This window comes from Homalodisca vitripennis, chromosome 1 (genome assembly GCF_021130785.1).
Source record: "Homalodisca vitripennis isolate AUS2020 chromosome 1, UT_GWSS_2.1, whole genome shotgun sequence".
In the NCBI taxonomy this organism is placed as follows: Eukaryota; Metazoa; Arthropoda; class Insecta; order Hemiptera; family Cicadellidae; genus Homalodisca; species Homalodisca vitripennis.
Window position 1 is genome coordinate 118564357 of NC_060207.1, and position 60948 is coordinate 118625304.

At 33.0% G+C, this 60948-nt stretch overlaps 1 protein-coding gene across 3 annotated transcripts; it reads left to right on the forward strand.

The window, feature by feature from the left end:
* Positions 1 to 25714: 25714 nt before the first annotated feature.
* LOC124370385 (nocturnin) lies at positions 25715 to 59334 on the forward strand. Of its 3 annotated transcripts, none has more exons than XM_046828672.1 (7): positions 25715 to 26476; positions 50402 to 50565; positions 51094 to 51153; positions 52507 to 52628; positions 53622 to 53828; positions 54468 to 54763; positions 57175 to 59334. In XM_046828672.1, exons 1-7 carry the CDS (start codon positions 26280 to 26282, stop codon positions 57359 to 57361), a joined length of 1233 nt encoding a protein of 410 aa, XP_046684628.1. In that variant the 5' UTR covers positions 25715 to 26279; the 3' UTR covers positions 57362 to 59334. The 3 variants fall into 3 exon arrangements, with proteins under 3 accessions (XP_046684628.1, XP_046684633.1, XP_046684639.1); XM_046828677.1 differs by lacking the exon at positions 25715 to 26476 and adding an exon at positions 32529 to 32685; XM_046828683.1 differs by lacking the exon at positions 25715 to 26476 and adding an exon at positions 47298 to 47436.
* The last annotated feature ends 1614 nt before the right edge of the window (positions 59335 to 60948 follow it).

Sequence of the window (60948 nt, forward strand, 5' to 3'; positions counted from 1 at the left end):
TTGACAATAATAAACACATTATGGCACATTAATGTTTTATCTTAGTTTTTTTATCTTTGTAAAAGGAATTTTGATTAGTTTGTTCGTACTAGACTAACTCCGGTTTTTGTCAGTTTTCAATTTCTTAATATTTATTTTTATCATTGTAAATACCCGTTTATCATTTTATGTTTTGAGAAAAGTAGGGTGTATTATGTTATAGAAAGCAAATTTTCATCTGTTTTTTATTAATGAGTCAAAGAAAAACAATCATGTTAAATAACACAATTAATTTAGTTTTTAAATATGTTTAACTCATTGCTGTTCACAACATTTTGAGACGTAGGGATGTTCTTATTCAGAATTTGTATCTTTTTAACTCGCTAAAAGTTTTCCTTTTTTGCAGAACTATACCATACTACCCATAAATTAAAAATAATATACCGAGATTAGTCATTGACGTAACCAGAAAATCAATACTAGAACTTACTTGAACCTGAATATTCCCTCTCACAATTTTGGGGGAAATGAGGGGAAATTAACTCTCTGAATAGAAAGGTTCAATTTCTTTACCCTGTTTAATGTTTGGATCACAATTATATTTGTAAGATGTTATTAAAAGATTTTTGCATCGTTATTTTCCTAAAGGCTCAAAAATTCCATTTCAATAACTGGTCTTTGCTCTCTTCTTCAAGTAAAATACAAAAATACGGTTCTATGTGCTTATAGATAGCATTGGTTCATAAAGAAAACCACAGCATAGAACGCTCTGTAATAAGCATCGAGTTATGCCAAATCTATCATCTGGAACCATAACCTAAGATCAAGTTAAACACTAAAATTTCAAGAGGCCAACACTCACAACACAGAACGCTTAGGTATGTTATGTAAACGAATATCATTCATATTCTAGCAAAAAACATGTGGATAACACAAAGAATTCAGTATTACATTACAATATTAAAACATTAATAGCAATGCAAACAACAGGCTGAAAATATATAATTTCTTTGAACTTGAACTTTCTTTCTTTTTTCCTCGTTTTAAAATGAATGTCGTGGTAGATCAAAATTACTTGTTTTAAACTTTTCGGTAGTTTATGATAATTTGTACAAAGATAAAATTATCGATGTAACGCAAATGTACATACTGTCATTTTAACTGTAATAGCACTTATAATATTGTCACTGGAATATTTTCATACTAGGTCTGTACATTCATTGCTATAATATAGCATATTATGCTGCCTAAAACTGTCAGATACAATTATAAATAAAAAAAATATAAAATTTGTACACATGAAAATCTAGATTGTTTCCGTGAAGGCTGATCTATAGAATGATCTTGGCTTCCTCGTGTACCGATTCTGAATCTATATGCAAGAAAAGTAAAACTGTTTTTGGTTAGGTTACCTTGATTTGTTTATTTAAGCTAAAATGGGGAAACCTAAATTTCCGTTGAGTGCATCTCAATGTAACAAAGAATTTACTTTAAATCGAATATCTTCCGTCTGGCCGCAATTAAAAACATGATTGCGATCAGATAATATGCAGATAAGTGTTTTGTTACACATAGATTAAATTCATTTACTCAATAAACAACTTTAATGGTTGGAGATATTGGCCTAATTTATTGTACAATGTAATTTTATTGAAACCAATGTATAACATCAACAATTTCCGTGGTTTGTTTTGTGTTATCTGCTAAGAAGTTTAGTTACATTTCTTTACATTCTTTGTCAATTTAATTTCTCACTTTTCGATTTTTTTCTACCAACTATTACATAGTCCATTACTTTGCGAATATGTTATTCGATTTCATAGTTGTTGCAATTGTTAGTCACACAATTGTAACAAGACAATAATAAATTAATTGAAATCTAGTTGTTTGTATAATGTATGTTAATCATATTGTATAATTTGATTAGTTTATAACTAGATTCATTACGAAAGGTCCATATTACAATATCAATTTCTTTGAAAGTGTGTATATTTAATTAATGTTATATTTACGAAATTCATACATTTATTTTAACAAAACAATAATAGAATATTTCCGCATTGAATACAGAATATCTCGAGTTGAAGCGAACTGAGGTAAAATAAATAATGTGTCACTAATTTTAGTTACATTTTAGTATCAAATAAGCCATATAATGTTTTCTGGTAAACATAACCTCAACCTCGAACTGACCGATTTCCACGAATAGCCAAATGACATTGCCAGAATTATAGCCCCCACTCTCCCATTCTAATCTGTACAGTTTCCTCCTAGTTAGTATTATGTTGGTGGATTAAAATTAACTTATATTCCTCTCTACACAGAAGAAGAAATAAGTTTTGGACAGTTTGGAATTTATTTTATATTTGTAATATATTTATCAAAATTGTTAAGGACAAGTTTGGGGTAACACTTGTCATATATGATGATTAAATATCGATTTCATAATTGTTGTACAGGTCTAACTTTCTTCTCACTGAATAAAAGGATAGAATCTTTCAGTTTTTAAACTTACAAAGATAGCAAGAGTAAAATTTAAAATTTTCATTAATCGAGCATTAATCGTAGGGAAAAGATATGAATTAGTAATGTGGCTTCCATATGTTACTAAGGTTGTCGTACTTATTAATCTCTGACTGAGGGAATAACACACTGTAAATTAATAATCAACAATTACCTTACCAACTCACAACGCCATCCATGGCACTAATGCTAAAAGTAAGAATGATTGTTGATGGTGGATGATTAGGACGATCAAATTACCTATACGGTGAAGAATGATTAGAATTAATAACATGATTAGATATTTCTGGAAATGTCCAAAAGTTTTGACCAAACTTAATATATTAATTAAAATGTCATTGAATATATTCATAGGAATGTAACACTTTTACAAGGACTTCAACTTTCAGAAATCCTAATCAATATGCCCTACAGGTTGTTGAACATCGATTCTTTTGATCTGGACACGCTTTACTGTCCGTCCTATAAACACTGTTTTTATTGGTGGTTATCCGAATACACTTGAGTTACAAAACCATCGTCAAATATAATATCAAAATCCATTCTCTAACAAGCAATAAGTGATATATCATGCAATATTGAATCGGACTCACGCCCGAGGGTAGTATATCATTAATAAAGTTCAAAAAGAGAAAAATATCATCAGTGAGTATATCGCAGACCGAGTGGCAGAGTATCAAACGGAGCAAATACAATCACTAGTACATAAGTAATTGAATTGATTTATGCCGGCTGGAGCTGTGATTGATTTGATTGATACAAAGGAAACAAAATCCTCGGCTCTGTTTTATACTTCGAAACAGTATTAAATGATTATTGCCAACAAACTTTTCTGATATTGTTTTTTTTTTTTTTAGATAAGTTTGTATTTATCTTTAAATATAAAATGTAAAGTAACGTTAGAAGAAAAGTTTGCCATGTGAACTAAAAAGCAATCTGCAAGTTAGAGTTCAATTAATTTACTGGCACATAAGTAGAGCAGATGAAATAACTACACCAGGTGCAATGCTACTGGTAAAATAGCGATTTGTAAATTTTCTAGTCAATAGATAACAGGTCCACGGTTTCCCTGACTTTATACAGCCCTGCAGTTCTGGCGGTATTTCCTGCGTCTACTCAAAATCTTGTGTTTGACTCGCAGCACTTCTGTCGCAGAACTTCCATGAGAAGTTAGGCTTAAACTTGCCGAGAGCCAAAAAACGCATACTATACCTCGATATTGTACGAGGGGAAGGAGGGCAGAATTATACCTCGGACTTCAGGAGTCTTGCTAGTCTTAATGGTTATCTCGATGCAACAAAAATATTTCATTACTTGTATTTTGTTGTGCTTGGTTGGGGTTTTAATATTTATAAGGTTAATCACTTCTGTGACAATTTTTAACCTGTTTGGGGTTTTTGCTGGACAGTTACAAAGAGTCGTTGCAATAGGCTTGTTTAATGTACAATCTGTACGTGACAGACCACATAAGTCACTGAGAGTTCTTCAATGTCGAACAACACGTCCCGTACCACGGTATCAGCAGCATGTAGAGCGCAGCATCGTATCGTGTACAGAAAACAATGGTGTTTTATGCGATCACTATGTACCTCTGTATCACGTGAGAGACTCATCTCCTGTACAAGCCGTACAGTAGGTGAGCCCTTGATTAGGAATCAAGGAAGTGGCTTAATTCAATGCTATAGATGCGGTCACGAAGCGATTTTACCTGCTATTTGTTTTTATAATTTTCAATAGCCGTGCTTGCAATCACGCTAAGTTCGCGCATGAATCGACGAATAAGCGAGAGCGGAACGGAATCAAACTTTGATATTATTGCAGCAACAGAGTGGTCCCACCTAGAGCTAACGATACATTGTAACCATTATTTACATGACTTTGCAAAAATTGTAATTGTTCATATTTATGCATAATTATGTTGATCGTCATCATTAATGTTGATACAAATTAATTACAAAATAAATCAGAAAGTTTATTCACAAATCTTATTAAACTTGGAATGAGTAATGTTCAGCCTGCAGAAACGTGACATCACCGGTTAGAACGCAAACTGACAAGTCTGTGGTACGGTACTTTCTTGCACACGAGCTATTACATTTTGAGAAACGTGGTCTTGTATTGAAGAATGAACGTTCTTGCGTCTTGCTCTAACATTAGTTGAAAATGGAGACAAATATATTTAACAGTGGGTGCATAAAAAAATGAATGATAGCTGATTTATATACAATAGGACTCGAAGTCTATCCTTTTGTCTGTAATTTGTTACATGTCACGTCTGTAGGATAACTATAAATAGACAGTTCCTAGAGGCTTGAAACGTGGAACGTAGGTTCCTCTTGCTCCAAGGAAGAAGTCTTTTGATTTTTGGTTTTCATAGGTCAATATTTTTAGGGGAAAATAATACTGGCAAATGTCCGAAATCCTGATATCCTTTGAAACATTCCATCATCAATAACAAACTGTAAACCTTTGTTTACAAAAACGATTCATTCTTTAATCCTTGTCAGTGTATAATGTGGTAGTTTTATGTTATGTTTGTTTGGCATTGTTAAATCTCACCTAATATCTTCCTGGATCTTGTATCTCCATTATGTCCCTACTTTCATTGATAAAGTCACAAAGACTCGGGTAGATATCAATACATATGTACAGACTAAATTTGTCTAGACCCTGATCAGTTCACGACGGACAACTCAACTGGACCAATTCCTAAACTATTTCTTATTCGCCAAACAACTTTTCACTATAATAATCAGGGTGAACAGATCTTATTTGTTTGTTTTCAACATAACAAGGTAGGGTAACACCACTTGTCGCGTAACATGCATCGCTGAGGTCGCATGCAAAATTTAATTTTATATCTTATTTCATTCTGTTGGTTAGGTTACATGTGTTACTAAGCCTCTTGTTAAAATGGCATATGATTATACTTAATAGATTTAAATATCTACAATGTTGTCGTTGCCTTCGTGTTTGTCCATAAGATAAATGCATAAATCTTTGCTTATGTTCAGCCAAACCCCATAGATTGACATGAACTACTATCGATTTCTACGTTGCCTTTTTTAAAATTTTGCTTTATCAAAACTTTCAAGTCAAAAGATCGATTCGTTCTTGAAATATCGTGTGGACAGGCTGACAGACAGAAAAATTAAATTTTTCCAGCCTCTCAAGTGATAGGCTTTGATAACGCTCAGCCAATTAAAAAGGATAAGAAAAATCAACTAAGTGTATACGAAGAAAATTATTTTAAATTTCAAGTTTATAACACACTGCTTTTCGGTGGCTTTACTGTAGGCTACAAACTAATACCATAGTTTATACTGGATCAAGTTTGAAATAAACGGCGAATGAAAGGTTGCATAATTATATGAAAGATTAAAACAATACAACTATGCACGTACCTAAACTTAATCTGTAAACGCGAGGAATTGTGATATTCCTTGTGAAATTGTATGAAGAATTAAATTGTTTTGTGATTATTAATACGATAATCTTTGGTTATGTCTATCCTATGCAACCCACATCAGGTCACATCAGGGTTTAAAGCTTGGAAGCTTTTATGACGCCTGTTTCATGCTTTAAAATTCAGATTTGTTTGAAAAGTGTTACAATTTATATTTTAATGCGGACGAGAAAAATAATATTTTTACATCTATACCCATACCTTTCCATTACAACACTGAGAATATGGTGTTGTGGCCTAATACGGAACGTTACATGCACTAATAGATTGATATGCGTCATAAACTAAACATCATTAATACTTAGACATTGTAAATACATCATGACCTTCAAATAAATCGTTATCAGCATATTTATCTGGTCTAATTTCGTCATGCTGTAACAGGCGCGGCTACAATATTGTTGCATTATTGTTAACTATTTCAAAAAGCCTCTCAAGGTTGGCTTTCCTAAAACGTTTACTATTTTCTCTCGTAGTTTTTTAAAAGCAAATTAAATAAATACGTACCAACCAGAACGAAACAACATTCATCTAACAACTTATCAGCTTGTGGCACTTTCCCGCTTCACTGTTCAAATTTGCAAAAGCTATTTATTTTTTGGAATAGTAACGAATGTTCAATTCTTTGTAAACAACGTTTGTGCTAAGGCACGAATCGTTCCCATCTGGTGGATTTCCTTGTTTTAGTTGATGGTTAGTCTTGGAAATTAGTTTATCTACAAGTTATTCAGTTGAAAGTATTAAGGGGTTAGTTAATTCATTGAGAAACTCAATTTGGTTTTCTTCTTCTTCTGAAGCACCGACTTTTAGTCGGAAATAGAAAAATTTTTTATTTCGATCTCTAATAAATACAGTACCAGAAGGATCGTGGTTCAGGCCAGAGAAGTTATTCGAACCAAGGTAAACAGTTCGAACGCTTCGAAAGCTTTAAAATTAGCAACTGTTTTGAGAATGGCCTCATCCATCACCCTTTTTTATGGGAAAGATACAGTCGTGTTTTCCTGTTGTTACAATCCTTTCTCATCGTTAAAGTTTTAGGATACGACAGAATAATCAATGAATGTTGAATTTATACCCAAAATTTTCTCCTCAAAAATGTTCTAACTTCCAGGCCCAACAAATTCGAGATCCAGAGTCCACTCCATGAAGAAAGATATACGACAAGAAAGTACGAGACAAGGAAGTACCTTGGAGACGTATCCGCAGCGAACGGAGTTGCTAGTATTTTTACCCAATGTTGAGACTCGGCCCTGGCCCCTGCCTCTGACCGCCCTGGTCTGGCGTGGTGTGGGTTTCCAAGGTCCAATCTGTTGTGTGCGGAGTTAGCCGAGGATGACGGTCACGGCTATCACAGTACTGCAGACTACCGGTAAATGTCCCGTCATACGACACCAACTCTTGTTACTTTCCTCGTTTCCTAGTTAATCTAGCTTATATAGAATCTGCAGTTCATATTAGATTGGATACTTAAAAACGTTGATTGATGTTATTTTGATTGCTACAAATATCAAAATACAAATAATCAAAAATGCTTTGACACTACCTTAAACTTGTGTATAAATTGTTATAACTGCGTAGAGACTTAATTGACGATCCTTTACTGGTAAGCCAATATTTTAATAACAATTATTAAATATATAGCTCTTCAAAATTCTTTTCAAGTTCTAAATTTTTATGATGACAGATTAGATGAATTCAGGACATCAAAATTGTTAAGTTACGAATTTGAGTTCTATAAGTTTATTTTTATGGATATAGGATTAATTTTAAAACATTCTCAGTTGGTAGGCCTACGTATTGCAATGCATTTAAAAATGTAATGTCACTTTAGGTGACAATGTTGTTTGTCTAACTGAAACCAGGAGTTGCAAAACGTATTTCTTTCAAGTTTCCGAAGATAAAACTAGAAAAGGTCATGTATGCCACGCGAAGTATTCTTTTATGTACCCAGTCTCCGAAACATTACCCCTCCACCACCTTCTATAAAATACTTCGTACATCAATTTCCTCTACCTACGGGGTAATGACTTGGGCCGCTTCTTTCTCCCTGTAAGCTACAATTTTTATTTGTTTTCCTGCTAAAACCGGCCAGTACCGGCTAGATCTGTACCGCTGTGACGTCATGACGGTACAAAGACTGCGGCCGGTCACAACCGTTAAGTAAGAAGCGATAACCTCCTGTTGTTCTCGACCGAAGGGTTGTTATCTGTGGACCTCTCACTTATCAGGTCTGGCTCATGCTGCAGTAGGTCACGTTGGAGCTCTGCTGACAAACCAACTGATAGTCTAGAGATATAATCTTAAAATAAATAAGTGGAGTGGGTACTCGAGAAGCACGCGCTATATGTTAGTAAACCGCAAATTTGAGAAGCATTCATCACTTCGTTTCTGTGTTACAAAAACCGCCGTCGCTTGAACGATGTCGTTTATTAACTATTACATCTTTCCTAAAATAGGAAAATCAAAATTTATTTCTACCTTTGTACTGTGTTACAGAATGGTGGGATTGTTCTTAAGAGATAACCACATAGGAGTCATACTACACAGTTTTTTGTAAGATAACCCACTTAAGTTGAAATTATATTGGGGAGAAATCAAACTAGAATGTTTCTTAATATAACGGAGTACAACCATTAACAGTCATTTTGTGATCTAATGTGACTATAAAATAGTTGTCACATATCACAAGCCGGCTCTACACTCTCGTGTGACGTCGCGCCGTGAATAACTGCCGCGATCAGCGAGTGTACTGTCCCTGCACACTCGCAAACCTTCACGGTCTTGTTCCCGACTATGATGGACTACGACGTGATTTCTGCTGCTGCTGTGTCACTGATTGCCAGTGCCTCGCAAACTCTTTGTCGCGGGCCAAAAAACTGACACTGACCGGGGAACGGCGCGAAGCGCGAAGTCGTGAACAAAATCTACACTCGTGATTCGCAAATGTCATGGGCTTTCACGCCCGTTCGCACCGCGAGTGTAGAGCCGGCTTATAAGAGCTAACGGTGTTGTGGTGGAACAAATTCGCAAACATGTGTTCCTTCTTCTTTAACCCAGCACATGCTATGCTGTTCAGTATAAACTACATTATTCCTAATTGTATATCTAGTTGCTATTATAAAGCAAGTGTATTTCTACAGTCGTTATTTATTGCTACTATTTTTTTCTTAGTTATTTTTTTGCTTGTTAAACTAATTTTTATATTATGCATGCAAGAATTGGTTATATTCATTGGATTATGCCGTTTAAATAGTAAACAATGTGCAATACTGTGGTCCCTGTTGAAGTCCTTTTGGACCGTGGAATAAGAGTTTTCATAGATGAACAAAATTAGGTCATGTTTGAATTCGATGCCAAAATTCGACTGCCACACACTCTAGCGTTATGACACCGTATCAGTGGATCAGAAACATGAGGTCATAGTTTCCTCCACCAAACATGTGGCCTCAATTTCAAATGTGTCAGTATAGTTTCAACTACGTAAACATGCTCCTAATTTTGATTAACAGAATTTTCATCACGTTGCTAAATACTGTTTTTTATTACAGTTAATTGTATTCGTGTCTAGGACTAGCAGACGAAATCAAAGGATATACGAACCGAAACGTGTGTTCTATGTTTTTGAAAAATAATTCCAGAGCCTAAATAGGTCTCTGTTGAATCCCAAAAGAAATACCGTCTAACCAAACTGCTTTCAGTAAAATCCCAATTCGCCCTTGAAAAGACACACATGTTAATCTTATATAACGAACCCCGAAACATCTTTGTAAATACAGAAATGATATAATCTAGATAAATAATGATGGATGGAATTGTTTCCACATCAACTAATGGAATACATATTTAACGTGGCCATAAGGCTGAGGATCCACAGCATTTATAATTGTAAATATAAAAGAGATCTCAAGTAAATAAATACTGGAGAGATTTGACAAAACATAAATTTAGTTGAAAAATTAAAGCCATTCCAAAAACAATATAAATAAAAAAAGCGTTTTGAGAGTCTATATGTAACACACAACAATGAATAAAGACACTTACGGAAATACCATGTAAAAGATAACAGTTATATTATGAAAGTGAAACACATACTGTATGAAAATCCAGGCGGATCGCGCTCACAAATGAAGAGCCTTTATGAGTCACAGGGTCATGTCGTTAATAGACTTGTAAATAATAACAAATCTGTCAACGACATAACGTGACGTAAACACGTGACAACCTTTTATCCTATAAATTAATTTTTGCGGTGAAAGTGGTCACCGTTTACGTCACTTATATAATTGATTTGTTTTGTTTGAAACTTTTATCAATATTCATGGAGGAAAGTACAAGCCAGCGCGTTTCAAAGGTTAACCAAAATTCGGCGTGTCCCCTTGTTTCTCGACCTTTGACCTCGAAATGAGTAACGGAAAAACTAGAGATGCCTTCTATGTTTTAAAGGCTCTGTACATGCGGATTCATCAGACAAATCTTTTTAATTTTGTTCCATAATATAAAATAACTATCTGTGACCAGCTGTGATCAATAGACTTCTTTATTTTAACCTTACAGCTGTTTTACAATTTGATTTTTTGTTATCTTCTTAGTTGAAGTTATTTTCCTTCTAGATTGTTTCCGATGTTCTCTTTTTTGCAAGCAATAATTGCTTCTGTTGAATTCTGTTGCATGTTTGGTTTCGAAGCTATTCTCTCCTATTGCTGAGTTTTCCATATACTGACGTTATGTTTGTCTTACGTGTTCGTTAACTCGTATAGACGTTATAGGATGGTTATTATTAACAGCTCCTTTTTAATATATATTGCCTGAAAATAGTTCTACACATTGAGGGCGAAATATTTCAAGCATTTAATTGTGTGAGCAATGATCCGACGAATTGTGAAACTAAAACCATATCTATGTTCCATCGTTAAATCTACCAGTTCTTTAATAATTGTAAAATTATAAGCGAATGCTTGATGATGGATACCAACCATCACTGCACAGAATAACACACCATTACACATCAGAGACGGCGAGAGACTGTCTCTTACGTAATAGTGAGTTTGAATCTCAGGATACGAGTGTTTTTAATTTACCAATAATGTTTAATGGAGTATAGTTTTAATTAGTTAAAACAAAAACCTGAAATTCTTTATAATAGTGATTATGTACTTGTTTAACCAGTACATAACAGGTATTCCAGATGAATATCTTACAATTTGAATGGAACAATTAAAATGTCAGTAAAAACTTTAAACATAATAAATATGAAATTATTTGTAATACGGCGGATCGAAAATATATTAACCAAATAAGTAAACAACTTTTATGTATAACTATGATGGGTATAGTACACTATTGATATCCTTTATATTTTGAAATCACTAGCATCGTAATCGAGATTAAGGAAGCTAAGTGGTGATCAAAACAGGAAGGCGCGCTAAATTTCTATTTCGGGGAATAATAGGCCGGCATTATAATTTGAAATGTAGTATAGCTGTACACATTTTTATTGCTATGGGAATCTATGTATACGCAAACATTATTGACAAAATTACAAATATAATATAAGATTAAAACTTACTATTTTTAATATAAAAAACATCTCTGATAAAAACCCCTACCACTAAACGTATATCTATTGTAGAGGAGCGCTGTATTTGTAGAGCAAAGGAAACAACGTTTTGAGCTGTTTAACATATTTAGGGCATGCCCTTCCACTCCCAAGAAAAGGAACCTTTAAGTAAAAAAGTTTAATTTATAATTCCTTTTCTGAAAATATATTATTATTATTGAAATTTTAAATTTTTGAAGATTTTTTCACGAAGCAAAGTTCAACATTACTAGATTTCTACATCTCTACTGGAGGTTAGAACTTCTAATATAGAGTTTCCGGTATCATTACTTCAAAATCACTTGCAATGATAATTATTTCTCGCCACAGTTTACTTTTGCAAACTATTTATATGAAAAGTCATAAGTTGTTATCGTCCGCTTTGTGGTAAAATAAGTGGGGTTTTGCTTAATTTACAACGACGTATCAAAAAGGAGTGTTACTATCAAAAATGTTTAGTGGGGTGGTCAAAAGTTAGTTCTAGTATCTAGGAACTCTACAGTATAAGAGAGTAGAACAGTAACAGAAGGTGGATTAATTAACCTGTTGATCATTCTCTCATAAGCCAAAGGAAGAAATTTATTTCTTTGATCTGTGCATTCTCTGTTTATCGTAGCCCAATAGAATGTAGCATGTCTCCCCAACCCTGAGTACAAAACGAGCAATGACCTTGGTATGGGCCTAAAGTAGAGGGTTAAGAAACCAGTCTCACCGGTCCAACCATCTCCATGGGGACGAGGGCCTCTATTCTTTTTTTATAGTCCTGACGAGCAACAAAGAAAATGTGTCTAGGAGCTCCAAGGCTAGATTACCTCTGCTACAGGCCCTGGGCGAGTCTACGGGTTGTTCACCTATCGCACGTCTAGGAATTTGGTGATGGGAGGTCAAAGAACTCATCCTTCCTGTTCTAGTCATTTTTCATTTTTAACCTCCGTTCTAAACGTAAAAAAATACATGTTTAAATTTCGTTTAACTCTTCACTTCAAATGTAATCCTTCAACAAAATAATAATATAATATTCAACAATATAATCTTCTAAATAATCGATTAACAAACAATACTTTCTGCCAGCGAACCCTAATGTGTACTCCCCACCAACTATTTTTGACTATATTCCAAACATTATTTTGACTTGAAATTAATATAAAGTTATTATCGAGCTTATTACTCTTACAAACTACAGTGGCGACGTAATATTACAGTCACAATATTCACATTTAATACAATCCTATCTTGTGTCAAAACGTAACAAAAAGCTAAATTTGTGCTATTTAATGGTTAATTATCCTATTAGTTACGTAATAACATTTATTACAGCACTAGAGCGTTAAAGGGTGATGTATATTACGATGACATACTGCTTCGATCAGCCGTTAAAGTATCAAGGAACAAGCTTATACAATATTTATAATCTGACATTTTGTGTGATTAATCTGAGAAACAGTTGAAAATGGCGTGCAATAAACTAAAAAAAGGATATACTTTAGTTTGTGAACATTCTGAAATGGGGGTAAAATATTCCATCTGACAAATTACATAATACCTCTACTACTGCAATGGGGGGTTACGTATTGCAGCAGCTACCATTATTTGCGTAACGTCTCCCTAGTGCTGTAATAGTAGTACCATTAAACAACTTGTTAGGTAAATATTTTTACACACAGTAAAATTTAATGTAGATTTTTGAGAATAAAATAATAATGGGTGGAAAGGAGTTTACTACTGCAGTAAGAACCTTTTAAAATCTGAATTCGAAGCATGAGTTGAAAAGTTTTCTCAAAGAATTTGACAACGTTATCAAACTTTTACTGTGGATCAAGTCATAGTAAAAGCCACAACATTGTAGGACTTATCTTCTATTAGAAGGCCATTTATACTTTGATTACTTAAACTGATAATTGATCGAAGAATGCTTAATGACTGACTAACGAAAAATATTGATCACGTAATGTTACTCTCTGCCCCTGCTATGCCATTTTTGTAATTTTCCCACAGGCTAAGTAGTGAAATTTTCAATTATCTTATATGACAGGAAATTTAATAGAAATAATTATTTGATATCTTACTCAAATAATTATTTTATGAGGTAGATGTGCAATTTTTAACTATTTAAGTAAACAGACATTTTAACTACAAAGTTCAACTGAAATACAAAAAATGTCTACATAATAAGGCGAAGTATTTATATGTGTAATTTTATTCATGTTTATATATATATTATATATATATATATATATATATATATTATATATATACAGTGTGTATTTCTTACGAAGATAAATTGGTGGGAAATGCTTTGATAGACTACTCTGTGTAGGGAACCATCACTTCCCAGAGTGTGGGATTCTTACTCCAAAAAGGTATTACCTGTATACCCACAAAACCCACCACCAAAAACACTTCCTCTTCGTCCAAACACCCTCGTATGACCGCCGGCCGTCAAGTATTACTTCACGGGGGCGGAGGGGCGGACTGGCTATGTATAGGCCCTTGTTTAATCCTGCAGGTTGTTTAAACCTCCTCGAGGTTCCTCTTTTTCTCTGCTACAAGGAGCTTCACTGTTACTTTTGCTGCAAATTACGACACCGCTTTCCAGATGGACTCATTTGCCAGCATCTGCATTTGATAGTTCTACAAATACCTTAGACCGGAAAACTGCAATACCTATAAGTATACACTTTTTGACATATATGTTCTTGCTCGTGAGCATGGCAAACTCTACCATGGCGAAAATATAATTCTTTCAAATCAGGAGTACTCATTTACACGCAGAGCCCACAAAAAGAGCCATTAACAGTTTTGCTTATGTACACTAACATAATATATATCTAAGATAAGCTAACTTCCATTCAGAAACTGCATAGAATCCCATCATGCATTATTTCATTAATTGCCATTGTCTTCGGCAATTACTATACGGCCAAATACAAAATAATTGAATCGGAAAAAGTAAGCGTTCTGTGGTGTAATGGTATACCACATTCACCCGGCAAGTGAGAGACCGGGTTCGACTCCCGGCGGAGCAAGTACTTTTTGCGATTCAACGTTTATTGAAATTAAATAAGGCCATTGCCATTTATACAGTTTAATGTGTATATATATATACATTATATATACATATATACATATATATATATATATATATATATATATATATATATATATATATATATATATATATATACAGTGTGACTAAAAGTTCGTTTCTATTTCCTAGAAAGATGTCTCGAGTTCCATCCCTCCATCTTTATTCATCAAAAACTAAACTGAGTGTATCCATACTTTGAACTGACCCTGAATAAAAACAAGAAAATACATAATTTAACACATTATACACTACATCATTACATCATTTTAAACATGTTAACGTCGGATTGAAAAAATAATAAAAGGTTTTCTGCCACGTCACACAACCTTTGTTTTACAGTTTATCATTATCGCACAGAGTAAGGTCATGTCCTCTCCTTGCCTCTTATCTACGGTTCAGTGTAGAGTCTAGACCGATTACTCCAATATACTATTTATTACTCGTTGAACTCTGATTAATTCAATACATTGCAAGTCTAATTAACTTTTTATCTTTCCAGTGAAACGCCCATATTTATGACACAATTTATGACACAACAATAAAACTCGGCAAGTTTGGTTAACAGAGGGATTTAGAGAATATATCCCACTTCACGAATAATAATTCTTTGAAATGTTATTATTAGAAAAAATTTTATGTGTAAATACATTGATTGTGTGTTTCACAGTACACCTACTCCATCCACTGTTTCAAGATCTATAAACCAAATTTTGACTGATGCTGTTAGCGTCTTGTAACCCCCAGCTAATTGCATGTCGGCATTCAAGGAAGTTCTAAGTGTATCGGAATCGGGTGTTTGTGCAATTTCACATTCTGTTTATTCCCTCTGATCACATGAAATCTTTTACTTCACTATTTTGTCATAAGTACAACGTGTTTAGTCTTATTTTATTATTTTTTTATAAACATTTTCCTATATTAAAGTTAACTGAATTTAATTGCTCATTGGAAACAAAATTAATAGTTGAAAAGCCTTCTCGAACCAATAGTACCATTAAATACACCTGCGAAGCTCTTGGGTCATTATACTTCAGAGGCCACGCTACGGTCCTTCGAAAGGAGTAAAATTGACCAGCCTTCTGTATTCCTTTCCATTGCATAATACATTACTAAATGAATTTAGTTTTTTTGGTATCAAATAATTACTCGTATTATTACGAGTAATAGTTTTCAACCATACATTTTTGTTATATATGTAAACATAAATTGCTAATAAATAAAAAATTAATAAAAATTCAGTAAAAGGCAAATTAAATTAACATTGACAAAACTTTTCTTTTTCTTAAAATTTGAATCAATTTCCCAATACCAAATTGCAACCAATTCTCTCATGAAAATGTTTAACAGGGTTTTTATAAAAATATACTTATAGTTGAATCGTATTAGGGGCAACTTTTTGGTCAGTCTATGATAAAATCCTATAAATCTTGATCAAATCGTATGATAAAAAGTGCCGTAAGCACACGTGCTAGAACGCTTGGGTCAGCGAGAGTTCGTTATACTCCAGAGGTCACGGTCCTCCGAATAGAGTAGAATTAGCAAATTATTCAAGGTTATATTGGGAGAAAATTGGAAGGCGATTATGTTTCTTTTTATATGGAATCATGGTGAAGATCTCTTTCAAGAATGTCTACACGCTTTAAACACTTTTACAATACAAAAATGTACTTGCTAACATTCCCATAAAATTCTTATTTTCTTGGATATAAATGTTTTATTTTAAGAGTTTTGTTCTAAAATGAAATTAAGACACAGACACAAAGCAGTATTTTAATTATAGCATTAGCCACGCCACTCATATAAAAATTACTTCTGGTTCAAAAACATTAAGATGTTCCGATAAAATAATGAAGCAACGTTCGAATAAATCAACAAATAAAAACAATTATTCTTTCCTCAAAATGATTCAAAATTCATATCTAAACTTTATTCTGGACTTCGGAAAATCAATTCGATCATGAGAACAGTATTCAAACGAATTTAAAATTCTAAGATTTATATTCCAAATCCCTAACACTTTTGTACATAAATTCAACCAACATTAAATGTGTGTTGATTTGTACAAATTGGGAATCACAGCCATTTTATTACAAACTTCGCCTAAAAGTTGTGGAACCCGTAACTTCATGTCGACAAGCAAAATTTAAAAAGTTATATAACCAAAAAATTATATACTAAAATGTAAAACCAGAAAATCAGCTGTGACACTAAAACAGCAATCAATCAATTTAGTTATAATTTTTGGGAAATAACTGAATAATGACCAAACATCTAATACTTTTCGAAGTACCATACTACAGAGTAACTGGCCCTATTTGATACTGTTCATAGCGACGTAGAAACCCCTTTAGCCACTCACGCTATAAACATTCAAAATTAGCAGCTACTTATGTACTTTTCCTCTTTTAATTAGAATTAATTCAATTATATTATTTATAATAATATATACACAATAAAAATTAACTAGAAAATTGTTATACCATCAAGAGTAAGAACAATGAAAATCTAACAGATTGTAATTTAAAACAATACTGCAAACTGTACACCAACTAGTCCTATTTTTTAAATATTTTTGAATATTTTTAATCCTCACTTTCTTTTTTAATATACAAGCACTTACTCACGGTTTCACACGCAATTTCCTACTGAAAAACAGATATATCGTGGGCATTTTCTTTTTAAATTACATTGTAAACGTCCTTGAGTTAGGTAATAATCACTGAAAAATATTCCTATATTATGATCTATTTTGGTTTTAAGCGCAGTGTTTTGGGACCCTCAAGTCGAAGAGTGAAACAGTTTTTATAAGTACCGTGAAATAACTTGAAATTCTCTCCAATATTTCATGATAAACGAGTTTAGTAACAAATAAACTGTTTAAGGTTAGCGTGGAGGAATCAGTTATAATTCATTTAACATGCTTCTGATGTAATGAATAATGGGGGGCTCTGTCATTTTGATACTGAATTTAATTTGCATTGATTCCCCTACCTAGAATATATACATATTCGTAGGTCTAATAAGCCTGTTTCGGTCTAAAATGGTATACAAATGGCTATTACAGTTAATTTCGGTCTAAGATATTCTGGTGCCATAGTTGAGTTTGTTTAAAGGCCTAATTCAGTAAAAAGAAAACTAAGATGTTTTTTATAACAACCGTTAAATCTGCAGCAAAGATTATCTAGTAACTTTCTCTTTAATATCTGCACTTCACTAATGAATGATCAAGCACTGCATAGTTATTTATTACAATCTATCGTTAAAAGTACTAGAGAACTGTTAAAAGTAGTAAAAAGTTGTACATGTTTGTTAATAAGTTTAAAATAAGCAGTGTTGTTACTTTCAAGCTTACTATGCTTTCAATACTATAAACGTAAAGAAATTTTAGATATAACAGTACTTAAATTGTAATTATTGTGTTATCACATTAAAATATTTACAAAGAGCAGTTGTCTAGATAAACATATTTACCATCTACTGATTAAATCAAAAAGGGACCAGAAGTGACCAGGAGAGCTAAATTTTTTTAGCTAAAATTTAATTTTATGCATATTATATATATATATATATATATATATATATATATATATATATATACGTTTATGTATTGTTATTATATACATTTTTATTATATATATATATATATATATATATATATATATATATATTGTTTACGAATATACTACATTAGCACTTATGCACCACGACTTCGTATTCAACTTTCTCCTAAAACTCAAAAATTAGTTAACCATTAATAATAATAATAAACAAATGAATATAATAAACAACAAATTTTGTAATTAGCTATTATCCATACTATTATGTAAAATCGAACGGTGTCTTTGTGATCGTGTGTGAGTTGCGTTACTCAGTTACGTAAAAACTACTGGACCGATTGTACTGATATAGTACATGGTCATTCTTAGGGTACTCTGGTTATCATATAGGCCTATTCCTGTTTATAAAACCCCTCAGGGCTACGCCCTCTGATCTTGGGCACTCCTGGAATACTCCATTCTCCATTATACTTGTGGACTTGGCTATATTAGCAGATAGTAAATCAAGTCAAATGCCAGAATTATCAATATAATAATTTATACATATTTAAATAGGTGGTAGTAAATGTTTGTTGCCATGCATATATCAAAGCCAGTTACACTTTACAAATATCATGTTACCTTCAGAAGATTTTCTTTGCCTGGATTTTTTTTATTTGGAGTTTTAATTACTACAGTTACATGCCATCATTTATTACATCATAATTGTGTTAAGGTATTCAAAAAGCCATCATGAAATATTGGAAAGATATTCTAGAAATTTCAGAGGTATTTATAAAAACAGTTTAACTTTCCAACTTCAGGGCCCCAACTTTAAATTTAAATCTAAAATCGATCAAGAGGTTGTAATATCTTTCGGTGACTATTACTTATCTCAGGATTGTTTCGAATGCCATTTAAAATGAATGTGGTGTTTTCAAAAAGAAATTGCGTGCGAAGCCGCAGGAACTGCTTTTGTAGAATATTTATGAGTTTCCACATATAAATAAAATGTAAAATAAGGAGGAATACAGAATCATCTTACACTTAGACTGTGTGGTTGCGTAGATTTGAAGATTGGTTGAAGTGCGATTTCAACATTCCTTATTATTATTCATCCTTATTATTATTCAACATAATTTATTGATTTTAAAACAGGTCCAGAATTACAACTCCGCTGTTTATGGATCTAGATAAAAATAAAACGCGTTCTGCAATGCTTATAGGATATTTAAACTTTTTCCATCAACAACTGTGTGTATCTTGAACTGTTTTCAAGGTATCGGTTACATTTAAATCCCATAAAACTTCTCGGCCACTAGTGAAAGAAACGCTGTAAGAATATTAAACTTGGTACAACAATTATTCTTATATTTTGTAGAATTTGGCAGCCGCTAAATAAAAACAAAAACACAAAACTGAGTTATTTAATTAGAGAAAAATTAAAACTTGTTCCTGATGTTATTGATATTTTCTAAACGTTTTGTAATGAAAAGTTTTTGGTACCTTGAACTGTTGTCAGATATTTATTGCGTGTAAACCCCATACAAAATAAATTATTAATATTTCACTTAAACAAAATTTACGAACTTATTCCGACTAAGCTGGAAGGAATGTTTTACTTTCTTTCTCGTGTTTTGCTTGTGTTCTTTTATTCTAACTTTTAATCATTTTTGTCGTATATACACTATAAATAAATTTGTAATACTGCGTTTTTTATGGAATTATCTAAGAATTTTTTAGGTTTAACGTAATTTTAATGTTTTACCCTAGATTTACTATTTAATACAAATTTAACTATACTATCATTTTTTGATCCAGGAACGATTATCCTGTTTCATGTACTCTTGTTCATAATTGAGGGTACCCATTCTTTCTACGTTATGATTCAATTTTCTTAATCTCCTCTTTTAATTTGTTTCTCTAATCTGTAATGAGTAGTAAACTCCTTATTTGAAACTTTTTAGGCAGGTTTTATATACAAAATCAATCTCTTAAAAATTGTCGTTATAGTACCACTTCCAGGAAATTTCTGCAAAACAACACCACACATGAAACCCAGAATCCAAAATTACATCCCGTTCAAATGCATATGCTATATAACGTGACTTATGGAAACGATTGCTGTCTTAAAAAGAGCCCAAGCATGTAGAACTTGGTACACAAAATTTATGTTATAAACAGCCACTCCGTTTTAATATTGCACTATTCAAACTTTTAACAAATTCACAATTCCGTTACATAGGAAGAGGAAAAATGAAACATTTTCTGGAATGCTTATAACATTTCTTGAACTTTTTGTTATAAAAGTTTTGTTTTATTTAAAGCAATGTTCGAGATACGGAGTATATATAAATTCCATGAGAACAAATTAATAATATTTCAGTTGTAACAACAAAAAAAACAGGCAAAACCATGAATATATGATTATGACACATAATATTATAAGTGTGAAAGTTCTTATAATCTAGATATTCCTGACAATTTCATATTTAAAAATCAAAGAATACATCAGCGCACAAAAACATTTCAAAATGTGACTCTGTTTTGAATGAAGATTACTTTTCAGATACAATCTCTATTTTATAAAACACATGTTTGAACATTTTTCAGAAGTTTATTTTTATTTCCAAATGTCTTTCGTCTACAAAATGTAGTTATAAATTTAAAAAAATCTTTTTTGGAAGGTCGCACTAAAGAACTCTAGGAGAATCATTAGCTTGAGGATTGGGACAGAACAATACACAATCCGCAGGAATAACCAGTATGCTCAATTCATTTTTTATAAGTATTAGGAAAAGTCTGGAGCTTGTCATTAATCCAAAGAAACCTTAATTACTATATTCAACTAACATTGTTAAAGAGAAACAATATTCTTTCATCCATTGACCGTTTAAGAAATTCAAAAAATGTATCTTAAGAAAAATACATCTGTTGGTTGGGACGATATTCTAACTAACATTCTTAACTAATCAGCACACATATTATAATATAAACCTCTCTCCGATTTGATCAAGCATTTTCTGAAACATTAGGAATTCCCAAGTAAACGAAAGTAAACTATAAACTAGTCTTTTCTAAAAACTATTTGTAAAACTCATACTAACTTGAGTTGTTAGTTTTCTTTGTAAAAAAATATTTTGTCTCTAAGCAAGTTCGCTTTTCGAAAATGTTTTTCAACTCAAAGTGTTATTTATAATTTTATTAAGTTTTTAGGTATTACAGTCTATTAAAGTCTATTACAAGTATCTTGCACTTTGATCGCAGAGACCACAATATTCGCCTGCGTTGATCACGAAATACCACTCGATAAGGTGGTCTATTTTTTAGCTTTCGTTTCTCAGACCAAAAATTAAGCTGTCATCGATCTAACTGAGAGAGTGAGAGATATGTAATAGAGGAGTAGTTCAGGGATCTATTTTAGTCCATATACTCTTCTTATTTGCACAAGTGCAATAGGAAACAGGAATACTAGAGATAGAAATGTACTTTTTGCAGATGACATAATAATCACTTTAACTGAATTAAATAATGATAAGTCAATTATGAAATGAGACTTTTATGAAAACAAAGAACTGGTTTGAGATCGTTTTAAATTGAACTCAATAAAATATAAAATGATTAATTTCTATGTTACATCTTAAATAAAATATATGAAATATATTAAATGAATATTATAGAATTAAACCCCGCGGGATAGAGGAGCTCATAACATGTAGAACTATACTCAGGGGCACGGCTATTAATGAAAACCTAAATTGATGACTACGTCCAGAATTCTACGGAATAAACCGAGCTCGGCCAGTTATATACTGCGACTAATCTCTAATGTTGCTAATCTAGAGGCGCTAATGTCTATTCATTAAGGGAGGCATGGGATGTTCCTTTAGGTTAATTCTCACAACTCCTCAAAAACTATGCATACAAAAATATGCAAATTATGGTTTGGAGAGTCTTCAAATAAATGATTTACAACACTCACCATTTGATCTGCTTTTTATCTAATGTTTTGTATTTAAATCTTCGGAGCTAGTTCATTTTGCTGCATCGATCGATGGGTGTGCTTGTTTACAGTATTTCTTACATCATCAAAGCCTCTTTGAGCGAAGGCCATACTATTCTAGCCTAAGACTTTGCAATAGTTTGACAAAGAAACTGCAAGATGAAAAACTTCATAAGTTTCAATATAGACTTGAAAGATCGTCTCATTCAGCGATTGTATTGCTTTTTTGGGAGTAGCTGTTGTGATTTTAAGCGTTCGCAAGGTACACTAGGTAGTGTTAATAGCATAAAATTAACTATAAAATGTTTATATTCTTCTTAAATTTATCGTTATTATAGAAAAAACGAATGATTAACTAATCATAGTTTTAATGCAGAGATGCTGCAAATTGTACTGTGAACTAATTTGAGAGTAAAGCTAATTTCAACAGGAAAATCAAAATCGCTCATAATTGTCTGAAGATCGCCGTATGATTTCTAATGAAACTTGGTGTGCACATCAAGGCCGATTTCTTCCTACAGCTCTACAGCTGAAACAAACGGCAGAGCTCAGCGTTCATTAGATACATTGAACAGCACTACCGAGCAGCTGACACCTTGTATACAATGGAGGAAAATTATATTCTAATTCAATATGTCTCTTCCTGTATTCATAACGTAGTCTCAGACTGACCGACCAGCCAAATAAACTTTGTCTGTTTTCACTATCAGGTATATTTTCTCAACTATATGAAACATTTGTATTTAGACATTATCGTATAAAAAGTTAATACAATAAAATAGATATTGCAGAATACTTGTCATAAAATTCTCTAATAGTTAGTAGATAATAATTAAAAATCCTCTCCTGTTGATTTATTATAGACCACTGTGTTAGTTTAGTGTTAACAGATAGCTTACCTATGTTAAAGAGCTTTATATGCCCACAGTACTTAAATTCTTCTGTACGGTTATTCGTCCCCAACATCGTTTATTTTATTACTAGACATTATTCTGAAAGACATAAATTAAGTTTTTAAATATTCTGTTTGAAAACTACGTGAGTTCTCCAAATCAGTTAAGGCGAGTGCTCAAACATTGTGCAGGCTCAGAAATCCGCACAAGTTCTCCATCTGATTGGGAGTATACATGAGTTACGCACTCCTCGTCATAGAGTAATTTATTTCTTTGACTAAAATGATGTTTTACAAGACAGTTCTTTCATCTACACTACGTAAGGGTAAAATGTCTTATAATACCATAACGGTCTTTAACATGAAATTTATAATTTATTTCAGTAGGTGTAATATATTATTATTGTGATAATAGAAGCAGAGTGTCTACATTGTAACGGATAGCTATAATTAATCGTTTTGAACTAATTACTACGGAAAATGACTAATTTTTAAATGTTCCTTAATAACGTTTTAAAATCCCACATTGAGTAAATTCCTAATGGTTTTAAATGGTTTTAAAACGTAAAATGTATTAAAATAAAATGCATATCCAAATTGAAATAAGTAATCCTTTTTAACGAAATGTATTAAAATACTATATACAAGCTAAAATTATTGAAGTAGCTAAATTGATAAATATAAACAATATGTATTCATTATATAGTATAACTTGGTATCAATAAAATTAATATGTTTTGAAATTATTAAACCTCATTTTATAATTTAAGAAGTTACGGGAAGTGGAAATTGATATTTCAACATTTGATCATTATGAATGTAACAACTGGTTCAATTTTCCATCTCAACTTTTGTTATTAAATCGTTTTTTGTTTAAATATTTGCCAAAACTCCACTTGAACTCTGAACTAGAGAAGTATCTAGCTTGTACTGTAAACAACTTTGAATACTATAAAAATACTTATAACATAATTACATTAATTGTTTGCTTTTTAATGGAAAGAGTATAGACAGACTTGTTGTAACAGGTCCTCTACATATCAGACGATACGTGCTTTTCCCTGATGCACTGTCCAGCTCATCGCTTGTCAGGCTACAATTCCAACTAATCTCTTGGGTTTTTTGTTTAGTTCAATACACCTAAAAATTTCCAACTGAATTATCATATCTTCCTTTGTTTGAAGAGGTTGGGCAGTTCCAGAAACATGGCGTACACTCAAATATTGGTTAAATTTGAACCAAACTTTTAATGTACGGTGGTTTCGAGGTTGCTGATTCAATTTTGCTTTAAAACATCAATGTTAAAGATGAGGAGCTTCAACTTTGAAAAATGAAAGTATTTAATTTAGAACTATTCGCTGTTTGGACAGTTGTACTATTAACTGTTGCTTTCGTAAAAACATGAAGAATAATAATATAAAGTGCTTGATGGCAAACATCTACAAATAGTATTTAATACATCTTGTAAATTAGATCTTTCATAATTAATTCCAAAAATAACAAGGCCTTAATAAAGTGTCGATAGCCATTTTGTATATATATATATATATATATATATATATATATATATATTCATACACTACACAACACTGTTGTCTTATATAAATAAAAATGTATGTATAGTACAAATGTAATGTAATGGTATTATGCAGTATTATACAAGGTTTGCTAATAAGGTAGTTATCGTGTTCACAATCTCTCGTATTTTTTCAGATGGAGGAATTATAGTTTGGTTCCCATAGTTATTGCCTAACTATCTCGTATATTCACAAGTCTATTTTAATAAAACATTTTTTTAAAGTGTATATTTATATCAGAATACATCTAAAATTATCTAACACATCTAATTATTACCCAATCAATTAGGAACGAGGATAGAATAAGAAAATACACTTTCAATAATGTTGTTGGACAATTAATTTAGAATGTGAATTTCATGATAATTGGAAACACGATGTGTTAGTTACAGGTCATCGTAACAGGCCAAGCAATTTTTTTTATTTTGGGAAGTATTAAGTTTTTTATGTCTAGTACAGTATTTTTATAAAAGTTTATTTAAAAAATGTTAGACCCCCTCCATCTTCAAAGCCCTGATTTTTTTGTGGGTAAGTACTAAAAATATAAATATTGTTTCAATTAAAAATCCATCGATTTATAGCATTGAGTAACGTAAAGTTTAACAATTATTTAATAAAATAACAAGAGGAGGTTCATTCAGAAAAGCGTGTTTGTATTTATATTATTTTAATATAATCACATTTTTTCAGTTTTAAGTATCATGATATTTTTACGGTCTGTTGTATGAATACATTTTATTGTAATTCTGCTGTCTCGGAATAATTGTGTATACATTTGACTTTATTCTTTCGTAGAATAATACATTGTTGGAAGTATTTCTCAGACAAATAACTGTATGTCTATGCAAGTCTAGACAATCTATTCGTAAAGGTCGTAGCTATCTTATCACCGGTCTTAATTACACTGTTGTAGCTAATGGCATCTTCTGGGGGGAGGCTTTTATAGTTTGAACTCTCTCATCGCAGAAGCAATTATAGTTCCGCGTGATAAAACCTGATTGGAGAAGCCCTCCACTCCTCTTTGGTTGTTCGTCACGGGCCAAAGTCCATTACTCGATCGAGCACGAGGGTCCCCGCATCAGTGCAGTCGGTTGCCGGTGAGCGTGAGCGTAGGTAGCCATCAGCTGTTCGTCACAGCCACCCACAACTGCTTATTTTCGCTTTACACGTCTTTGTTTTATACTTAGCAACACGACAACCAGTGCCAACACCAGAGCTCGTCATACATTCCCGCGAAATTTCAACAGCTGTTCAGTGCACGTTACGTTGTGATCGAGTTCGCACGAATAAGTATAACTAGTGAAAGTCGGATCGCAAGCAATATTTTGTCGAGTGCTGAGAAACTGTGCTGTGACATTTTTGAAGAAGTGAACATAAAGAACTGTTGGTTTTAAGAATTATATAAACAATTTTTGTACTTCGTGTACAATTTTTACACTGCGGACTTTAAACATTTTCTCTAGGTTGGTTTTTCTAAAATATATGTTTTATTATTTTCACGAACTTTTTTAAATATTTAGAATAGATTGTTCCCCTTGTAAATTATTTTGTGATCTATTCCGACCTCGCCAACTCAGTTTCCCGGGTAGTGCTTCCTAGACCCTATCACGGAACCTCTAATGAACTCTAGGCACCTAAGGAAGGTGCCCTCTCGGCTGCTGAAGACGGCAGTGCGTCCTCGCCCGGTGGAACCTCCCGTCCCGGAGTTCCGTCCCCCGACTCCCCGAATGGTTCTTGAGACTCCACGTTTCCCCTACGGGATCCCAGAAGAGATGCTCTACGCCATTTACTCGCCGAAGCCACCGCCATTGTGCCCGTATGTATTTCTGAGCCTATTGTGCTACAGTGCAGATCTAATCTCGCCTAGGTTAAGGTGATCCCTGGTGTCACGCCTATATAGTCAGATATTCTGGGTACATGTATCTCTAGATGTCATGTCCACACACACGCAATGCTACAACCCGCTCTTCAAGCGGCTTATCCTCACCAGGTAATCTAGAGTAGCCGATTCTTGTTACAGTATTTACGGGCACATTAAAAAAAAAAAAATACAAACGAGGTTTTTTAATCAAAAACGCAATAAAATTAAATAACACAATAGGTTTAGTTAGTTTTTTGATTGAACAAATAAACCTCATCAATGTTGTAACTATATAGAAATAGTTTTCCATTTCAAAAAACAGGTTTATAACTTTAAATTCTATTAAAGAGCTAAAAACATACATAACATTTTTTCGACTCGTAACTTACGATGCACATAAATTACCTTTTACTATTAGACGAAATACGGATTTTTGAAACAAAATCCTAAGTGAGCTGAAAGCTAAACAGCCAGTTCTGTATTGAAATGATAAAACATCGTATTTGCTTTTTCTTTTTTTTGTAATAAATGTTTTGATGTGTCTTACATTACAGGTGCCGATTTTTAGTCCTGTCCTGTATGTCCCATTATGTTCTTTTTGTCAGGGAAACTTGTTAACTTTATGAACAGATCAATAAACATTACTCAAAATCCGTAGTATATTTTAAACTGTCCCTTGAAAATAAAACTTTTAACAATTGCGTAAACAAAAATAATTAGTAATATGGTTCGACATCCAATGTTGTTATGAGTCATAACTATATATATTGCGTCGGTCCGGCAGTTGATTGATCCAAGCAGGACATAAAGAAATTTAAAGACTAATTATTAATATTTATAAAATAACATTGTTTCTCAGCAAATAGCAAACATGAAATTATTATCTTTTGATTCCAAATTGTTTTCGGTGTATTAATAGAAAATGGGTCAAATATAATTATAAATACCATTCAACTCTCGGTCTTCGCAAAGTTTATCACTAACACTGTTAGTGGCGGAGATTGCTGTTAAATGACTATTAAGAAGTTCCACCCGCATATCTATTTTTACAAGCTGAGGTAATGGTTACTAATTTTGGGTTGCTATCTAACCCATTAACCTAATGACTAAGTCCGAGATCTTCAAAAATAGTAATGGTGTATCGGTTTTGGGAAAATTCCTAATCGTTTTGAACATTAGCGCGTTTCGCTGAAAACAACTCTTCTAATCTGTTTCAACCTTTTACTTTATAAACTGCTTCTTTTGTCAACAAAGGAAGTGATAAAGTAATAATACAAAATCATTAAATATGTAAGCTAAACATGGCTTTTTATTTAAAAAAACTTTCTTCGTTTTAATATATGTTTAAAATATTCAGAAACAGGACGAGAATCTCGAAGACATACATCAGTAAAATATCACAGTAATGCGTGTTGGAGTTCTAATCACTAATGTAATCTTTACGTTTTATATTCTATAAATGTTTTAGTCGGTTCTCCATTTATAGCCACCTCCCCCCCCCCATCCACCCGGATCATCTCTTAGATATATATTAAAATAGTCCTTCCTAAAACTGTACGTAGTGGTGATTTTATGCAACAATACAATAAATAACCTTGTAATCTTTTGTGTAGATTAAACGTGAACTAAGATATTTACAAATGTCTGAGAAGTAGGACCACAACGTGATTTTATCTCTAACGTGAAAGGGGTGCCTTAAAAGGTTATAATACTGACGTAACGCTGTGAGTGGTGCATTAGTGATGCTCTCTTCTGATATAACAAGTGATAACAAACTCATCTGTTCCAAGCTCGACAGCAAGAGTACAAACTTAACTGTTTATCTCTAACGTGAAAGGGGTGCCTTAAAAGGTTATAATACTGACGTAACGCTGTGAGTGGTGCATTAGTGATGTTCTCTTCTGATATAACAAGTGATAACAAACTCATCTGTTCCAAGCTCGACAGCAAGAGTACAAACTTAACTGTTTATCTCTCCAACGTAACGTTGCTTATGGGAGCCCCATGACAGCACAGATTACCTGGGGCATGAGGCCCGTGTGATTAACGTCACCACTAAATATTTGTGTGTGTCAGTAGTGTAGCCAGACGTACTGGTCGGGGGGGAGGGGGTTGGTGATATATTAACTTTTAACACTAATTATCCAGTAAATGGCATATACTTAAGTAGCTATTCCTTTATATAGGCCACGCGTGACCATTTTGCCAATTATGTCAAATTATATAGTTTTTGTGATAAATAAAAAACAAGTTTGAATGGTTGAAACTACTTTTAATTACCAACAGATTGTGTGTTGTATGAATCTCAACATAAAAAGAACTTTTTTTATAATTTAAATGCATATAAACCTTAACATAAACGCCATATTAGAGGTAAAGAGCAGTAATTACTAATATTACTGTATTTATCCGACCGTAACAACTTTTTAAGCTGTGAACAATTCCTCTATCATTTTACTTTTTGCTCTTATACCATTTCGAATTCAGAGATTTTTCTCACGAGTGTTTGTATTATAGTAAGAAATTAAAAACCATTTTTATATCCATACTACCCATGTCCAATATACATCACACGCGTGGACAAATTGTGAATGATAACATCTGTTTTGTATAATTTATGAAATGTTGGGAAGGGCGTTATATCTCCATAACCCCACTTTACGACTACGTCCCTGGTGTGAGCTAGGGTTGGGGCAGGGCAGGGTTCTAAACCGGTCGACAAGCTCTCCCTAGTTGACGCAGCTGATGGTCTGGCCCGCCAGCTGTGGGCGCGTCTGGCCCACTCGTAAACACGTCAAAGCCCCACACCCCGGGGCCGGGGTAGATCTATTCTCACGGTATAAACTCTTTGACACTACCCTAAATCAATAGTACTAAATCTTATTAGTGTATACTCGCTTATTGCGTTTTACTAGACAGCAATATTATAGTGACTAGAACAATTCTTTATATTGTATAGTTAATTAGAATGTAACCATTATTTACAATAATTCGTATTTTGTCGACACAACTCATAAACTTCCAGAACAATAATAATTACGTCCTGATCAAGGCACCCGGGATTTACCATGCGTGATTGTGTGCGTTACTTTCTTCCCTTCTTTCACCAGATTGATATCATTGGTTGTGTTCTTGCTCGCGACGATGGCCTTGCTCCGAGAACACAAGCAGTTACTTCGTGTGTTCGTACCTGAGTGGCTGGCGTTGTGCAGAACTTTTAGAAACTGTACTTTTGTGCTATATCCTAAAATATTATATAGTATGCGAGCGTGCCTTTGTTTGTTTGGTTTACATTCACACGTAAACTATTCAACCGATTGTAATGAAATTTTACATAGACATACTGTCCTAGGGATGACTGTAAGCCTATTCTTATTTCGAAAATCTCTCTGGGCTACCCCCACTGGTCTTTAAAGCAGCGAAATATCCCATCTTGGTCTCTAAAGTTGTGAAATATGAATTAAAAGAGCATATCTAGTGTAATTAACTGTTCTGTCTAAACATTGTTTATTATTTTAAATTTGTTTATATTTATAGTACATCCTATAAGGAATAACTATTCTTTTCACAACGTTTTAGATTTCAGCTATTAGGTAGGCTAAGTACTAATCTACCTTAGAAAATTTCCTAAAACATAAGATGGTCAGAATTTGACCCCGAAGACTCCCTTTGAAATAGGACAGATTTATGAATGTTCAAAACTGGATGAAAGTTCGCTAGACTGTGCTTTTGAACTAATGTACCAATTTCAGCTCTAAATGTTCTAAAATATTAACAGTGGTTTTAAGTTTATAAAAAACAAACGCCTAGTGTCATTGTTAATTTACTTTTACTTTATAAATATAAAGACTAATGATAAACACATCTTAGTTCGCTTTTGACAGAAGTAGGTTTCTCGGAACTGTAATATATATTTTCTTGATCTGGAAACAAGGCAAAATCAAACATGGAGCAAAACATACTAAGAACAAATTATATTACAAGCCATAAATATAAACTTGTTGATGTATTTTCTTGACCGTGGCAACAAGGAAGTACAATTTACTGTGTACACAAAAGTACTACGAAATTGTGTGCGAAGCCGCGGGTAACTGCTATCATAATATTTGTTGGTCGTGTTTGCCACGGTATTTAGTGAATAAGATATATTAGGCTTTTAGATGTTGTTACTTCTACAACTAGAATAAGGTTGTTTGACAGTAGATATCGGTTGAACAGTCTAATCATAACCGATTCTTCAGAATCCTCTTTTTCCTTATAAGTTTCGCCGTCTTGAGTTCAAAGCTGGAAATAGGTATAAAGAAACAAAAACCAGATAACAACTTGGTTAAAGTTGTGATATGTTTATTGGGAATATTGGAACAAATAGTTAGGCGTTTGGAGTGTACAGTAAAACAACCCTTACAGAACACCCAAGAATAAAGATATTGTAAGATTTCAATGTTCCAAATTCGAAAGTGTTGAAAAGGTTCACTAATACAAACGGACACCATCAGATCGATCTGTTTCACTGCTATTAGGAAACATCGGTTGTTTAATAAAAAACATTTCTCTGTTACAAATAAATAGAGAACAATTTATTTTTGTTTCTGATATTTTCCAATTTAAAAATTCGTAGAAGACAAGGCTTGAGTAGAAGCAGACGACAAATTTAATAATCCATGGTGCTTGTTTATTGTTTAACCAGAAAACGAATTTGTTGACAGTGCAGGTAATTCCCCTTGATGAAAATACCTAGGAAACACTGAATAAAGCTGTACATCCTTTGTGAGCTTTAATGTATTGTGGTCATGTTTGCCTGTATTCAAGAGTCAAGGGGTGTTAAGAGGGCAAAGGTTACAACTTTGCCAAACACTCACATAGGCCACACTACTTATATGTGAACATTTATAAAAGGTTTACTGTCGCATTCGTATGCCAAGAGATTGTCGACAAACACAGCTTGTTCTAGCTCTTTTAAAATGGACAATATCGTCTACTTTACTCGATCTGGAGAGCGGTCATGAAGGATTATATATATACCCTTACCAATCTACAAATTCCCACATCTGGTCGCATAAGAATCTACTATACAAATATTGCTTCAAGAACCTTCATGCAGAACTATAAGCGAATAAGTAATAAAATTACGAGTGTGACCGTAAATATATTTATAACATAAACGTTTTCAATTTCCTTTAATTGGCTTATAATAAATGACGACCAATAAACAGAACATTATTTTTAAAATGGAAAAGATTAATGTTATAGATTCTGTAATTTGAGTTACTTTTATACTCGTATCAGTCCTAGTTGGTCATGTTACAGACAAAATAAATAGTTTAATGTCAAAGAGACAAAATGCCTAATTTATGGTATGTGTATGAAAAATTATTTAAGAAATCAAGATTTTGCCAACAACAATCAAATTTCAGAAAAGTTAAATTATGTATATAGAGGTGGATTACTTCCGGTTATATTGTCTTATTCATTATCAGAATAACTTGAAAGCGTATCCGACTGAGATCCGAGATCAGTGATTGTCCACAAGTGGATCATTATTGTTGGCCATCCTTTTTTTATTTGATCTTGAGAACTATTGTTCAAAGATATTCTCAAAAACAACAATATGTACTTATGATCCTTCTTTATGTTGTAGAGCTTTGTCTTTACAAGTGTAAACAAACCAGAACAACCACTTTAGATCAGCACTTATCTCTGTGTTTGATTTGTCACTGAGATAACATAAGAGTAGTTACCTCTTGTATTTTTCCTCCTGACTGTTTTTAGTGAAGCAGACATGTCAAGTGGATGTATGCACCTGCACTAGGATAATCTTTTTGTCAGTTTGGTTTGCCTTAGCAACCGAAATATTGACAGATTTGGCTAACGATTTGGAAGGAACCCAACTTCGAAACCTGGAGTCCAAAATAGTTCTCCCCTCCGCGACAACTGTGACCGCGAAACGCCCTGTGCTGTGGCGGAAGAGAATCAGGGAGACGGTCAGTCTTACTTTTCACCGGTCAGTTTCGCTGTACGTATGAAACGCTGTCTCGCGGCAGAATGGCGATACTAACAGTTGGTCGGTGACAGTCTGCGGCCAAGGTCAAGGTCACAAGTCGGGGAGGGGAGATAGCAGTACCGATGTTGCCCGCGCTCAGAATCATCACGCGCCGAGTTATCAGGTAAATTACTTTCAATTACCATTACATGTTTCGCTTCGAAGCGACCAAACAACTCTAGACGTTGCTAACAGTAAACCATCTCAACTGGCGAGTCGGTGGTTAATCTGTTGACCTCGTCTGTTATCTAGTTTCGAGTGCATCGGTGTTACTAGAACCGATTAGATAAACAACTAAACCCGCTCGGATCGCTGACCTGACCTGTGGCGATTGCCAAGTTACTTTGAGACATCTATCGTTCAGCCAAGACATACAGTATAAGTTAAATACAAATATTAGAACGTAGTTTAATTTCATAGTCATTTGAACTACTCCTTTATTTAGTTTTCAGCGTCGAGTGTGTAAGTTGCATCTTGCTGGTTGTTCGTCATACATAATAATTATACCTGAGGTGGTGCCTGTACTTGTAAACAATCGAGGTTTATTAATTTGATCCATCGTAAATGACTTCCTACTAATGGATCGGTTTAAAAAAAATCCATTTTGGATCTTATGGAATTTAATACATCAATAAATTGCATTTACGGTATAGCATTTTTTTTTCTTTAAATGAAACCGATTTCAATACATTATTAGGAATATGATAACTACAGGAAGTCAGGAAATATGTAAACCTATCGATTTTGCTATAATGAAAAAGAACGTTACGTAGTAATGAAAGTTTTGCCCAATGAACCTACAGTTCGCCGTTGCGACTGTCCAGCACATTTATGCCTCTAGGAAGAGTATTTTTACTCGTAGCAGCGGGCCGGGCAGACTCAGTTGACAAACACTAAGGCAGGTAAACATTGGAGGAGAGGTGATCAATATTCAAGGTCGGCGAGAGAGAGAGTAAATTGTTGAGACCACGGTAGGCCAGGGCCGTAGTAACTGGATGGGCAAGTGGGGCTCACTATGCCTAAGAATACCTCTGTTAAGGAGATAACAAGTGCCATATATTTATAACAAATTTTGAGTGTTAAATAAGGAATTTAAAACATCGGAAATAAAAATCTGCTGTTTAACAAATAGGAAAAAGAACGTGTGTTCTTTTGGTCAAAGATAGTTCAAAAATTTAAAGTCTGAAATAGACTTTACTTATTTGGCGGCCGAGTCTTGCTTATCTCAATTTCACCTTATGTGTATTGAAATACAGAATAATTGTCAAATCTTGACATTAACTTAAAGAAAGACATTAGAAATGGTCAAATATTTATATATATATATATAACCACCTTAAACCCAACTTCATAGCAAAATAACGATGAAGATATTCTTGTACAACTAATACCTACAGATTACACAAGGTTTAATCATATTCTAATGATGGAAAGGGCTTAATTCAGTACTTACAAGTGCCCTGACGGTCTTGTGTAAGTATCGTGATGGTAAGTTTTTTAGGTTTAGGATTTATATATATTTATGTTTTATATATATATATATATATATATATGAAATCTAAAAAAACTTGTAACCAACTTAAAAGATTAGAAATTGGGATATAATTTAAAATAATATGACATATCCAAATGTGTGTACATAAAAGAGATTAAGAAATAGTGGCGGTGTTTACCCACGCTACCCCTATATATTAATGGAACTTACATTTCTAATCCTTCATGCCAACTAAAACCCCCCCTGATATCATGATGTTCTACTAAAAACCATAGGTTCATGATGAAAAAAAGATATACCCCAAATTTCACATTTAAAGTATTAATAGACACGTTTTTAAGTCCCCTTCCAGCGGAAGAATTCATGGAACAGCTTTACAAACTTTTACTCTTAAAAAAACCAAATAAAAAGATTTAACACAACTGTCAAAAACCTAATGCATAATACATAAAAATAATTTTATTTTTTGTGAAAGTTTTATATAGCTTTAAACTTTGAAATGTATCAAGAAGCCTCTGCTGTTAATTTTGAATGATACTTCATACACATATGATATTTAAAAAATGTACTATTACTGATAATGTTTATGCACCTAATTCATAAATGAAATTCCCCAAGAAGTGTTAATATCTTGATAAGGTGATAATACCTGCCGATTTATATATATATATATATATATATATATATATATATATATATATATATATATATATATATACAGGGTGAGTTTTTTAAAGTGATCCAATAGCTAACTTTTTAATTACACGACTTAGCACCACACTTTAAATTTGGAACTTGCTCAATTTTAAGTTTCACTCAGGGATACACTTTCAAATTTTTTGAAGATGGCCGCCATTTTCCAATATGGCGGTCAACTTTAAAATCTCTTATGGAACACCCTGTATTTTATGTTGTTTTTAGATTCTACTCAACAAAATAATACATTTTTGCTTTTGAGAGTTTTTCAATATCTCTAATGGTTCAGGAGCTACGTGGACTGGAAGTTTTCAAAATTTTTGCCAATATGGCGGCCAACTTTAAAATATTTGATGGAACACCCTGTATTTTATGTTGTTTTTATATTCTACACTACAAAATAAGACATTTTTGCATTTTAGAGTTTTTCTATATCTCTAATGGTTCAGGAGCTACGTGGACTGCAAGTTTTTATCATCAGTCCGAAAAAATCCGAAAACTTGCAGTCCACGTAGCTCCTGAACCATTAGAGATACAGAAAAACTCTAAAATGCAAAAATGTCTTATTTTGTAGTGTAGAATATAAAAACAACATAAAATACAGGGTGTTCCATCAAATATTTTAAAGTTGGCCGCCATATTGGCAAAAATTTTGAAAACTTCCAGTCCACGTAGCTCCTGAACCATTAGAGATATTGAAAAACTCTCAAAAGCAAAAATGTATTATTTTGTTGAGTAGAATCTAAAAACAACATAAAATACAGGGTGTTCCATAAGAGATTTTAAAGTTGACCGCCATATTGGAAAATGGCGGCCATCTTCAAAAAATTTGAAAGTGTATCCCTGAGTGAAACTTAAAATTGAGCAAGTTCCAAATTTAAAGTGTGGTGCTAAGTCGTGTAATTAAAAAGTTAGCTATTGGATCACTTTAAAAAACTCACCCTGTATATATATATATATATATATATATATATATATATATATATATATATATATATATGAGGTGTATTGTACTTATTACAACAGGCATTACACCGGTGCAACTGTAATGAAAGTCGGTTTCTTGTTTCCTCTCCTTAACAAAGCCGAGCGGAGTTCTTCAATTATTCTAAAGAAAAGTTTCCGACCAATGTAGCCTGACTTGACAGCTAAGGGAGTTTATTCCTTCATTGTTTACTCTTTCTCTACAGAGGCCGTACTTAATGTATTTACAAGGTCGATAAACCACCCCTTATCTTCTCTCAAGAGGACATTAAAAAAACTTAAAGCAGTGTTCATGAATTAATTTAATTTTTTAAGTAGTTTTGTTATTTTGTTTCTTTGCCTAAAATAGATGGGTAGAGCACAAATGTACCATTTATTTTAAACGAGGAGTGCATTATGTGACAGATTAAATGAAATAATAAAAATTTAAATCCAATACAATTTATGCAAAGATTTAATCTTATTTATGAAAATAACTCCATTTAATAATATAGTTACTATATTTTTGAAATAAAATAATAATATTCCTTTCAAAAGCCATTTCACACTTAACATCAAGTTGGATATGATGTTATAATAATATTTATAAGAAATAATTAAAAACTAGATTGAAACGGATGGCTCATAAGCTAATAAAATGGCTAAGCAGCTAGGCAGGATGGTCTTCGGAAATGATAAACCGTCCATGTAGGGAAGTTGGTGCCACCTCTGAAGGATAAAGAGTGTGACCTTAGGTTTAGACTGTGATTTTCTTGTCCGTTGATGTCTTATTCTTCACCTTTGGCATCTGTTCATGATCTGATCTTTCGCTAAGGAAGTCCGAGTATACAGTAATGTTCACTGTTATCGTGGAACCTCCACCAGGGGTGGTCGCCAATTCGTGAAGCTTCCGAAACGACCTGTCGTTATCAGGTCTACCTCAAACCGGTCCTGGTCTTGTCTGGTCCGGATACTATACGTAAGCTTCTCCTTCAACTCTACTGGTTACAGCAGGCTCTAGTTTCGGTAGGGTAGTATGAGTGAAGTGGGTCTCAGGGACATTTCACAAACAACAAAAGGTTATCTGATGATATCCCTGTGGTACCCAACTTGTTTCCGGATATGGTTCAAGAAGGCGGATGGAGTGCGGATATGAGGATTGTTTATCCCATTAAGACATTATTAACCTCCACTGCTGGCAATGTGTTTGACATCGACATTAGGTTGCTACCGACGCCTCTGTTGAAAAACTCGTAAGGAAGAAAAAAAACTGCTAGTAGTTTATAGAAATCAGCCATTAGCTTTGCGGATATTTTAATCAAGCAATTGAAGTTTTTTTCCCCATTTCCATCCAACAGATGTAAAAAAACATTGTAAACAGGACACAAAGCTGAAATACAGAGGTCTTGTCCCAGTATTAAGTGAAGATGTAATTTTTTGTATTTAGGGTTGAACAATTATCAAACGGCATCCTTTTAGGACAATGAATAAAACTATATGACGGAATATCGAAAGACCCAAAGTCTTACTAATTACTCCAAACAAGTAGCTTCATCACATGTGGTACTAAGTCACAAGATAAATAATGTCATGAGTGTACTTAGTTTGTTTACAAATTCGTTTATTTTGAGATTTTCTCGTTCGTCCCGCCATCATGGGTACTCCTAAGACCAATGTAAACATGTTAGGGGTTTATTGTATCTTAAAATTTGACCGTTTAATCCTAGAATCAATTGAGCTTATTCTAAAATAGAGCTGAGTTCTGGCTCTTAATAATTTGTAACATTGAACATAACACTTATTGGTATATTAATTATATACAACACAATCAGAAGCATTTTATTCGAATTATTTAATAGTTTTATGTGGAGATTGCCTTCACTTTCTTTCAGCTTAAATTTAAAATTCATAATTTTAATTGCATCAATTGTGCACAGAGAAAGTAAGGAACTTACATATTTTTTAACAGAGTTGGGGTTTGTTTTTGTTTCTTTTTCGGTTCAAAATGGTCAGTTGTGAATCTTAGATGAACTATTATTACCCCATGCTCTTAAGTGTTAGGAAAGAAACAAAATAAAAATGTATGTTAAGTATAAGTAATATAATTAACATTAAGTGATATAAATGTTTCTTTTATAGTATACTAGCTTGTTCCCGTGGCTTCGCACTATTTCGTGAGCTTGGCCCGTGCATGAGCATTTCTGGTTCAAGTGAATTTCCAACGCCGATTTAGAGTTTGCCTTGTTGCCACGATCAACAAAATCTGTAAAAAGTGTATCTTTATATTCAATGTACCCGTATATGTAGGTACTTTATTCTAAAGTGGTCTAACACTCAAGCTTTAAGTTCATCCAGAAATTTATTTTAAAGACAAATATACATAATAACTTAGCCCCTTCAAACAGTGTTAGGCTATTATACGTTACTGTCTCGTAATTGCAGTTTATAATGTGCAGGAGCTTTGAAAATTTTTATCTTTTGCAACGCTGCCTGGTGGCGACTTACATCAATGGGCATAGCTTATAAACCTTCTCCGTGGAAAAATACATATACATATTAATTTTCATAATGATCGGTCATATAGTTTACGATTCCATAAAGGACAAACACACAATCATTCATATATATATATATATATATATATATATACTAGCGGGCCCGGCGCGCTTTGCTGCGCATTTCAATAATTTTTTGCAAAAGTTGCCCGCGGCTTCGCACGCAATTTCCCGTTGAAAACAGTACACTATATTCACTTATTCTTTTTCTATCACATTCTAAACATTGCTGAGATAATTGATAGTCGTTCCATCGTGAGCCTCTTGGGCGTATTATGAAGGTATGTACCATATTCCTGCCTCTATCTAGCTGTTACCCACGGCTTCGCACGCAAATCTTAAGAACCGAAGTCCTTATATTACTTAGTAAATTTTTTTTTTTACTATAATAAATTTTAGATTAAATTAGTTATATCTCCGATGCCACGATTGAGCTTGCTTTGTTGTCTCGATCGAGAGAATATGTACACACGGAGTTTTGAGAACCATACTTCTGTCAAAAAAAAACAACTAAGGTTGATTTTATAACATTCTTTATATTTGTAGCCAACGTAAGATAGTAATTATGATATCTGCATTACTCTTCTGATCAAGCATGAGCATGGTTTATATTAAATAAATATTGCAGTTAAAGGTGAATTTTTACGTCAAATTTGAATTGTATTATCTGGATAGTAAAGTCTATGTTTAACAGTGATTGCAAAAACAGTTTAAACAAAATTTGTCGTTTCTCTTAAGCTTACTCTATGCTTTAAAACTATAAGTGTAATATATGTTTACAAAGAACAGCTGATTAAAAATTTTAAAAGACGTTAACATATGTTTGCTGCAATGCATTTCTTATGGGTATTTCTGTAACCAGTGGGGCGGAATCCTGAATCGGGAAAGGGATGGGCATAGCTTATAAACCTTCTCCGTGGAAAAATACATATACGTACAAATTTTCATCATGATCGGTCCAATAGTTCACGATTCCATAAAGGACAAACATACAAACATTCATTTTTATATATATAGATATATATATATATATATGCTATTTCAATAATTTTTTGCAAAAGTTGCCCGCGGCTTCGCACGCAATTTCCCGTTGAAAACAGTACACTATATTCACTTATTCTTTTTCTATCACATTCTAAACATTGCTGAGATAATTGATAGTCGTTCCATCGTGAGCCTCTTGGGCGTATTATAGGTATGTACCATATTCTGCCTTATCTAGCTGTTACCCACGGCTTCGCACGCAAATCTTAAGAACCGAAGTCCTTATATTACTTAGTAAATTTTTTTTTTTACTATAATAAATTTTAGATTAAATTAGTTATATCTCCGATGCCACGATTGAGCTTGCTTTGTTGTCTCGATCGAGAGAATATGTACACACGGAGTTTTGAGAACCATACTTCTGTCAAAAAAAAACAACTAAGGTTGATTTTATAACATTCTTTATATTTGTAGCCAACGTAAGATAGTAATTATGATATCTGCATTACTCTTCTGATCAAGCGTGAGCATGGTTTATATTAAATAAATATTGCAGTTAAAGGTGAATTTTTACGTCAAATTTGAATTGTATTATCTGGATAGTAAAGTCTATGTTTAACAGTGATTGCAAAAAACAGTTTAAACAATTTGTCGTTTCTCTTAAGCTTACTCTATGCTTTAAAACTATAAGTGTAATATATGTTTACAAAGAACACTTAACATCTTCAACGTCGCCGTTGGCTTATCTCATCGCTGCTACTTTGATGTTAATATAATTTAAAATTTGTAATTTGAAACATTAGACAGTAATGTACACGTGGATTGGTTTTCAGTTATATCACCTTTTGTATGTAGCCTATATTGAAAATAAGTATTAACTTATAAGGTAATAATGTATTAAGTTTCGGTTATTTAGATTCTTTCTAAATCAAATAAAATATCCTTATAAGATATGTTCTCTGAGGATAAGAAAATATATAACAAGTTTTTCATCATTCCATGAGAAATTGTAGGTATTGATGATAGTAATTTGAAAACGATAATTGAAACCGGAAATCGATTGTATGAAATATTTATGATAATAAAAGGTCGATTATGTATTATGGTATGCGGAGATCAACAATGTTTATATTTACAGATAAACATATTTAAATATTACGTATAGAATACAGAATAAATGCCAAATCAGATAGTAAATTGTGTCAAATTGTGTCTCCGTACCTACTTCTTCTGTGTTCGACTTTATTTGTATTTTTTTTTTTTTTTTTTAATGGATAAAACAAGAATATTTTCAAATAGTGTCATACAAAAATTATTTAAAAAAATATAAATGTAAAGCTAATTCTATTCAAGGCTTTTTAAATTGACACTGGCAGCTTCAGAGAAAAAATAAAACTATTGAGTCCAAACGGTCTGAGGTTCGTTTTTAGATTGTGTCACACCAACTCGGCAAGTTCACTATACGTACTTCTATTTATTTGTTCCTTCGATGTCAAGGCATGATCGATTATAATTGTATAATAAATTGTGGTGCTATATGTAGTCGTTTTATTATGTAATTTCTTGTGTACACATTTATTTATCTGATTGTGTTTGCTGATTGACTGAGTCCGATTGACTATCAAAATTATTATTACCGAAAAGCCGGTCTTTTAGTACAGGCCAGGTCACATGACAATACCCGTAGATACAACATGATAGCGTAATCAAACCTCCCGAACTCGCGGCCTCCTAGTACTTGGGTTAGATTACAACAACACGAAGGCGTACCAAGAAACTTATTTCCTTTTCGATAATATGATTCTTTTATAAAACAAGCATGTAGGACAATCTACTGAACTTGTTAATCCATTTTCTTAGAAGGAAATACTGGAAGCTGATTGAACATGCCGGACATTCTGTCTTTTTTCTCCTCTAGAAGGCTAGCGGTTGGCACTACTGTACTGTAGATTACATTACAGATCAGCTGATTGTCTATCTATTGTAACAGCTGTTCAGTCCTTTCACGCACCGAGCGCATGCGCAAGGCCTCACGTGTTGCCAGCGTGAATTATATTAGTTCTGGCTTCTCGACTAGTTTGTTGTTTATTTTTGTTTCCCTCCATTCTGGATCGCTGCCTGTTTGTTCCTTCCTAGTACGTGACCGACAAAGCCACAAGGACTGCGGCCAACTGTGTGCCTTTTTGCCAAATGAAAATATTTTCTCATCCTTTCAGAAAAGCAGGGCAAAAATCCACCCGAGTTCCTGACCTTGGCTCAAACAAATACTGCAGTATTTCTTCACCTGCACTCTCGAGTCCCGGGTCTCTTTTAAGTAACCGCATTTGGTTTAGTCAATATTTAAAATACAAATATGGAACTTTGATGCGGGTCACTTCAATGTTTATAGTAGTATATTATGCTCTGCATAAATAGGGTCGTTTTTCCAAAAGAGTTCGGATACTTCATTGAGTTTAAACATTATTTTCTAAACATCATATTGGAAATTTGCAGTTTGATTGGCTAAAATAATTTTAACAAATTCAGGCGTTGTATTGTATTAGTAAGTTAATTTCATTCTACAAAAGCAATAGTTTAAACTTGCTATATGTTGCAGTACGATTCGTCTGGAATGCAAAGTTACTACCTTATACAGTGCTGTAGCAATCACGGCTGTGAGAGATGTTTCAATGTTTGCTTGTTTGTCGACGTGCCATCCTCTCGCGTTCCTCTCTATTCGAAGCTTCCTGCTGTTTGTCACGTATAGATTTTGAGAGTTTTATGGTGAACAATGAAATGTATTCCTATGAAATCAATTTTCAATGTATGACATAACCAACTAATTACAAATTAAAAACATTTTGAACACATCAATGAATTATTAATTGTTAAATTGAGAAGCCACGCCGGTTTGCCAACATAAGTATTGTAAGTGCCATAAGGATGAAGAATGTGTGTTGAGTCAACGAGGTGTACCTCGCCACAACCATTCTTAACCAAAGAAGTTCTACAATGTTATGCATAGTCCGAGCCATAGAGATTTCGCTCTTGGCCACATTGTTAAGCCGCTGAAATCTTCCAGTGCATCCTTCTAGGTACATCTTGTTCTTTAATTATAATTTTCTTTCGTAACAGAAATTTAGTGTCAATTGTAACACTCAAGTCTAGAGACCCAAACAAGTTTTTTATTGAGTAATTACAGTAAAATAGATAATTTAAGTAATCTATAAATGTGTATGCACAATTTATGAAACAGTGTTATGTAACTAACGTCTTTTAGTTCATAAAGTTCATTATCTGCAGTTTCGTAAATGTTCGCAGATTTCTATGGCTAAAATGCGAAATTATTCAAAACTGTTACTACAGAAGCCATGAAAGATTACAAAGACGTAGCAATTAAAATCGTTTATGGCTTTCTGAAATTGTCAGCATTTACATTGCAAAATTTAGTAACCCGTTCTAATTGAAAACTTGATGCCCAATGGTTGATAAATTGAAAATGTCAAACCTCAAGCCCAGATTGTTAGGAAACCATCGCTAAAATCAAGTTCTCAAATATTCCAACAGTAATCCTATATTTTTTTTTTTTTTTTTTTTTTTTTTTAATAGAAAACACATTCAGAAAATCTTTGATTTTCGTATAGTTTTTCGTATTTTAACAACGTAAGGCGCTAATTTTCAAACTCACAAGTGACACATATAATGTAAAAGAAAAATCTAGTTTAATCTGTATTCTTGTATTTACTGTCCTAACTCCATTTTAGAACCGAAAAAATTAACTCAATATTTCTCTCTTCCTACAAGAACCATTTTTGTAACAATCAGCTTACATGGTATTTTATTTTAATACAAAACTAAATATATAGTTTTTTCTTACAAAACATACCAACGTACGTACAAAGTATATTTCTGGATGTGATGCTTTTGTATATCTTGAAAACGTTTTTATGAAGTTTTAAACTCGTTTTATTGGTCACAATTGTACGAATCGTTCATACCTAGACAGAATATCCCGTGAATTGAAGACCTCTTATTTTCTATAAAAATAATAAATTCTAAATAAATACATATAGCTTGTTAAACAGAAGTCAATTATTGAATCAATCCAGTCTGTCATTAAAAAAAACATGCGTCCTACTTGTTTGACACCCGTGTCGTACAGTGATAAAAACTGACTTCCTTTCGTAGTTAGGTAAATATGATCTTGCTTGTAGGTAACGTCTTGAAGGGGAATAACAAGGTTAGTGTCTCGGAAATGCAGTTGCAGCGTGTCTCGCGTCGAAAGTATTTTAGTACAGACGTCACTAGATAATCTGATTACAGGATCCGTTAGTGGCAGTAGCTAGCAGGTAGCGGCGGTGGGGCACGGCGCGGTGGGGCACGGCACGGCAAGGGGCATGGTCGATACTCGTGCCTGCCGCTATTGGGTTGGAAGCTGAGTTTGTTGTTTCATGCAGGTACTTATACTCTGACAGCACAATACCATAACCTCACTCTCAGCGCGACATTAGTGTGCATAAAATCGGTTATGGTTGTACATAAATTATTGCAAAATATACTATTATAATCAATAGCATTTTAACATTAATTTCCACGTTATTAATGTTCGATTTCTTTATATTCTTCCCAGCGAAATCAGTATTAATTTTTGATGCCGTAAACAAAATGTAAGGATTTGGGTAGATTGTTTTTAAGTACTGATTGTAATCTAAACAACGCAACGTCTCTGTGCGCCAGGAATGTGTACTTACTTGTGCGTTCATACTAGAAGTGAATGGGACAGTTAGTTAAAACTATTTCATCACTTGGGACTTCACCATTACACTGAACAAATACCGGCTTATACAATATTCTAATTATTTCTAAATTTCTTGAAGTACCGTACTTAACTCTTATATCACGCACTTTCAAGTTATATTTACATTTAATGGAAACGATGTAGCCAGGTTTTGGATTTACGAATGTTGTAGACTAGAATCTCAGAAAATAACTTTTCATTTTCTACTCGTAAAAGGACAAGCCCCGCAAAAACCTAAAGAATCACGATTTTCCAATATTATTTTTTATTTTTGGGACGAATGTTTTAGAAACGGAAGGTTTATCATTAGGCAACCCTATAAAAAATTAGTTTCGTGGAATCGGAACTAAGATAATATTTGTTAATTGTCCAATGACTTGTTATTATTATTATTAAGCCAAATTGTTATTACCAAAAATAAGGCTCGACTATTTGACTCTGGACGAAGGAGGCATTTTTATTATTGCACAGAGATAAAAATCCAAAAATGTAGTGTGTTACACTCTTTTAGAAATCTTTTACTGTGTGGGATAAGCATTATTTGATATTAATGTCGCTCAGTGCTTAATTAACGATTAGTAAATGTTAACTCTTATCCTGAGAAGGTTGCAAACGCAAACTTAAAATTGGGTTACGTGGTAATCTGGTCGTATACAGCACTCCAACTACTCTCGTAGAGCATGCCAGCTTGAACAAGTGCAGTCATCGTTTTTATTTGATAGTGTGAACATTCCAGGAAACTGCTAAAAAGGTATAAATAAAATGTCAATTTTGAGGTCACGTGTTGTAACGGAAAGTGACGCGTGTGTCTTGCAACTTAAATAATTTTATGCATAATAATAATAATAATAGCCTACACTGAAATCAAAATTAACGTTTAATTTGAACTATTGTTCGCAATATCAAATTATTTTGGATTGATTATTTTTCTAAGTTAACTATCTGGTGTAAATTAAATAAAAACTACAAGCATTTATAGTTTTTTAAAGGAAATAAAACTAGACAAAATCGAAAATTAAAAAATATAATGGCTTTGCCTCAAGAGACTGCATACTTAGGTAATGTGTACGCAAACTAGACAATTATATATTCTTATGGATTTTACTTATCTATTCATATTTTATAGTAGGATTGTGAATTTAACATCATCTTAATCAAGGTATACAATCGCTGACACACGTATCGGTTAATAAAAACGTTTATTCCATTTTAAATTTGTTAATTCAAGTATTTTTTAAATCGTGTTTGATTACGGCAAATTCCGAAATATTAAGGGACTAATTACTAAAAAAGTATTACGTGTTTAATATATGAACACCTATGCAATTCTACAGTCTGAATATACTATTAGAAATTGGAGTGAACGCAAGCTCGCCTCGGGGAGTGTATAAACTATTCGATGGGTGCAAAGTGCAAATAGCTCATAACCTCGTGGGTATTTGCATGACAGTATTTATGTCTTTCACTCCCTTGCAAAGGCTCAGATCCGCTTTCATGTCTATGTATATGGAAGACTAATTTGGAAACGCAACTGACTCCGACGAGACTTGAGCTCAATCATTCCTGACCCCCACACAACCCTGCCAAAATATGATGTGTGACGTCTTTACACGTCTACTCGGATGATTATATGACTCCACATCCACCCCACGTCCTGTGCACACAATTCATAGTGAGCTCAATCATTCCTGACCCCCACACGACCCTGCCAAAATATGATGTGTGACGTCTTTACACGTCTACTCGGATGATTATATGACTCCACATCCACCCCACGTCCTGTGCACACAACTCATAGTGAGCTCAATCATTCCTGACCCACAACCGTCCCTGCCAAAATATGATGTGTGACGTCTTTACACGTCTACTCGGATGATTATATGACTCCACATCCACCCCACGTCCTGTGCACACAACTCATAGTGAGCTCAATCATTCCTGACCCCCACACGACCCTGCCAAAATATGATGTGTGACGTCTTTACACGTCTACTCGGATGATTATATGACTCCACATCCACCCCACGTCCTGTGCACACAACTCATAGTGAGCTCAATCATTCCTGACCCCCACACGAACCTGCCAAAATATGATGTGTGACGTCTTTACACATCTTCTCGTATGATTATATGACTCCACATCCACCCCACGTCCTGTGCACACAACTCATAGTGAGCTCAATTATTCCTGACCCCCACACGACCCTGCCAAAATATGATGTGTGACGTCTTTACACATCTTCTCGTTTGATTATATGACTCCACATCCACCCCACGTCCTGTGCACACAACTCATAGTGAGCTAATGGTATCTCCTATAAATTAAAATTGCCTGTTATAGTTATTTAATAATTAATTATTTATTCATCAAGTATATTTATACAAATATTTATTAACAAAGTGATTAAAACGGAAACAAACAAAACAGGGGTTTTATACAGACATTTTATGATTCTCAAATTTTTAGGTTTCCTACAACCAACTCTTGAAACTGAGAAACAACCGGTACTTAATTTTACATTCTAAATTCAGCAAAAGATTTAACTATGACAATATGATGAACAGTGTTCGCTTTCTTACCAGCCCATTACAACTTGAAACAAATATGATGTCACGTTATTATTCTGCTATAAAGGATAAATATGTTTACATCTATATAATTTGAAGATTATTGTGTGAATTAATTTTGAGAATTTTTTACTCATGAACATACGTATTGTTTCTAAAGAAACAGTAATAACGTTTAGTGAATTAAGTACCATAATTAAAATGGTGGCTTTTTTATTGTACAGAACACGTACTTAATTAGTATAACTAATAAATAGTAAATTGTAATTCGGTGTGTGAACTTCAAGTGCTTCAAATATAAACTATTGATTATTAGAAATCACGCATAATTGACAACTAAAATAAAGTTTTTACAAATTTACTAATGTTTTAACTGGTTAACATTGTATACAGTTCTGATCAATCATATGTTTTATAACGGTGTCATACTTAGTAGCCTACACTAATATATAAGTAACTTATACATTGTATAAACCAAAATTTTTACAAATGCAATGAATTTTTATTGTATTTATTAAAAGAAGTAGAACTAGCATTGATTGCAAACACGGTATGGATGAGGAAGTTGGCAATGATGTAAACTGCCGAGAAGTCGAGACTTTCCGTACTGTAACATTGGCACAACTGTCCCGCCCACACGAACAGTGGCCCAAGTCACCCGACCCCAACCCGATCAGTGCGGTACTGTCACTGTGTGTAAACAGTGTTACTTTCCTGTGCGTGAGTGCGAGTGTGAGAGTGCGAGGTTAGCGGGCAGCCCGCCAACATGTTACTTCCGGCAGACATAACCTTGCACCCATATCCGGTTTACCTTAATAATGTCTCCGTTTGAAAAATGTGAGTTGTAGAACTATTTTATTACCAAGCGATAATTTTTTTATTTAACTAATTAAACCCTTGGTATTAAAATGCTTGAAGCTGTAGAACACAAAAATTATTAATTCTTATGACATTTGTCATTTTTTTAGTGCATTTTCCCCTAGGAAACTTCGTCCCAAACTCCTAGTAAATTACGTCATATTTAACTTGATACACAGATTCAATGAATCACAGCTCAAGTAAGTAGTCTTGTTGAAAAAGTATATTCTTCTTTACCCGCAAACTTGTAACCGATTTTGCATCCTGAAACTTTCTTATAATTATTTTAAATTGAGTTTTACTATCATTTTCTAGCTGGAACCATGCGTTTCCGTTTGTCCTTTTCAAAATGGTTTTATTTTACAAAACGTTCTCTATAAATCGTCTTTTCAATTCATATTTCACACTCTGGTCATTAACGTTTTCATTATACCTATTATAGTCTATTAAAACAACATTTTCAAATAGAGACTTGCACAGACATTCTTTCCAAACGCGCTCAGTATTTAATTCGGACAAAACCTTTATAATGTAGGTCAATCTGCAGAGTTGATTTACATTTCGCATTACAAATAATGTATTAAGAAATAATTCATGTTATTGAAATATTCTGGCATATTACTCGAGCTGTCTAGTGTACTTATATTAGATTTGCAAGGCTACCTACACAGTTATGTAAATATGTAGCCTAGCCCGTAATGCATTGCCATTGCTATTATACCGACCTTCGCTCATTCAAAGACCTGCCCAACGTTACCATGTAAAATTAGTTAGTCTATGTCATGTGTTACACCGTACAATACGTGACAGTAACTTTTGATAATTTTTATTGTTCGAAGAAAAGAATGCATTTTTTATTATACGGCAGTTTTGAAGTTGAAAATCACTAAACACTAATGAAAATGTAATTATTTTTATTTTCATTCTGATACCAGAGTTTCATTCTAAAAAAATAAGTTAAGGCCGTTTCATAAATATATTAAATGAATTATTTGAACGAATGTTGTAATATTAATACAAGAACTAGTTTTATAATGGGTTTTCTTCAACAAAAGAAATAAGGAAATCGGAAAACATGCAGTACAGCTATCAGCGCAAAGGTGATAAGGTTGTGATAATTGTTCTAACCACTAATTAGCATCAGTTGTAGAGCCCAAAGTCCCACTGCTGCCAGTTGTTCATGTTTAGATTATATCTATTAGATAACAGCAAACGGTGTCTAATATAACACGTTGAATAACACAACATCCTTGACCACGGACCAAACATAACAGCATGTCAGGTTTTATCTAGTCCGCCTGTGCTAAATACAACCTCATCTCTACAGCCAATATTCTGCGAGCGGGTAAACAACGGAGAAATTGTGTACATTGGCGTGGTCGCCAACTTTCAGAGATCACCTGGTTTGGCCCGGAGCTCTATAACCCAGCGGCGTATCCGGAATGTCAATGGAAGAGGAGATGTAAATATGTATCTGCAAATAATTTTGTACTGTTGAAAAACATATCAAATGAAAAAAAAATAGAATGCGCCAATAATGTAATCACAAACGGAAACCAAACTATAAACATATTCTATTATAAATACGTTTGTTAATATAATTTACATCAATTATTATATATGGCTTCATGGAGGTACAGTTCTTATGTATGACTTCATATCATTTTTTCCATGTCGGAATTACATTTTTTTATAAATAAAAAAATGTCTCTCACTGAAGATATAACTTGTGTGCTTACTATAAAACTTTTACACTTTCATCTTCTGCCGTTTTTATTTGGGCCTGAAAACAACATTTTCAAAACCTCCTACTTTAAATACCTGTAAGTTTACGTACAGTGACCAAAAGAAATTGTCTTATTTTTATATATTTAGGAAAGTTTTTTAGAGGGCTATAAATTTAACATAATACATATTTTACGGACCCAAAATCGGTTGCTCCACCTTAATGGGATGTTGTAGAACTCTTTCATAGGTAGATAATATATTGCATTTTCTACTTCAATTGACAATAAATTTTTGTCTTCCCTTTAAACAGAAAAATGCATTTAGTCTTGCAAGTGTTTTTGACAAGACAAAAATTCCTCTTTTATATTCAGACCAATGTTTGTATTGAACAATGTATGCTACAATACGGAACCACCAGTGTATTTTGCATATATTGTTAGTTTATATTCTAAGCTGGATAAACTAGTAGCAAACTTTATTATTAACAACCAAAAAACAAACATTTAGAACTGGATATAATTGATTTTAAAATTAGGTAAGAATTAGAAGAGTGTATTTCTTTAGCTCCACACTAACTAATATATGCATGCCCCTTATGTCAGCATGAATACAGTTGTACAAGTTCTCTCTGGGCTAGTCTCGATATTTTTATTTTTCCCGTTATAATCAAAACGTGTATGGATAAAGAGTGCAAACAATATTTTTGTTAAAATTTTGTTTCAGAGTGTTCGTTTTAGAAGAGTTGTGTAAAAACTTAAGTTAATAAAAAGTAGTTTAACTTTTTGTTGTAAATTGTAAACTGTACATTTCCAAATAGTTGTTATTATGTACATACAATCTATGTAGATGTTTCAAAATGGCTCACTCTGAGTCTTCCTAAACAATCTCGTATGAAGTAATCAATTTATGTTATGAGTTAAACGCATCTGAAACTGTAATAACAGATGTTTTTTATATTTTTATCATTGTTTAGTTTAAAAAGTGTAAATGTATAAACGATTTTAATTACTGTATAGTTTACAGTACCTCATGCTTGAAAAAATCTAGTAAAGCATGCCGCAGAAATCATTATGTAAGGATCACCCAAATTTTCCTGGTCGAGTAGTAACCTGATGTGAAATTGGAAATAGAGAAATGATTTATTGAGTGTTTAGCAACGCGTTAGATTCCAAGAACCCCTGGAAGCCTTTATTGATGATCGTCTACGCTGTTCCAGGATGGGCAGTTTTAACTCGGCGCCCAAGATCCTGAACGAGGATACGCAAGATGACGATGTGACGCTTCCTGCCAGGATGTCGCAGGACCAGCTGCTGACGCATTGTCGCCAGCAGATGTCCCCGCCGTCGCTGATATCTCGTCACTTCCGCCATCTGCAAACAGGTACCGTCCATTCGACACTCCATCTTCCGAGCCTATCAGCTATTGGCATAATTCTAAATTCTAAACTGTAAAATAACTCATCAGTTTTGATAATTAAATCTGTTTTTAACTTTGGAACTTTAAGAAACTTAAGTGTTCTTTGTTATACTAACTAATTATATAATATATGTATGATTCCGGCACACAAATTATAAGAGATTTGTGATTCCCTCGATTATGAGACCAGAGACCAGTCAATCGGAACTATCGAAATTTCCCGTGTATAATACTGAGTGAATAAAAATTACTGTGAAAGTATGCAAATATTAATATTACATATAATTTATAGAGATGTATTTGGAGGCAAAAATCTGCTAATTATTGTCATTTTGGTTCCTTGTGATTATTATTAGTGATGGCTAAGATAAACCAAGACATTGTTTGTTTTGTAATTGAAACATATTATTATATATCTAAATTAATAATCACTTTAAATATTTATAATAATTTTATAGAGTTAGAATTTAAATAGACCTAATTGATTTACAGATTGCAGTGAATCCAAGCCTTCCACACTGAGGATCCTGCAGTGGAATCTTCTGTCACAAGGTACTATTTATTATCTTGATTATAATGGTAAATTTATTTTTTATTCTGCTGAATTAATTCATTAGTAGTTTTGCACTGTTATTATGCACAGTTATAGGTTAATATATATTAATATCTTTTCATAAAAACAAAAAATGTTATCAGTATTGTCATATTTAAGTAAATATTTCAATACCCAAAAAGCAGTTGCTATTTGAATTAACACTGTATATTTTTTATTTTTCTGTATCAGAAATATAACATTATTCACCTTAATTGTACCTCTTTTAGAATTATTATAGTTCACTTAGTACTTTTCAAAAGCTGTGCAAACCACTCCTTTTTATTCTATTGATAATAACCGCTTGTACTTTAGTACTTACTTATTGAATTGCAATAATTCCAATAACAGCATATTAATGAACTTTGATTGGCAAAAAAAAAAAACAAGGGTTGATTCATTGTGAATGTTGAGTTTAGCTCCAGTTCATCCTTTCTTTTAGTGCAGTGTCACAGACTTAGCGTCTGGAATTTGGAATCATGTTCGTCTGAAGAAATTTTTTTTTAACCGGTGATGAAGAAGGTTAAAATGAACTTCTTACATCGTTTTGATATCAGACACAACTAGACTACAAAATATAGTGTAATGTAGGTGAAGACATTCTCATTGTCTCATGAGGTGCACAATTCCAGACACTTCCAGGTGCATTGTCTCATCAGATTCCAGACGCTGCACTAATAGGAAAGGTGAATGGAGCTAAACTTCAAATCTATCTTAGCTAGCAACCTGTCTTTCACCCTTTACACTGATCCTCGATACATATAGATTCTTCACTCTTTTCAGATTTATCATGAAAATTGTTTTAAGAGATTACATATGCCAATATATCCTTATGTGTATTAATAAATTTAATTTTGAAAACCTGCAACACTGTTTAAATGTTTCAAAATATCGCTAATAAAATTGTGCCAATTTTTCAGTACAAGTTATACAATTGTTGTAAAACAACATACACATACTTCTCATAATATTTTTGGGTTAGTTGTTCAATCTCGGACATGTTGGATACAATCTGGGATACCTTTGGAACAAGTATAATACGGTATTGGCCAATTTGTGATACTTCCTTGTGGTCCCCTCATAATACTCCAGTTCCAGTTTGGGATATTGTAGCTTGATTTGAGATTACATAGCTACATTTCTGGTCCAATAAGAAATATATTTCAAAACTGGATTTTAAGAAAATAATTGCTGCATTAAAGCAGTAAAAATTTGTGTTGTAATTGATGACGAATGTGTTGTTTTGACTTCCCTAGACAAAGGATCTTATCATTTGTCGTTGTTCAGCTAGTAAAACTCTATGGCTGTTTCAGCTCTGGGACAGAACAATGACAACTTCGTCTCCTGTCCCGAAGCTGCCCTGGAGTGGAGCCGCCGAAGGAATCTGATAGCTGACGAGATTGTCAGATACAGCCCTGACATCATCTGTCTACAGGTAGCCTACTAAAGAGATTATTCCAGTTTTATATCTTTATATCTTTCTTGAAAAAGTGTTATTTAGCTATCAATGCATGCAATATTAAACCGTGTACTTGTACATGGAAATAAAAAAAGTCATTGCTCATTGAATGGGCCATATTTAATATTGTGTCGTCCATCCGCATTGTGTAGACCACCTCACAGAAACATTACTCCAGGAGCTGAGAGCCAATGTGCATTGTATTAACTCATAACCATTTCATATAATTTTATTTCGAAATTTTACCTAAGAAAAAAATCAGTTATCAGCCACACTAGCTTTGGTGGAAGTGGATTGGATGTTATCAGAAGGGTTAAATATATTTTGCTTCCATACAGAATTATATATCCCAGTGTTTCCTTTTAATATACAGGTTTATGAAAGTTCATCAGAAATATCTTCTTTATGAAGTTAAAAGCATATACATTCTTGTCAGTAGCAAAAGTAAGACTACTATTGTACATCATTGGATTATCTTTGTTGTTGGACCTTGCCAGCAAGAGTGGTAATGCTTCTAAAAGTGATTACAAAATAAAAAGTGCTTCCCATACCAAATTTTGTGTTTATTTGGTGTGGGATATTAACAGATATCTTAATATTCAGATATGTTTAATTAACATTTCTAACATTAAGGCTGATAGTGTTTATAAGCATCTTTCACAATGATAATCCTTTTTCATGTTACCCAGGAACTTTAGTGAGGGCTTATGGAATAGTATTACTTGATAAATATCATACATGTTTTGATGTTAGCAGATTAAAATTAATTTTTTTTCTATTACAACTTGAATTGCCTGTACAAGAACTGAGGATGAACTGTATACACATACAAGTCACTTGAAATATTACATTAGGATCTATTCTTCATTTACAAATTAATTGCCTCATCAGTCGATTTAAATATTTACATAAAGTTGAAATCTACATCCATTTTGTAATTCTTTAATTTTCATTATTTAAAATTTGCAGGAAGTGGATCATTTCAAGTACCTTCAGAAGGTTTTGGGTACTCAGGGGTTCCGTGGCATGTTCTTCCCCAAGCCGGATTCACCCTGTATGTACATCAAGGGCAACAATGGACCGGACGGCTGTGCTATCTTCTACCAGACCGAACGATACCAGCTGGTTCGCACTGAGACCAGAGTTCTGGAGGTCTGGAGGGTCCAGAGCAACCAGGTGATTTATAATAAATCATTAACGATTTAGAGAATATACAGCTTTAGTTTAGGTAACTCATGCTCTCTGAAGCATTGCAGTTTGCTGTGGCATAATAAAGCCCGTCTGAAACTGTTAACACTTCAATGTGCAAGGTTATTAATAAAATGTGGTTTGTTTTAGACTATAAAGTTCATATCGTTTATAAATATATGTTTGTGTGAGCACGTATGGTGTGAACGTGATATTGTAGATCAGATCTGGCAAAACCCAGTTAATAAAAGGGAGTTTTGGAAAACATTATAACTTTCTTTTATTATGCAAATTCTTTTCCAGTCATCTAGATAAGAGCGAAAACTTAGAATATTGTAAAGATGTTAAATATTTACTACTTTATAATAGTTCTCAAAAAATACAAAACTAAATTTTAAACTAGCAAAACGTTGTTGGCTTCATGCTGTGGGATTTATGGCTTCCTATCTCTAAAATAGCAATTAATATAGATTTAACCAATTGAAAGATTTTGAACAGCTGCTTCTGTTTCAAAGAATATCAAACATTTTAGTAAATATGATTTAGTGGCATATATGTTGGAGAATTAGCTCAGATCAATTCATAATTTTTGACTACAAGATTCTAAAGTAATTATCCACTCTACAGGTAGCAATTCTGATGATTCTCCGGGACAAGGAAACAGATGAAGAGATCTGCGTGGCCACAACACATCTAAAAGCTCGTAACGGTGCTCTATTATCGGCACTGCGCAACGAGCAAGGCAAAGATCTGCTAGAATTTGTTGCCCAGCACGCTGGCAACCGACCAGTCATCCTCTCCGGAGACTTTAATGCTGAGCCAATAGAACCCATCTACTCCACCGTTCTCTCTCATGACCTCTTGCGTCTCACCAGTGCCTATGGCCAAGGGGCAGAACCTCCCTACACCACCTGGAAGATCAGGTAGTTATTGGGTAAAGTTGTAGTCAAATATCTTGTTAGGTTCAGAACTATCCAAGAGTACCACTGTCACTATGTACAGGTACTAGACAAGGGGTCTGTACTCGCAGCCATCTTAATTTTAGCCCTATAAGAACAATGTCAGAGCTCAAACACTTTTACACCTTAGATTTTAGTCATACATCATGGAAGTCTCATTTTAGAAATAGAATTGCCCATCCAAAAGCTTTTTAGTTTTTTCAATATTGTTATTAGTTATTGAAAAATAAAATCTTAAATGTTTTTGTACTTCACCGCTTAAATATTTAAACATAAAAATTGTTTGGACACATATTAATTGTATCATTAAAATGATAAATCTTTCATATTTCTGTAACAAAGAATAAAGCCTTATAAAGGTGTTCAAGGTTTAACGTTGTTTGTAAAGACTAAAAATGAAGGTTGTTTCATTTTTGCCATCTCAAACTATACATTGAAAAACGTGTTTTTTCTGGTATGTGCATTTATATAACCAAGGACAGAAACTGTATCTTACATAATCTGTGTCTTTGCCCTTCACCAATTTTTCTCTATGGACAAGAAGCCCTTGTATGTACTTACACAGCTTCCAGATTGACAGAATATTCAGGATAGGTGCATGTGGGTAGGGGGGGGGGTTGGTGGATGCCTCCAGTAGAGATCCCATTGTAGAGGAGGAATAGTGGGCATTATTTTATATGTGCCACTTTAGAAGAAGTAGTTGGCAGTAGACTAGAAGTTATTGCTTTACTCCATTACCTATGGCATTTGCAGTTAGTAATGTGCCACTCCTTTACATCCATCAAGTTCTAAGATGTAAATGACACATTGATTGTTGTGGTCTCCAGTGAAGGTTTTACTGGTAGGTATAAACCAGCCAGAAGTTAACTCTCCTCGGTGGGTGAAGGTAAAATCACTTGTCAGTCTTAGGCCATAAAACTAGCTAGGCAATATAGAACAACCCAAAGATGTACGGTATGGTATAGTTTGCATTTAATTTATATTTTAATGTCATACCACAAGAATATATATGTTTAATATCTATAGCATTAATTCAAGTTATAAATTGCATACATTTTTAACTGTAAATATTCCAATAAAATCAATACAAATTAAAATTTGTCATTTCCAATCAACCTGGACACTGGGATGAACTTCTTTAAATCAATAATAATCAGTTTAGCAGCAATAATTGTGTTCTTGAATGAAGTTTAGTATCTACCATAGGAAATGTACACTCCTACATTCAATTATTTAGTCAGAATTTCCCTTTTGATCATAAACAATCATGTTAATATGAGTTCCATAGAAATCTGTTGATATTAACTAAAGTTATTTAAATATGGCATATTAAGTGCCTCCTTAATATGGCATGTCAAATGTTTATATATAGCTGGAACCCAACATGAAAGTATCCCAAAACAGGACCACATAGCTCTTGCAAACTTAGGAAATGTAAATATGCTTTTTAGTTCATGTTATTTTTCACAACATATTAGGTTGAGAACAGATCTTAGTCAAAGAAGCTACGTCATGGTAAAAAACCTTTTTTTGCCTAATAAAATGTAAGAAACTATTTTTTGAAGTTTTGGTACATTTTTTTCACACACTGTACTTTTAAACTTATTAATCTAATTAACAATAGTATGATTATACTCACCATGACAATTTTTAGAATATGATAAGCAATTGTTTTTAGTAGATTTCTTATTTAACAGGCAATAGGATATTGATACATTTTTAGGATTTAGTTGTATTTTTTATTAATAATATAAACAACTTGGAGGCTTGTCTTATCTGTTTTAATATATTTCTTTGTATAACCTTGTTTGTTAGTATGTATTTTGCTTACTTTATTTTTAAAGTAATTAAACTCTTTTTGTCCCCTGAGTCCAGTTCAGCAATATTCCCTGAGACCAAAAATTAAGATCATGAATACAATCATTCATGTATAATAAATTCTAGTTCAATTTGCATATTATTCTTTTATCAGACACATTTTGTATTAAAGTTCAAACATATGTTTTATTATATGCTTAAAAATGCATGCAGTGATTTGATCATATGTAATCTCTCTGGTGTAATTTTACACCAGACTGCACAGTACTTATGATATGTTTCTTATAGACAGAGTTTTACATGCAGATTATTTAAAATTCTACATTCTGAGAGACAGTTATGCAAACTAATTACAGGATATTTTTGAGCAGATTTCCCATTGAAGGAAAATCAAAAATACTGAAAAAGTAATCATGAGCAAATTGAATTTGTACAATATCTTGCATCCAGAAAGTGCAATCTCTTGCATGTTAAAGCTTAGTTACTTCATTATATTGATCAACCTGAACTTATCTTGTGTGCCTGAAAGTTCACTAAAGTAACGTATTCTGACGCAGGGAGGAGGGTGAAGTGTGCCACACGATAGACTACGTGTTCTGTTCCCGAGACCGTTTCACAACAACCAACCTCCTAGAGTTTCCGTCTGGGGAGGAGATCGGAATCGACCGCATCCCTTCCTTCTCTTACCCCTCAGACCACTTCTCATTGGTGTGTGACCTGGATCTTCATCCCGCCAAGTTGTAAATTCCATCTTGTATTTCATTTGCCATTCCATCATTCATGTCATCTGTTTTGTCTAATTAAAGATGTGAGGTAAAAGCAAATGGAAGCTGCAAGGATTCATGATGAGTTCTATTCATTCTGTTTCATGTTTAGATTTTGAATTGTCACAAAACTACAGTAGTTTGTTTTGTTTTTTTTTTTTTTTATTTCCTCAATTTTGTTCTCATTTTAGTTTGATTGAACCAACATTATAAGAAGTAGTAGCATTTTTATTACTTTCATTTGAACTCAGGCTTTGGAGTTAAACTTTGTGTTTGTGTTCAGTTCAAATTACGGTGTTGTGAGAAAACCTTCTTTTGCAGAATAATTTAAAGGAACTATAACGTGAAATAAAAAATTTTAGTATCAAATCTTTTTTTACAGTGTCCTTTTATAAATAGTCCCTTCGAATTTTTGTACTTAATTACAATTTATATTGGAACTATACAGACAAATATACTCATAAAAAACACTTTTAACATTAAAAAAACTAGTGTTATTTACGTTTCAGACCATGAACATTGACATACTAGTTCCCTCAAGTTATTCTATAAAACCATGTTTCTTTACATTCATATTTTGAACTGAACACAAATATTAAGCTTTGCTTTGTAAAAAATATGTTTAGTATAGAAAACTATTTTATACATAGTTTCATTCTATAACAGTAACATAATAGTTCCTTAAATTATTCTATAATATGGAATTTTTTTGTTTTTAAAATCTGTTAATAGTAAGTGAGATGTCCTAGGTTATAACAGTATTCTCCTAAGTGAACCCCACTCAGTTCAAATTTATACATATTTTCTGTAAAATAATGTAATAACAAATAATAAGTTTATGTTATTTGTTATTGTTGATATATGCTAAATAGAAACAATTCTCTCCAGTCCTCAATAATATTTTCTGTTCATCCATCAGAGTATATGTAACTTTTTTAGAAATCGAAATGAAATTGAGTTTTGAATTATTTATTGAATTATGGATTTTATGAAGATTTCCAGGTTTACCTTAAAACCTATGTGTCTTGTACAGTTAATGTTGTTTGTCAATGTGTACATATTGTAGAACCCATTATTGAAAAGTTTACTTGGAGTTTTTTTATATGTTTACATAATTTTTGTACAGGCACTTTTAGGTTTTTTTTATATCTCTACTCTTTATTAAATATGAAACAAATTATCAATCTGATGTCTAGTGTTGTTCAAAGCAGAAACCAAAACTGGACACTTACGATGTGCCATCTGTTCAGTCATGATTGTGACACGATGTACAGAGATGTTGCCTCCCAAGACTGTTTCTTTATACTTACATGACGCACCAGACTTGACATAGTCGTTTTCGATTTTGAACTAGTGGGTACGAACCAATCTGTGATACTAGTACTGTTATCTGTGTTATTTATTGTATATTTTTACCGATGAAGTTCTTCAGTACATCTGAGTGAAGTCATTCTCAATGATTTATTCTTACCAAAGAAATAGACTTAGTAAATGGATTAAATAACGAGCCAGCCGCCCTTGTTGTCGCAAACTGAAGTACTTCATTATTTTTTTACTAATTTATATTTAAGATATTTTACAATGATTGTTGTAATATAAGTATTTTTACTGTTCTATTTTATGAATGTATTTGATTGTATTGCCTTGTGTAATTCTTATCTCTTGTTTATCCAAATATCTCAAATTTTAAGATAATTCAATTATATTTACTTGTATTTATATATGTATTTTATATTAAACTTTTAGTTTATAAGTGTTTCGTACATTAATTTTCTATTGTATTATGTAAAAGACATATTTACGTGGATCTGTGAAGTTTTTAGTTATTTGTACAACAACACGGTGGCAGTTGTTTATTCTTGACTGTTTATTGTATCAACATGTTATTTGTGTGCATTATATATTTCACACTGCGATAGGATTGTTGTTGCACAAATAAAAATATTTGTGTTATCCTGTTGTGTTATTTCCTAATTACTGATCCCCTGTCTTCTAAATGGTGTTGTAGTGATAAGTAAAGAAAACATATTTTACAGTTGGAATTATTTGTAATATTGGATTCTCTGTGAATGTTTCCTTAGGAAGATATTTGAACCTGAAAAATATTCTTATTTATTAAATAAGGAAATATTAGAATTAATGTTCAACACCAAGGATTGTGTTAAAAAATTATTTTCAATATGATATATTATTCCTGATAATAATAAAAGGGAATTAACATTGTAAATATGAATGTTTAGACATTTGTCATTCCACCATGTAAAACCTGCTGAACCGATTAAGCTGAAATTGTATATGAACTTAGGTGAAATACTGGAGAAACATATACTCCTAGTTATGTTTTGGAATTGGTATAGAGCTTCTCTCTAATTGAATGTTTTTTTTTCGGATTTGTATAAAGGTGAATCAAATGACAAAATAGGCTAAAACATTTCTTTGCTTTTGGAGTCCTAAAATTAATAATATTCCTTATTTTAACCCATTCTATTATTGTTGTGCACACAGTTAACCCAGATAAGAAAATCCCAATTGAAATATACTTTTACATTTAGACTTTAGAAAATATTAAATACCAAGTAAAGATATATCCCGTAATCAATTTACAGTTAAATATATTATAGATTGCTCTGGAAATGATACCAGCCCGCATTATGTTACTGGTGCCTACCTATATAGACCATCTTGATATGGTGTGTTAATCATCATGTTAGCAATACTCTACAAGCAGATGTGGGTTAATTAACAAAATTGTGAATGTATGGTACTTTAAATTGACCTCCCACATTGTGACAGAAGGTTTACATTAGTTGAATAAAAATTAAAAGAGATGGAATTTATTATCCTAATGGGTGCTTACAATAATTCATCAGGCATATCGAATCACTCTCTGGGACTTCAGTCCAAGGAACCGACTGTGCAGCAGATGTGTCTGTTGTGAAGGGTATTCAAAATAATAGACAGACAGAAAAAAATATTTGTTGGAGAGCTGAGGAAAAAATGGATGCAGTGTGACTAAGCTGTAGTGATGATCAGTACAGTAAGATCAGATATAAGCTTATACAAACTCATCAAGCTTATTCCCATTAAAAATTATAGGTTTCCATCAAACTAAATTATTAGTGATCACAAATAAATGGCTTAGGAATGACTCAGCGTTCCACACCACTTGCCTTATATAAGAATAATTCAATAGCATCTACTGAAATCCAAGAAATTTTCATAGAAAATCTAGTTACCTCATTGGGATTTATACAAATGGTTTCACCTCACCATTCAGCGTTCCAACTTAGTTTTAAACTTGAATATACACTTATTTGAAAGTGAATCCATACATGGGAATAACTTCCACCGATTATTTACTCAATGGTCAATACTCTTTTTAACAATTTTCTCTAGAAATGATACATTATCAATTAATGCCAAAGTGACTATATTTAACAATAGCTTTATTTTTCTTCATGGGCCCTCCAAAAGACAAATTTATGTTAGTTGTGGAAAGCCTGTTTTTGTAGCTACTTCCTTAGCATCTTCTTTGTGGTTAAAGGGTTTCTTGATATCAAGACATAA

Coding starts and splice junctions, on each gene's coding strand:
- LOC124370385 (XM_046828672.1), top strand. CDS start 26,280: ATGAACTCTAGGCACCTAAGGAAGGTGCCCTCTCGGCTGCTGAAGACG. Junction 52,629..53,621: donor CTGACATCATCTGTCTACAG/GTAGCCTACTAA, acceptor TAAAATTTGCAG/GAAGTGGATCATTTCAAGTA. Junction 53,829..54,467: donor GGAGGGTCCAGAGCAACCAG/GTGATTTATAAT, acceptor TCCACTCTACAG/GTAGCAATTCTGATGATTCT.